We start from the raw sequence: 62,913 nt of genomic DNA, 5'->3' as shown, positions 1-62,913 counted from the left end.
AAAGCTTCCGAATCTATATTAGAGGTTTTCCAAAGTACTTTTAAACTGTAAATTTTGATCAATTCGAATTACGTTTTATTTCATGTCCACGAGAAAAGTATTTTTAGTTCTATTTTCCCGTCGCACCAAACATGCTTTCAGCCGTGGGAGTGTTATAATGTTACGGTTAATCCCACTATTCGTTGGTAAAAGCGTAACCCAAGAGTTAGCGGTGGGAGGTGATGACTAGCTGCCTTCCCTTACACTGCTAAATTAGGGGCGGCTAGCGCAGATAGCCCTCGTGTCGCTTTGCGCGAAATTAAAACAAACAAACAAACCAAGTTCTGTCTCGTCTGCAATTTCTAGTCTCTATCTTTTATATTTTTAAGATTCTCAAGAAATGTCAGAGATGATAGCATTTGACAATTTTTAATTTGCTTATATCAAAGTACAAGATATTGTTGCTTAGCGACTATTTCGATGCTGAGTTCACGATAATGTCAGTTGGCAACTGTACTTTGTTTTGTCTATAGCAGGGGTGTAGACAGATTTGCTTAGGAACTTGTAAAATCTTAGCTTTATCAGAGTAATGCCGCCCTGGTGCTATATACTAGAAGCAAATTACTAATAAGAAATATGAATTTTAAAACGTAATGGAACAAAACACTTTCATGGCTCTACCTGAAAAACTCGGAATAATCCAATTAATTCATAGTGTTTCAATTTAGTGAGCGAATTATTGATAAAATTATTAAACTGTTTCAAACGATCTGTTTTTTCAAATTTAATAACTGCAAGCCCTGAAACACTTTAAACTAAAGGAAGGCATAAAAAGAAATGTTGCCTTCTTCTACTTCACGCCCCCCGCTGGTACAGTGGTATATCTCCGGATTTACAACGCTAAAATCAGGGGTTCGATTCCCCTCGGAGGGATCAGTAGATAGCCTAATGTGGCTTTGCTATAAGAAAACACACACTCTTCTACTTCAAATTAGCAGTGACGTCACGAACTGAGAGTCATGAGTGCTTGCTAAAAGCTAATGAGATAATTTTCGTTCATAGGTCATATGACATTAGTAGGTCAATATGTGGCATTCATAGGTCAATACGTGGCACTTATAGGTCACATCAGTATTAACTTTACGTGCAGGTCAATAATTGTCTCAGACCTTTATCACCGCTGTCCAATCCAATGGGCCCCCCCCGCGAGTACAGCGGTATGTCTACGGATTTACAACGCTAAAATCAGGGGTTCCATTCCCCTCGGTGGGCTCAGCAGATAGCCCGATGTATCTTTGCTGTAAGAAAATACACACCCAATCCAATGGCCACTGGTCGGATAAGGCTATCTTTTCTCTTTGTCCCTGCTATGATCTTTAAGTAACTTGTGGACGTCGATTGACTCTATCTCTAGATTTAGGATCTAGCGAGCCGGGTTTGACATCATGCGATAATACAAAATATTCCAAGTTATTTTAACTTATAACAGTGGTAAAAGAGAGTAGGTTTCTATTGTCTGGCTGTCTTCTCTCTGATCAGTAATTTAAAATTAGGGATGGCAACAGACAATTTTATTTGCTTTTACCATGAGTAAAAGATACATAAGTAATTTGTATCCATCGTTTATGTCACTTATTTACGTTATCTTTGATTGTGTATTTACTCGTATGTCTTACAATGTTCGTGACTAGACGACTCGCACGTACACTAAGGCATAATTCGGGTTACTGAAATCCAGATTAATCAAGCGTATTCTCTTTTCCAAAAAAAATCTTCTCAAACTGACTAATAGAAACGTGTTGTCCACAGAGATAACATCGAGTCGTACAGATTATTAATTTTAAAAAATGATAGCATTTTTTAAAACTATGCATATCTGAGGAAAGATGCCTCAGATGTTGGAAATCAAACCTTTACTTGTACTCAAAACCCTTTCCCCCAAAAGAAGTGATATATCAAAATAAAAAAATAATAATTCCAAGATTACGTTATTTGACGCTTTCAGCACAGTGTCATGTTATCTGTTATGTGAAATGCGAGAAATCTACCTCGAATTTTAACGTTGTAAGTCGGTAAGCCTACCGCTGGGAGAGACAACACGAATTAAGCAAGAAAGTAATGTGTAAAGTGGTAAAAAACGGAGTTGTCATTTTAGATGAAGTAAACAGTGGTTCTTGTTTTCAGAAACTTGAAAGTGTGTCTCTTCTAAAGATAATCGTATGTATTAAAGGGACACGTGGTCGATAGTTCAAATTCGATTATTTAGTGGGCCATTCGAATTCATATTGTGTTTCATCAATAGACTCGTTAGTTAAAGTGTTTGTAAGATGTGGTTGGTAAGTATGTTTAACAGCGTAACGTTGGTTATGACAGCTTAGCTACAAAGCTTAGTATTTTCCTCATGAGAAACAGATAGCCAGACAATATTATAAGAAATCAATTTCCACACCAGCCTGTAAACAAGTTCGGAAAATGCTAATTTTACTCCCATAAAACAACAACTAAAAATACAATTATATTTGTCATTAAACGTTAGAATTAGGCCTAATAGATTCTTCATTCTTAACCTAGTTCCTTAGGTATTTTCAAGCATTAGAATAGTTTATTATAATAGTAATTCTACCATACTACTGTATCTGTCATATTCATTGCCAATTTCATGCAATACAGAGCTTCTTAGACCGGCTGGCATACGATAAACACACCAGAGGTTCGAACCCTATTTATATAAGCCATCTAATATAATGATAATTGTTATGGTGTATACACGTCGGCAAATAATTATTACAATTATGCTTGTCAAAAAGCGATGGGTATGACAGATATAGTATGGTTGGAATACTATTATTTTACACTTTTTTAATTGTTGAAAACATATAAGGAACTAGATTAAGACTGAAGTGTTTAAGTCGCATTAGGCCTAATTCTAATGTCTTATGACATCAATAACTGTCAGCGTATAAGAGGCTCACACATAATAACAACTGAAAATAGATTTTCGAATGTTGAAAACAGGCATTCAAAACTTGCTTATTAATTCTATTTCTAATATTGTTAGACTCATAAACGAATTGTTAGCCATTCTGCTTGAAGCAATTTATGTCAAACCTGGTACATGTTGTAAGACTGGCATGTTTGAGGAAATAAATGCTATTTTTTCTTCTGTTTGATTTATTTATTATTGTGTATAAGGAATATTTGGTTGAACCAAAGTTACTGCATTCAAATGTTAGCTGATTGGTAAGTCTAAGGGCTTATTAACCTAAGAAATTGCGTTTCGATAGCCGCTGTTGAAAGAGTACATATAGCCCTTTGTGTAGCTATGCGCTAAACGATAAAAAACAAATCAAATGTTTCTATTTTCAGCCACTTATGGTACTTGTGAAAGATATCAAGCCCACTCTAGGCGTTTATTCGCATTTATTCAAATTAGGAAGAATGAACCACTGAAAATGAACCCTCGTTTTTCAAGGGAAGTACTGTAGGCGACCTCTGGTGAGAGTTAAAATATCATGCATACGGTACTTTTTATTTGGCGACAACAACTCTTGAAGGTCAAAAGTGAAGAGAGGTGAACTGGACCTGCTAATGAATGATACAAAACAGTTGTTTTTGTTTTTTTACAGAGACGTGCCACCAGAGATACAAAATTGTTAAAACACTATCTAACGGTTGACATCTTCGAAAGACCTCCCGTGATCTTGTTCGAGAGTTCTCAAACAGAAATCTTTTGTTTTTCTTAAAGGAGCCTTGATTTGTGGGAAATTCTTGAGGTTCTAACATCAGCATCTAGCTTCTGATTGGTACGATCTCTACTGAAACTCACAAATCTGAAGGGTGTATGACGGTGGTAGTTTACATAGTGGTTTATGTTAGACGTGATGAAACGTGTTATCAAATTCCAGCGAAGTCCATAGTGATCGAACACTAACTCAGTAATGGTCGAATGGGGGCGTTGCAAAACGTGAGGTTATTAACCGAAAAATTCTTTACGGTCACTGTCAAAGCATATGTTTCAGTATTAAAAAGTATCCAAGCTTTAACCGGAAGATATTTTAAAGAATAGTTTATCAAAGCAGTAAACCGGCTGTAATCGCTATTTCTTCTCCTACTTAAACGTTTTACAGTTTAATAGGTTTTATTTGAGTTTCTTGAAGCAACATTATGTAATTCTAGAGTGATATAAAACTTTTGAGTTTGCACATGGACATTCAGCGTTTAAGTTATTCAAAAAGTGTATTAAATTATGGCAAATATTACAGCTTTAGGGTGTATTTAGTAGTGTTACGTCTCGAACCTCAGACCTTTTCTACCCTCAACTTCAAGCAATAAGGTCGTCTATAGTAAAAAGCTTGCACACGGACAATCAACTTTTAATTTATTCAAATAGTGTATTCAATTATGATAAATATTATAGCTTAGCAAGTTTGTAAAAGAAAGAGAAATTCTAAAAAGAAAAACGGTTATCAACACAGAATATAATTAACTCTAAGATACATGTTTCTTTAATTTCTTTTGAAAGGTGTCAATAGTATTAGGGTTTTGAATTATCTGTTTTTGTTGTTTAGATGATTGTGTGTAACACGATGTTTTAATGCTATTGTTTAATTGTTCATAAACTATTAAGGCTTTCACGCCATCATTAATTATGTTATTTGTAAATTTATTATGTAAATAATCCTGATTGTTAAGCCTACTAGCCTAAACCTAAAACCTATTAGGTGCTACGAGAATTTCGTCTTGTTTATGGTATTTGGAATGGTTTACCCACCCCCTCAAGTGGCTTAGCAGGAAGTCTAAAAACTCATGTCTTTAAAAACCGGGTAGCTCTGTGGTTAATTGTCAACAAAAAAGGTGGATTACTTTAAAATGAAAGTGTATTTCAAAGTATTGTCAAACCTTTTGAATGAATATCAAATGAAATTAAATGAAAAAGGAAAAACAAACAAAAAATTTTATTCCTTCGATTTCTACTGACGTGATTTTAAGTTTGGTCACCATACGATTACAATACTGTGCAAAAGTGTTAGGACTAGATAATATTTTGTCATTCTTTCCATTCTACGGGCTAATTCTACCATGACATTACAAAATGTAAATTCCAACACTGCGGTAACGCTTCACTAATTCATGTTGACAACTAAATGAGTCAGGATCTGAATATATGTAATTCCCACATTTTCGTACCAAGAGTGTGTCATAATGGTTCTGCTTGAACGAACATACTGATCAAAGTTAGGGTCTGATATAACTGTCATAGTGCCCCATGTAGTGTCTTAGCTATATAGAAAGAAGTTACTAAGGAGCTAGCATATGGAACAGGTATATGGTAGAAGAAATCAATTTATTAACACTCCACAAATAAACCTTTATAAGACCAGTGTTTAACACTTATATACTAAGTTTTGTTGTTGCATGTCACCGCCCAAAATGTTTAGTGAATTGTTATTAGAGCGGATATTTCACATTAAATCTTTACGTAATGCTGGTTGAACTCTCCAACTAGTTGCTGCAGACGTGAAATATTTGGTTCAAAGTGTAGGTTGCACGTCGAGCTGAAGAAAGGTGAGAGATACCTACCTCAGTGCATAGCACCTACTATGAAGTATGGGGGAGGTAGTGTGATGTTTTGGGGGTATTTTTGTTTGCTGAGACGAGAGGAGATATTTGCAAAATAGATCGAATAAATGCCAGCGCAAGTACCGTCAGCTGCTGATTCGTCACTGTATACCCAGTTATTGGTGTATTATTGGTAAATGGTTTTACTACCAAGTAGATAATGACCACAAACACTCTTCCAACTTATGCAGAAATTACGTAACTAAGAAAGAAGCTGCTGGAGTCATTCAAATGATTTCATGGCCCCCACATACCCCCTGATATTAACACAACTGAGCAGATTTGGGATTTGATAGATCAGAAACTTGACAGATCAAAATTTACTTCCAAATAACTTTATGCGAGTGCATTAGAGACATTTGGAATAAAATATCAAAGGATACTTTGATTAAATATGTTGTAACCATGTCTAAAATACCGTCTGTAGTTACTAAACTAAAAGGGGAACATATACAATGTTAACTGTTTGCTGAACTCAACCGCTTTCACTGAGTTTATCTTATACTAAATATACAATAAATAAAATTTTGATGTTTCAACTGTGATTTACCTTCCACTGTTCTTTGAAAAATAACCTAGAATCTAATTATTGACTTCGTAATAACATCTTTACTCAGTACTCTGTATTCTACAAAACAATAGTAATATTAACCTCCAAATTGTATTAATTTAATAAATATCAAAATGTGTCCAATAAAGCTGCAAGTTAATATTGGAAAGTTGTTTGAATTGCGATTTGATAATCCCATTAAAAAAATCTCACTGGTGTTGCGTAGTAATATACTACCAAAGAAAGAATAGCACAGAAACCACGTTGTGACGTCACACTAAAGAGCTTCGGTTAAGTCCTACTTAAACAAGTCACATTAAAATATTAATTGAGTTACTAATTGGACTTAGGTAATCGTGTATTATGTATTTATGGGAAAGCTACTGAGACTATTTACCATTTTCTGACATTTTGAGCTGTTGACCAGAGGGAAGGCAGATAGTTAGCCTAATCTTACCACCAACAAACGACTGTCACTCTTATAACGTATTTACAGCTTAAAGCGCAAAAAATATATGATGGTGTTGCATGAATTCGAACGCAGCTTGTCAGCTTCGAAACTCAGAACGCTGCAACAAGACCAACCTGCGCCCCCTATTTTCTACTCATCATAACAAAGATTTACATGCAAACATTCGAAAGTGTCTTGCAAGGAAACGAAGATCGAGTGAGAAAGGAGATTAGTGAAGATATAAGGTCCTCAAACTTACCAAGAACCATAAGATGGACGTGAGCTTCAACTTCCCCTTTATGATTGAATGCCTCGCATACATAAAAACCCGAGTCTTCCATTGCGGCACCTTGTATCACAAGTGTACCTGTATGTGTCACGTGGTATCGATGGTTATCAATACTAGTCAGTAGTTGGTGGCCTTTGTACCAATCAAAAACGAGGGAATCTTTGTTACCAGCAACAGGGCACGGAAGATGAGCTTCAGTTCCTGCAAAAACTTTCTTCTGTAGACCACGCCCCTCTAACAAGAGTCTAGGGGGACCTATAAAAAGTGAAATGATTTTCATATAATCAAATAACCGAAAATAAAAACTACATAGACGTATATATAATAAGATTATACATATATATATTTGATATTAGAAATTTTTGTCTCACATAATTGTGCAATGGCATGGGAACTAGGTGTTTAGAGGGTGCGGGAGGACCCCTGGACTTGAATGTGAGTGACTTGAATCGTATACAGCACCTTCCATTGCAAAAATTGTTCAAATATAAGTGTTAGTTACTTGTTTTGAATATATGTGTTCTCCATAAACAGCAGTTTGAAGACGTAAAACTTAACTCATTTTGTACAGACCTTGTTTTCGTATATATTCGATACGAATTTGAGATGACATCATAGAAACAAAATATAAGCTATATTTGACCCTGAATACGACAGTATATAAGATATCCATTTGGGTGTCATGTGTAGACAGATGGGACATCGTTATTTTTGTTGATGTTTGTTGTCAAGATATAAATATCTGCTCATTTTCTGACCTCTGATCATTCTTTGGTCAGAATCATGTGCACTCTGTATCGCTCTCTACTTTTTTTACCCTTGTTTTGATTGATGAATCCAGTAGATGGCATCCACATCAGTTCTCTGCTCTGGTGACTAGGGAATTGTTAAAACATTTATATTTCGTAATAATTAACAAACAAAGAGGTGAAGGTTGGTAGTTTGTATTGTAGAATTTTAGGGTGAGTAAGTTCTACGTTAAGGTGCTATGTAAGTATTAAGGGTAACTGCCTTTCCGCAACTGACTGATAACAGAAAGCAGTTGTAGTTGAGATGTTGTGGGTTCAAGCATCCATCTTCTACTCTATATAACTGATTCTCCCCACTTTATAACTAGTTTACATAAACGTCTGTATCTTGTCTGATCGATGGAATATTCCCAACACGTTTGAGTGCTATGGAAGCAGACGTTATTCGTTATGACTTAAATAAAGATGACAATGAAGATGGAACGATAGATTTGATTTTTTTTTGTCATGTTATAAAGTTGTTTTTGTTTTACATTAACCTCGTTATTCTTTTATAGTGCTGATTAAATCGCGTATTAACATTAATATAGTCACATATACACAGAATGTGTGTGTGTGTGTATATATATATACTAAAATAAGTGTAACGATATTGAAAATTCAATGTAGAATATATCATTGTAAAAAATCACCTTATAGTGTCCTTTAAAACTGAAAACGTTTTACCAGACAACTAACATTTTTATGACATATGTTCATAAGACAGATTTTTCAGTGTCTATAATTTATAACTGTATCTTACTTGATAGTTTAATAGTTCAATCGAGTTTGACATAAAAGCGGAAATTGATTTTAAATAGATTATGTTTTACAAAAGAAAATTTAAATTAGCAAGCCAACCATTTTTGTTTTTCCAAAGAAAATGGTTTCATATTTATGCACTCGAATTAATTAATTCAGTCTTAAAGGAACCATATTTTAATAACATTACGCCCTTTTATTTTACAGTCGAGTTTCAGAGTGGCCTTGGGCAAAGTTCTTTTTCCCCTTTTTTACTGGGCGTTAAATTACACTTTTTGAAAATGTGATATTCATTTTAATTCTTCATTACGCTTAGATGTGATGAAGGTTTTGGTTTCGTTTCGGGCAATGTTGTTTAAAAACGACCAATAAAATTATATGGGATAAGGCATGCTCGCCTTTTCAGTCGTGGGGTCGTTACATGTTTTGGTCAATCCCACTATCCGTTCATAAAAGAGTGGCCAGAGTGTTGGCAGTGGGTGATGATAACTAGTTGCCTTCCCTCCAGTCTTTTACTGCTAAATTATGGACGATTGGCGCAGGTATCCTTCGTGTAGTATACCCCGTTGGTACAGCGGTAAGTCTATCGATTTACAACGAAAAATCAGGGGTTCAATTCCTCTCCTTGGACACAGAATAGGTCCGGCATGGCCAAGCGTGTTAAGGCGTGCGACTCGTAATCCGAGGGTCGCGGGTTCGCGTCCCCATCGCGCCAAACATGCTCGCCCTTTCAGCCGTGGGGGCGTTATAATGTGACGGTCAATCCCACTATTCGTTGGTAAAAGAGTAGCCCAAGAGTTGTCGGTGGGTGGTGATGACTAGCTGCCTTCCCTCTAGTCTTACACTACTAAATTAGGGACGGCTAGCACAGATAGTCCTCGAGTAGCTTTGTGCGAAATTCAAAAAACAAAAACAAACAAACCTTCGTGTAGCCTTGCGAGAAATTCTCAACAAACAAACCTTTTCGCCGTAGGGTTAGCTGTAAGTTCACAGAGATACTAAAATCTGGAGGTTTATTCCCCGTGATGGACAGAGAGAAAATAGCACATTGTGTAACTTTGCACTAAAACAATAAAATTGACCAGAGAGAGAGAGATTATGTGTATTTTTATAGTAAAGCCACTTCCGGCTATTTGCTTTGTCCATCGAGGGGAATTGAACCCCAAATTCTAACGTTATAAATTTTCAGACTCGCTGCTATCCTACCAGGGAACGAGCAGAGGGAAGACAACCAACTAGCAGCATTCTCCGCCACAGTTATTTTACCCAATGCATTAAAGTATGGGAAATTAACAATTTGGTGGTTATGTGTCTCGCATCACCCCAGAAATTTAGTATTCAGACATAATTCAAATATAATGAATACAATTTTGTTCTTCTATTTAGCATCATTTTATCAAGTCACAAAAAACGCCTATGCAAAAGTTTACAGAAAGCCATAATATTAGTACTTAATATCTCTTCCATTACGTTTTTAATCCTACCAGACGAGGACCCACGAGCCACTCAAGAGTAGATTGGTCCACGAACCATTTAAACGTTACGTTATTCATCGATTCTCATTCGACTTTCTCGGAGCAACATTATATGATTCTAAGTTGATGCAAAACGTTTAGTTATAGCTTTAGAATGTGCTTAATGGCATTACGTCTCGAACCCTAGACCTTCCCTCCGCTAGCTCACGCTATAAACATTAAACCACACCCAGTCTACCAGATTAAAAAATGAAATAAGCTGTTTGTTAAACACTTCTTCTAACGTCAGTTCTCTACATTTTAAAATTACAACCTGCTATACAGATTCACAGTTTACTTATTTTTTGTAGCCGTTAATTTAATGTGAATTTTATAAATTGTTTATGTTGCACAAAAAAAGGTGAATCATGTAACCAGTAAATAAAAACAAATTATAAGGTCCGTACGTGTTTTGCTAAATACACGTTTGACAGTAGATTATTTACAACGCTGAAATGCTTGGGTTCGATTCCTCGTGATGGTCACAGCGTATAACTCAGTATGGCTTTACTCTGTTGTTTGCGGGCCATAAAACAAAGCCACGTCCGGTTATGTGCTATGCCCACTGTTCCAAATGGATGGTAAGGTACAAAGTTTATAGACGTACTGCTATTTTGCAGGGGAACGGCTTTTCCAGAAGTAATTCCATGAAAATATATTTCTTTTTTTTTAACGATAACGAATGTTTTGACATTCTATTCTTTGTTAGTAATTTTATCCCATTAAGTAAAAAATATATATAAAGTATAGTTTATTGAAATTTTTTGTCCAAAATGTTTATAAGGAAGTTTATGAATGAGTGGTCATTATCATTACTTCATGCAAAGTTTCATAAAATGAACAATTTATAACCTCTTCAACTACTTTACCTTAAATCATGTTCTCTAAACGTTTACGAATGCAGATGATTGGCTTGAAATTCAAATTTCATATTGTACACGCAACTTACCGCCTTAAAATCAACTCGCTAAGCCTAACTAATATGGCATTGTATAAAGTTCAGTACAAGTAGCTAATGGCATAATTCCGCCTGATTCAGATTTGTCAAACAAAAGGATAACGATGTAACAAAGACATACAAACACACATATTTAGATTACAGTTCATGGTTTCTCTTCAAGGTGAAAATATTTATAACAAAACTATAATATCCCGTTGTTGTTGTTTTCATTATATACGTAACCGAACTGTTTACTGTTGTGCTTTAATATGAAGTAGTTAGGGCGAATATACATGTCGCGGGATTGAAAGCTAGCGACGACAATACCCTCTCTTTTAACTGTGAAAGTGTTATAATATGACGATCAATCCCACAATTTGTTTGTTGACTATAGGCTGCTACCCCTTTAGTCAGCAGTTTAAAATTATGAAACGGGATAGACAGCCTTAGTGGTTTTGCCATAAATAAAGAAATCCAACCTGACCATTGTTTTAATACATTGTAGCACAGACCCACAAAACTTATTTTAATATAGGATTCATAGAAAAATACAAAAGTATTACAATAAAAACATCAGCATCTATTAGTTCACTTGTCTTAGGCTTAATATTAGTTAAGCTGAAATGCTATTTCTTTATCACAAATGCTGTTGCTAATGGTTTTAATGAACGTTTAAGTAAAGAGGAATTATTAAAACAGAATTCAACAGTAAATAAAAAATAGAGAGATAAAATATTGGTTTAAAACCAGCGTATTAGGCTAAATTCACATTTAGGCCTAGGGTCATCTCGTTAGGCCTAACTCAATTTGGTGTATTTGTATGTAACTTATATTTTTACATTTTCATTATTTACTTAAGTTTAATTTTCATTACCTATCTGACGTTAAGTGATTGGTCTGTAAGGAATGGAATAGTATTATAAACCGTATGACGAGGTCCAAATTACTAGCAGGGTTAATATCGAATTTTAGAAGTTTTTCTCGTGGTATCTAAACGAATAGAAAACAATCGCGTACAGTCGCACTTTAAGGATTTTCAAATAGATATTAAAAGTTTTTCGTTATTTGAATTTTGCTTAATAAAGGCACTACTTTCATTTTTACCTGTTCACACACAGTAGCCCAGCATAAATTGAAAAACAAGACCTACTACGTCATCAGACTTTACTCAGACTGAAAAAGTTTTCTGTTTTTAGCAAGGGGAAGTGGTATAAGTTTGTTCAAACAGCACATATATGTAGTGTGTTTGCCACTCCATATATCTGCTGTTTAAACGTTTAAACAGCAAACGGGAAGCCTTGGGTTATTGTTTTTTTTTTTAAGTTCAAGCAAGGCTGCACTGCAATTTAGCAGTGAAAGACTAGAGGGGAGGCTAGTCATCACAACCCACCACCAACTCTTGGGCTACTCTTTTACCAACGAATAGTGGGATTGATCGCACATTATAACGCCCCTACGGTTGAAAGGGCGAGCATGTTTGGTGCGATGGGGATTCGAACCCGCGACCCTCAGATTACGACTCGAACGCCTTAACCCACCTGGCCATGCCAGGGCCTTTGGGTTATTATAAGAAAAAAAAAGACAAATTAGTAATTGACACCGTTTTTGTACTTTTATCGATAAAGAAAAGAACAGTGAGGTATTTGCTGATACAATGTATTAATTGAAAATAATTCGACCGTAAATTAAATCCCAGTATTTTTTATACGTAACGTGTAATTATAGGCTAAAATGGCGGTAATTACCGCACGGTAATTTAAAGTTATATATATATATATTAACACTGAACCGTTGTACAATTTCCGCTCACGAGAAAGGCTTAAAAATTCGAATCCTCTTTTTAGAAAACGTATTCTAAGCTTGACTGCGTTATAAAAATTCTGTTTAGCTTTTAAAATTACAATATGAACGAGAGTGTAGAAAGTAATTTCTCTTGCCCTGCACGGACCCCGAGACAACGTCATTAAATTTTAAATTTACGACTCAAAGAGATCAGGCACGATCAGCTACGCCTAGAAAATTCAATAGTAATTCTAATTAAGTACGATTAAGGGGGTGGGTAGAGTTGGGGGATGTTTTTTTTTCCTTTGAAGTTCGAGAAAAGCTACACGATGGCTATCTGCGTTAGCCGTCCCTAATTTAGCAGTGTAAGACGAGAGGGAAGGCAGCTAGTTATAACCATCCTACGCCAACTCTTGTGCTACTCATTTACCAAGGAATAGTGGGATTGACTGTTACATTATAATAACCCTCAAGACTGAAAGGACGAGCATATTTGGTGTGATGGGGATCCGAACCCGCCACCCGCATATTATGAATCGAGTGCCTTAACCACCTGGTAATGCCGGGCAGTTAATTAGTGAGTGTGGGTGAAATTGAATTATTGGTTGGTTTTAAGCACAAACCTACACAAAGGGCCATCTGTGCTCTGCTCGTCACGGGTGTCGAAACCAGGTTTGTAGCAGTATTATTCCGCAGACATACCTCTGTTCCACAAAGTTGAATTATGAATCACATTAAAACAAAGACATATCGTCCACTCGACCCTCTTACATAACAAACTAACTTAATTTTTAACATACTGTTTTCCCGTGTTGCTCCCCCCCCCCAACTTCTAGCATTGTAAGGCTGCGGATATAGTGGGGGTTCTTTAACATGTCGGAGGACCTATGACAATTCACTCAGTTCTTGTATTTTTCACATTATATTTCATGTATATTAAAAAAAACTGATCTGACTTAGTATCAAATGATCAGAATTATAAAAAGTGAGTTAGAAATTAAAGGATACAAAACGTTACGAAGACCAAACTTATACTTAGTTGATATAGAGTCTTAATAAAAACTGTTAGCTAAAAAACAAAAGTAAAATGCAGAAATAACTTTTGTTTCCAATACAGTGCTCTCGCCACTTCTCTCCCGAGGGGCACAGCGGTATGTCTGCGGACTCACATCGCTAAAAAACAGGTTTCGATACTCATGGTGGGCAAAGCACAGATAACCCATTGTGTAGCTTTGTGTTCAATTCAAAACAAACTACATCCTTAAGGTCAGAAATCCACTAATTAACAAAAACATCCCTGGACCAGTAATGCCAGATGATTAAGGCATTCGACTAGAAATCCAAGGGTCTCGGGTTTGAATCCCCGTCACACCAAACATGCTCGCCCTTTCAGCCGTGGTGGTGTTATAATGTGACGACCAATCCCACTATTCGTTCGTAAAATAGTACCTCAAGAGTTGGCGGCGAGTAGTGATGACTAGCTGCTTTCCCTCTAGTCTTACCCTGCAAAATTAAGGAGGCTAGCGCAGAATGCCCTCGTGTAACTTTGCGCGAAAATTCAAAACAAACAAATTATATCCCCCGTTTACGAAGCTCAGAATCAATTATAGAAAGAAGAGGAAAAAAAAACAGACAAAATATTGAAATAGCTTCATGTTTTCTGTCAAAAAACTTGTAATAGGTTACAATATACATATTTATGTCGAAGTGACTAGCAGATATGACCGTGGAGAAACTACTTTCCTTGTAAAAGTCTTACAACGGAATATGTTGCTTATAAAATATGACTTTATATTTCTTTAAGGTTTAAGAGCTGTATACTTTTTCCTATTCTTTTTTTCACTGTTAATTCCGTGAAATATTGTTTTTTTGTTGAACACAAAATTCCCCAGTATTCTACCTGTGCTGCGTTCACCAGGGGTGTGGAAAACAACACGATTTTTAGCATTATAAGCCTTCAGACTAACCGACGTGATGAGCCACCGTAGGTCTGAGGAGGAATTCGGTGTATTTTTACAGCTACGTGAAAACCACGTGTCTTACAAGAAACGGACGCGTGTTCCTGACAACTTTGATTTAATACCTGTAAAATGCGGTGTCGAAATATTAAGTTATCGACCACTAACAAATGATAATTGAGCAATGTTTCCGCTGTCCTTACAAGTCTGCAGGGAAGAAGGAAAACAAAACGCATTTTGAGGAACTATTTGTTTGTTTTTGAATTTCGCATAAAGCTACACGAGGGCTATTTGCGTTAGCCGTCCCTAATTTAAAGGGAAGGTAGCTAGTCATCACCACCCACCGCCAACTCTTGGACTACTGTTTTACCCACGAATAGTGGGATTGACCGTCACATTATAATGTCCCCACGGCTGATAGGGCGAGCATATTTGGTGCGACCAGGATTAGAACCTGCGACCTTCGGATTACGAATCGAGTGCCTTAACCACCTGGCCATGTCGTGCTTCATTTTGAAAAAACAAACAAACAAAGTTGCTAAATTATATACCGTGTTGTCTCTAATTAACGCTCCCGGGGGCGTTGCAAGCTGCAAAAGGAAATACGTTAATTTTTCACATGTGTGTGTGTGTGAGTGCGTTTTTCCTTTTTTTTTTTTGTCAGATCAATTACGGTTATGAAAGTGCATTATATGTTGTATTACTATTACTGTCACAAAAGGTAAACTTGATAAAAGTACCGGGAAGAGAGGAAGATAATTAGAGACGGGACTTTAACTAGGGACATTACGGTAAATTAATTAAAGATAGTTGTTTACAGCTGTCTGGATCCAGAGATCCAAATAGTCCAACTGCCGTCGTAATTGTAACAAGGTTCTGTTGTCTCCGTATATCTGGTACAGCGGTAAGTGTATAGTTTTACAACGCAAAAATTATGGGTTCGATTGCTCTTGGTGAACTCAGTAGATAGCCCGATGTGGCTTTGTTATAAGAAAACACACACCTGTATATCTACAAATAATTCTGTACATTAGTCCGTTTGTTACCTGTTTTTGATTTTTGTGTTTTTAATGTTATTGGTAAGTTGCATGTACCTTCCCGATTAGTGCGCAACAAATACGTACCTATGAATTATTTGAAATATATATGCATATTTATAGTTATCGGCAAAATTAGTTTCTTATAACACAAATATATACATATATATATACGAACAAGATACAGCCCTGTCTCAATGATAGAGAAAGTGTAAGTTCTGAGTTGCTAATCCTAATCACCGTGAAAGTAATTGTTGAGTATTTCAATCAAGCTAAGAACCATTCAACAATAACATACAGTAAATCTGCATTTTTATTATTTCTATTCAAATGTGAATGATATGTGATTAGTCCTAACAATTTATTGTAGCATATTGTTAAAGTTTCACATCAACATTATTCATGTCTGTTCTATCGTCATTTCAGAAGTGAATGTTGTTTTTTGTCTGCGTGCACAGCTTTTCAAATATGAAACTGACAACACTCGGACAGACACCACCGTTTGCAAGATATATATATATATATATTAGTAAAATTAAATAATTATATCTAAACCTATCTAAGTTTTGGAGGTGACTGAAGAAGTAGGATCCACATTGCGGTGGGGATACACCGTCTATCAGTCTTAATCTGCAATTCGCTAGTCTCATATAAGAAAATTAGAAATTAGGAGTGCGAGATGTGGGTGCTAAAGCCCATAACGTCCCACATCTGTATCACCTTTCAGTGCCTGCAGACAGTTGAGGGAAGGTAACTGCTCCCCCAAGTTAAAATAAGGGTACGATAAGCACAAAAAATGAAAAGAAATAAATAAATGAATAAAAATAAAATATGAAAATATGTACCGTAGGATCTATTATTTTAAACTATGCAGCACATTATATTTCATGGTAATGTGTTTTGGTTTATGGCTTGAAAATTTTATGGTTATAATATATATATATTCATTTATACATGCACATCAGTTGTTCATTTTATACTGTAATGTGAAATGGTATGACTTATGTTGCGTATTCAGTTAGTAATTAATGAAATTTTGATAACTTGTTATGTTCAAATCTGTTGTGAATAACGGTTTTAGTTATGGAAATCACACTAGACATTTTGGTGTGTAAATAAACATATTTATGTATATATACTAATTTAAATAACAGAAACCTCTTTCAAAACTGTACAATCCAGTAGTTATTCAAATACAGGAGTACATGAATTAGTTTTAAAAACCCAAAAGGTGGAAAATATATATGTAAATACAGAAAAAAGTTAATGCATGTTACTTACCATGGGAGGCGTGGACGTAAATCTTAAAGCAAAGATGAAAGGCAATCAGTAAGAAAGGTGTTTTGTCCATGGCTTTAGATCATCAAAGTATACACGTTTGTAAACACACCTGATGTCAGATCTGCAAAGAAAAACAGTGAGAAAGACGTTTTTCTTTAAGTACTCGTGTGTGTGTTGTTTCATCATGGTCCTTCGTAACACTATAACTCATTTATTATTATTTGCTAGCACGTATCGAAAAGTTAAAGTATTCAATATAGACGCATTATTTTTAATCCACAGAACTTTCACTAAGCCATCTGGTATGGTTTGTTGCAACGTATTGTATGTTAAAATCATAATAGAAAAGAAGGTTCGACTTTCACATAATTTGTTTACCATTTTCTATGATATTTTATTTTATTTTTTGAAGAAGTAAAACGTAGAGTAGTGAAACTTCGAACCTGTGATTTCTTACTCAAACGTCAAATGCTTTAGCGAATTACACAATTGCTTTTCTAATAAGGTAGCTTTTAAGTTTTTTTTCGTTTTGTTCATAATAGCGGCTGAAATGAAAACCTATTAATATGATTTCTTAGTTTATTAAAGTTCGATCGTCATCACGAACTGAGAAGAAATGAAAACAACAACAAAACGCTTCTAAAGACTGCGTGTCATCCCTAAAGATACTATATATATATATATACGAACATGATAATATCAATTTTAAGAATATTTTGTTTCCATCATATTCGCGTCTTGACTTTAACAACTTAAAGCGTATCTAGGACTTATTTGAAATATATATGTATATATATAGTTATCGGTAAAATTAGTTGCTTATGACACAAATATATATATATATATACATACAAGAAACAGTCCTGTCTCTATGGCAAGAAAAAGTGTAAGTAAATCTATCAATTTAAGTTATTTCATGGAATTTAAAATGGTTAGTTGTGTTTTATTCGTGTTTTTACTTACAATCAAAGTTCTGAGCTGCTAGTCCCAATCACTGTGAAAGTAATTATTGAATACTTCAGTTAAGCTAAGAACCATTCAACAATAACATACAGTAAATCTACATTTTTATTGTTTACGTTATGCCACATTTTGAAATGTGAATGATATGCGATTAGTCCTAACAGTTTATTGTAGCATATTGTCAAATAAAGTTTCACATCAACATTATTAATGCCTGTTCTATCGTCATTTCAGAAGTGAATGTTGTGTTTTGTCTGCGTGCACAGCTTTTCATATACGAAACTGACAACACTCGGACAGACACCACTGTTCGAAAGTTCATTCCAGTCCTGTTCGAAATCGTTGACACAAATATATTCGCTGCAAGAGATTAAACAGATTGTGGACATTATCGTGAGATCTGATGGGAGATGGGGGGTTGGCGTTCCAATCTCTGCTTGATCATAAATTAGGTGAAACACTTTAAGTTGTGGGTGCATAATATGAGTGACCGTCAAGAAAGTAAAATTGTTACGTACAGGGGTTGAAAAAGTGTCCCCTGAAAACGTTATTAATTTGTTATATTTTTATTAGATAACCGAAAAATGTAAAACTATGTTTATAGAACGCACTCGACAAGATCTGTTCAAATATGATCTGAAATCCCAATTTTAACACTGGTTTTCTTAAGTACCTGAATTTTCATGATTTTATATACATTTTCGCATAAAAAGTGCCTGCTGTATTTTCTTAGGTATTATTCCAGTTAGCCTACAAAACGATCAAAGACGTTTCTCTGTAATATATTAAAATAAAAGAGAATTTCTAAACCAGCTTGGTAACTTTTACCCCCACATTGACAGTTGTTTTCCGTATGGGTTGTTATCTGTGACGTCCACATAATTGGATCGTATTGGCTTATTCTGACATTCAAAACTGGCAAAGGAATTGAGAGTTTGTTTGTTTGTTTGTTTTTTAATTTCGCGTAAGGCCACACGAGGGCTATCTGCGCTAGCCGTCCCTGATTTAGCAGTGTAAAACTAGAGAGAAAGCAGCTAGTCATCACCAGATACCGCTAAATGTTGGACTACTTTTTTACCAACAAATAGTGGGATTGATTCTCACATTATAACTGCCCTCACGGCTGAAAGGGCAAGCATGTTTGGTGTGACGAGGATTTGAACCTGCGGCCCTCAGATTACGAGTCGAGCGCGCTGACCACCTGGCCATGCTGGGGCCTAAACTTGAGAAAAATCATTATCTCCCATGTAAAATCCGTAGTGGCTCCTAGAGTAGATAATTCGTAGTAATGTCAATAGTTTTTTATTTGACTGTTTTCTATGAATCGTATGATTTTTAGGGGCGCTCAAACATGGCCTGACGGTTAAGGTACTTTGCTTGTAATTTTAGGGTCAATGGTTCGAATACCAGTCACAGAACATGCTTGCCCCAACGGTGGAGACGTTATAATGTGATGATCAGTCAAACTATTCGTTAGTAATAGAGTAGCCTAATGGTTGGCGGTAGATAATGTTGACTAGCTGCCTTCCCTCTAGTCTATCACTGGTAAATTAGGGACGGCTAGCATAGATAAACCTGGCGCGAATTAAAAAACAACAACAAATAAACAAACTCATTCTGCTTTGTCAAACTCAGGAAATCGAACCTCGAATTTTAGCAAAACTAAACCAAGTACCAATAAAGTTCAGACATAGTCCTTTCTAATTTATAACCTTTGGCCAGACAGAATGAATCAGTTATCTCAACCAACAGACTTTAGCGTTAATTTTAACCGACGGCCTGTCATGGCCAAGTGGGTTAAGGCGTTCGACTCGTAATCTGAGGGTTGGGATTCGAATCCCCGTCGCACCAAACATGTTCGTTCTTTCAGCCGTATGGGCGTTATAATATGCGGTCAATTCCATTATTCGTTGGTAAAAGAGTAGCCCAAGAGTTGGCTGTGGGCGGTGATGACTAGCTGCATTTCCTTTAGTCTTGCACTGCTAAATTAGGGACGGCTAGCGCAGATATCCCTTGTGTAGCTTTGCGCGAAATTCAAAACAAACAAACAATAATCTTAACCGAAAAGTGAGAGAGATTGACTGCGACTTTTATTGCTTGTTTTTTATTAAGCGCAAGTCTACACAATGGAGTATCGAAACCTGAATTATGGTATTATAAAACAACAGAATCACTGATGAATCATCGGGAGGGGTTGTTACAATTACAACACACGTACAACAGCGTATCGCGATTCGAAGCTTGGACATTAAGAACTGCAGCTATGTGCGCAAGCCCACTATTAAAAGGGCAAAAATAATAATCACCTTTGGGGAAATTATGTCTTGGAACATAAAGTTTCTCTTGAGCATAAGTGTACGTATTTTAATAAGAAAGTACCTTAAAATGATATATTCGAACTGTTTCTCTCTACCCTCCAGTTTCTGTGTATTTTTGTTAAAAGCTTAAGTAGATTAATTAGAGTAGTTCATTAAACAGTTGAGAAATATAACGTAATTAAAGGGGACAGTGCAGTATCTCTTTGTGTGTAGCTGAACTACGATTATCTCATTAAAAATGCAATTAACTAGACGGAACAGTTATATTAGAACATATTATGTTTATCATGTCTTCTAGTCATTGATAAATATTTGAAAAACTTTTTTTTTATTCCTTTTCCTCTTGTACAAAGAGAAACCCATCACTTGCTGGAGGGGACATGACAATCTTTCTAAGAAGACACATTCTCTTTGATTCCTTAATATCATTTATACTGCAAAATATTCTATAGTTCATTGGAAAGCCGTGCAGGGGCGTAGTCTGGTCGGACGAGTTATTACTTTGAAACGGCTTAGTTTTAAACTTTTACAACCAGAAGAGGATGGTTATCATAACATATCAATCCCAGAATACTGCAAAATATTCTTTAGTTCACTGGAAAGTCGTGCAGGGGCGTAGTCTGGTCGGAGGAGTTGGATGCCCACGTTATCACTTTGAAAAGGCCTAGTTTCCAACTTTTACATCTAGAAAAGGATGGTTATCATAGCATAACAATCAGAATCATATTATTTTAAGCATGTTTGTTTCTGTGATAGCCTCTTGCGTGTTTTATTTTGGTTACATGGAATAAGACCTCTTCCCCCCTCTCCTGTATTATAGAGCTAACATCGCCCTCTGTTGTAATTTTTATAGTTTTATGATATCATTTATGCTTCAGTGTCATTAACGATAGTTAAAAATAATAAACAAGCTTCTAGCTTCTTCCAGGCAAGAAAAGTAAGGCCTGAGAGTTAGTGTATTCAGATTGCTATCTGGAGGTCGCAAGTTCGAATACCATCGCCGCCCAATGCTCGCCATTTCAACCACAAGGTCAAACTCACTATTTATTAATAACAAGAGTAGCACAAGATTGGTGGTGGCTGGAATTGACTGGCTACTTTCCATTTAGATTCTTACATCTAAATTAGGGACAGTTTGTGGAGAATTACAGAACAAATCAAACAAACCTTCTTGGCTTAGACATCAAAATAAATTTGCTATGTTCTATGGCTTATAATTCTAGTAATATGGCACGCGTGGCTGTACGTTGACTAGATGTTTAGGTAAAATATTAAAAAGTTTTGAAGATTTGTAACTGAATTAACCATTTTTTTTCGCTTGATCAAACTACCACAGATAACGCAGGCTAAACAGCCGTGATGTAGCTCAATAATTTTCACTCATTGTAAAATCAAAAACCACGTGCAGAATTATTGTATAAATACAATTTCACCAGTAAACACAAAGACCTAGGTCCTCTAATATTTTAACAGATTTTTCGAAGCAACCCCAAGAAACGAATACAAAGCAATGAGGTGCAATATTTTTGTTTTGTTGGAAGCAGAGCCATACAGTAGTAACCTCAGACTTAATCGTTTGACGATCAGTGAAAGATTGGAGTACAGAATTCGAACCCGTTGAACACAAAAAGTGACATTGCTTGGATTGTACTGTGTAGAACGACAAAGTGTGAGGCCTTTACATACGCTGGTTCAATAAATCGATTTAACATATTTGTTTTTCGTTTGAATTATCAAAAATGTTTCAGCCTTGCTCAAAACGTTTAAAATGTTTTAAAACGCCAATTAGGTAAGAAAAGGATAAGTTTACTGACAATTGCATGTACATGTATATATATACTGACAAAAGAGCACGTACCAAAAACAAAGGATGAACGTAAATGGTTCTTCGAGTTTAATTGTTTTTACTATTTACACAATGAGTCATTCGTGCCCAGTGGAAATATTGATATTCGATATTTAGCGTTAAGTTCCATGAAAAATAGTTTTGGGGGTTGAAATGAGCGATATAAGATACTGAATAATTTGTAGATTTGTGTCCTGTGAGCTGAAATTAACAGACAGAAATAGTTAAAATCCAAACAGCGAGGAAAACTAAATTATTCTATTGTTTGTGTTAGAGTGGCCTGGTGGTTAGAGGGCCTACGACTCGCGATGTGTGTGTTGTGGGGTCGAATTCTATCAGCGAACATGGTTGCCTTTTTCACCCATGGAACGTTAAAATGCGATGTTCAATTCCGGTATTAGTTGTTAAAGCGTAGACCAGGATATTTCCCGAAGGGGACGATAGAGTGATGTACACTAGTAAACTTCCCTCTGGTCTATCTCTTCTAAATTAGGGACAGCTAACTCAGGTAGCCTTTGAGTAGCCTTGCGCAAAATATTCTATATACAAACAAAGAAATTGTTGTATAATTATATTTCTAATATAGGATATGTACAAATCAGCTGTTAGTTCGCAAGAATCGAAGATGACCTGACATCTAATTATACAGTAAACTTCATTAGCATGTTATCAAACTTAAACACCAGTCGTTGTTTGAAAGCCTCGTTAAAGAAGAAAGGATTTCGCTGGAGAACCTCTGTATGTTATGCAACCTAATGCAATATATATATATACACTGTAATATATATTGAACACAAATTATTCTTCTACAGATCTATAGGTACTCCATTAGCTCGTGATCCAGGCACGTTCCCTTGTCTAAAAAGCGGTACTTTACAAACCTCCTTTGCAGTGAAAGCTTAAGAAATGGTTCTCTATTTAGTGAACGCTATGTATTATCGACGGACATAAATATTTATATCTTTATCTGCGCTAGTTAAAACCACTTGAAGCCCAAAGGGATTTATTGTAATACTGCTGTATATTAACAGATTATCAGTACTATAATGAAGAAAATTTATTCTAATTAATTTTATAAACTAAATGGAACAATAAGTTAATAATATGAAATAAATGCAATACAGTTGTTTTAAGTTCAGTTTATTTCTAATAATTTCCATAGTATTAAACTAAGTAGATTTTAAGTAGTTTAACATACACAGAGGGCTCGGTAGATTATATCAAAATGACTTGGAATATGCAAATCTGAAAGTCAGTGACAAAGAAAGCCAATATAAAGTCGTTGTAGAATGACATGTTTCAACATTCCCCTCGTGGCTCACCACTTAGTCTGGAGGCATATATTGCTAAAAACCGGGTTTCAATATCCTTATGGGCACAGCACAGAAAGCTTATTTTTTTAACTTTGTGCTCAAAAACAAAGAAACAAGTTTGACATTATTGGGCGTTTCGTAGATGATGAGATGCCAACGAAAATTAATAAATTTTAGGAAGGGTACGTAACAGCTCTTTTCTATCCAAAACATTCAAATATAATTAATAAAGATATATTATGATCGGGGACTTATATTTTTTAACTCGAGGATATCTCTAATACTTAATTACATTGGAAAATAAAATAATATGAATCAACTTGGGATACCTGGAGCATTCAGAAAGAGACCAACAACAAATCGTGTTATAACCTAGGCAACAGTATGCAACGTACTGGAAAATTGGGACAAGTCAGGTAAATACAAGTTACTACCACAGCGTACTTACTGAACCATAGCATATATTAAAGAGTTGAAGAATGAAACAGGTATTCATGCTATTCCATACGCCGACATACCTGTCAAGTCATACCTAGATTTCTTTTCCATCAGACTATTGGAATGAGCATTGGGAAATCGTTTTTAACATACTTCAGATTGCTCATGGAAAGGATGCAGAAAGGAGAGGTGTTCCTAAGGCATAGGGTTCTGCTTGAAGGCCGTCAAGGCTCGTGGTAGTCAGATAGAGCATTACTGAACGTGACGACATGGACCGTAATGACGTGGTGAGGTTCCAAAATCGTTGTCGTATAAATGTACTCATCCTCTACATGAATACTATATAACTCATTTTCCACAGGACCGGATAGATAATTTTCTGCCCACTTTGCTTCTGATCCACAGAGATCCATCTTTCACAAGTCATTTGGGATATAACGTTCTGTCTTCGTGTGTTGATCAGATGAAACAGTCTGTAGTACATCCATTTAAATAAGCATCAATATGTCTGTATATCTGTTCCTTATACATTTACACATTTATTGATCAATCAGCACCAAACTAGAAACAGTAATACAGGATGACATGAGAGAAAACATGAAGGGAGTGAACATCCCATCTAACATCGGAAAAACTACCAAATTAGCATATCTTATTACAGTTGTATAGGATGACATGAGAAAAGTCATGAGGTGGGAGGTTGGACTTCCATCTGATTTCATATTGACAGAATGCTTGAAAACAGTGTCTTTCTTTTCAGTGTTTGCACCTTTTTGCATTTTTATTGCACTTTTAGTTTATATTAAGTTAATAGAATAAATAAGCACAGTTTGTTATCCTTTGTCACAAACGGGTTTTTATTTCAACTGTTCAATTGATGGATACACCTTATATATGTAAAAACGGCTGTAATGGATAGAGACGGCGCTAACAGAGGAGCAAACAACGTTTCGACCTTCTTCGGTCATCGTCTGGTTCGCAAAGAAAGAAAGGGTTACTGAACGATAGCTGACCACAAGTTTGAAGGCGGTTGTGTAATTGAGTGTAGGAATGTAGAGGGCGTGCTTCGATGTTGGATATATTTATTAATATAGGTATAAAGGTGTTCCTTTGTATTGGTTTATTTTGGGCTTGAGTTGTTGTGTAAGTAAGGCTTCTTTAATTTTGCGTTTGTTTATGTTTGTTTCTTTATTTAGTATTTGAGTGTTTTCTATGGATGCTCCAGCTAGTAATTTTTTTTATTATGACCTGTGTTGGTAGCTTGCTTTGACCAGAAGATCATTCAGACAAATAAGATTTGTCTTATTACTAACGTTATTATAACATTATTACAAGGACATCTTTCTTAAGATAAAGTTGGTTTAAAAGATATATTTATTATGTTAGGTATCCTAACAGAAGCAAGAACTATTCTTGTGACGTCATTTTAATTTCTCCTTTTTATAATTAACGCTTGAAACTTTCGTTACTTGGTGAAACTCTATAATCACAGAACTGTTTGTTTCTGAATTTCGCGCAAAGTTACTCAAGGGCTATCTGCGCTAGGCGTCCCTAATTTAGCAGTGTAAGACTACAGGGAAGATAACTAATCATCACTACGCACTGCTAACTCTTGAGCTATCCTTTTACCAATGAATAGTGAGACTGACCGTCACATTTTAACGCCCCCACGGCTGAAAGGGCGAGCATGTTTGGCGCGATGGGGAAAAAGATATTTTGATATTTTACCTATGTTGGTAAATGTGTTTTTGACTGCTTTTCTTAATGGGTTGCTTTATGTATTTGTGGTCACCGTTTGCGATGGTTTTGATATGTGTGAGTGAAGGGTATTTGTTGACTGAATACTTGTTTAAAAGGTATTTATGTTTCATTGTTTGTTTGTTTGTTTTTTGAATTTCGCGCAAAGCTACACGAGGGATATCTGCGCTAGCCGTCCCTAATTTAGCAGTTTAAGGCTAGAAGGAAGGCAGCTAGTCGTCATCATCCACCGCCAACTTTTGGGCTACTCTTTTACCAACGAATAGTGGAAATGATCGTAACATTATAACGCCACCACGGCTGAAAGGGCGAGCATGTTTGGTGCGACGGGGATTCGAACCCGCGACCCTCAGATTACGAGTCGAACGCCTTAGCCCACCTGGCGGGCCTTCACAGAACTGAGAAAAACTATACTTGTACGTCTCACAAACACATCATTTATTCCAAACCACGGTTACACCCTTACTAATGATGCCTTTACTAGTGAAGCCATGATTGTGAATGAATGATGTATATGTGAAAAGTACAGTTGTTTCTTTTCTGTTCAATTCTGCGATTTTTTGTTAAAATTAGGGGAGTTTGTAAGAATCCATATTATTTTATCCAAGGAGGTTATTTTATACCTTTGGAAACTACTTTAGCCATGGATAGGGAGATGATAAATCGAAGAGACGTCACTTTCGTTCTCAAATCCCAATTTTCAACAAATATAACTTTATCACGCTACATTAGACTTTAATCCCGGTAGACATCGAACTCCAGTGATGATTCAAGCACTTCGCTTTTAGTGTTTCCTTGTAACAAATCACAACACGCTGTAAAAAGGCTATTTTATGTTGGCTAAAATATTAACGAACCATTTTATAACGTTCTTCCTGCGTATTGCTGACGTGTGTGGTAAATATAATTATTTTATTATTTTTGTTCTAGGGGCAACAAATAACATTAAAAAAAACTATTACGGTGTAATTGAATATACAGCGGCTCATCAGTGAGCTACAGGGCTTATAACCCTTAAAACGGGGCTCGATACCCACGGTAGCATACAGCCGACTGTACAACTTTGCGTTTAGAATAATCAAAAAGAATGTTCCAGAGCATTCAGAAACATCGTGTGATGACGGTCTTAGTGAACGGAAAGTATCTCTCATAAGTTATGTGATTGCATTTTACTGCAGACAAGGTAAACGTTTTGATTGGGAGTAATAACTCCAACCTACAGACAAATAAAACGGATTAAGCTACCAAATACCTTTTTATACACTTCCTACCAGTAATAGGAACAGAATACAAAGTCAACACATTGGAGACACATTAGTTTGGGAGGGAAGAGCAAAAAGCCACGAGATAGGAAAAACAAAATGAATGCCATCTATAAGATACGAAGTAAAAACAACGTACCGAACCATCTACTTAGGGACAACGAATTCTAGAAGACGAAATGTAGAGAGAAAGGCCTAAAGAGAAAACCATCAAAGGAAAATGGTTTGTTTGTAGAAGATGTCGTTATCAACATCAGGATCTATCATCTGAAATTTTTAATATCTGATACTTATTATTTTAGGTACAATAGCAACATAATTTGTTTCCTTTTTTTCTGTATCACTTACTTTGATAAACATAATTCATTTCTTCACTGCGTCAGATCGAACAATAATAATGTTTTGTCTTATATAGAGAGAGTAGAAATGGAAGTCCAACAAATGGATAGGTTATTCAATAGAAAGGGCTCATAATACGAGTTGCTACTATCAGTAGCTACTGCTTCTTGAAACTGTATATAAAACTTTACGTACAGAATTCAGACGTAAATACGATATTAACCTTTCTTATTTTACTGTATATAAAAACATATAGATTTTCGAAGACATGTGGGCCACAGTGTTTCCACACGGTTATTTCTTGATGATGGTTTTTGTTAAAAAAGGTGACCTCAAAGAATAACAAATGTTGGTTATAAAACGTGGATAAGTATGAGTTGAACGTCTTGATATTACTTGTGTTTGATTCTTGTCATAGTCAATGTAATACCATTAAAAATGTAAGGTTACCTATCGTCTTTCAACTGCCGACTCTCCGCGGTGGATTGAGCACGTCGCGCATATGTATAACACATTGCAATGAAACACCAACAACATAGATAGTTCTCATGCGTAGGAAATTGTAAACGTTTATGTGTATGTGAAAACACCGTTTATTATGTTTGCTAACTTTCTATAGCCGGAAATATCCGTTGTATTCCTGTGAGTTTTCAGCCCCAACCCCCCTTCGAAAGGAAGGTATGAGAGGGACAAAGTGACTGAGACTAAATCAATGAAATACACTAGTTTTGTAGGCATAACTAAAAGCTCGTGGTCTAACTCTGTACGTGAAATTGGCATTATTATTATTACGTTTTTTATACGTGCGGCTTTAATTAGTTACAATGACATAAGCCAGCAGAGAAACAAATTAGTGCTTTTGTTAACCGTTAAATAAGATAACGTAAAATTATCGATTAATCACACCAGTTTATGTAAAAAAGATCATCCACATAAGATGTGCCTATCTACCAGCCTGTTTATCTACACATATACCTATCTATTTATCTATCTACATAACTATCAAAATATCTGTTTACATAGCTACCTGTCTGTTTACCTACACATATATGTATCTCTTTATATATCTACATATCTATCAATCTACATATCTACATATCTTCGCTTCTACCTACATGTTTATCTAACTGTCTATTTACATATCTAACTATGTGTCTATCTGTGCATCTATCTTGTGCATCAGTGTTGTGAAAGTAAACCAAAATAATGTTTATATTGACTCTCATTTATAATTACCATAAAGTATATCGAAAGTCATATGCAGACGTCGAGACGAGAAACATAACACGTATATACAGTGGAGACTTGTGTATGATACACTGCTTAACCCGTTATGGTTAAAACGTATTTTGTCCATGTTGTAATACCGTGGTAGGTAACAACTGACAAATGTATTTTAGGTGTATAGAAAATAAACGTTTATTAAAACAAATTTTTGAGTCACGTTCAGCCACATTGTGAAGAGCACGTGAATCGTGTGATCATTGGTTTTGATGCTCCTATTAAAGTTTCAATAACTTTAAATTAATTGAGGTGTCTAATTACATTATTACTGTAGGAAACATATACACAACAATCAACATGTTCCATGTCTTTAAATAATTAAAGAGAAATTGTTACATAATTTCATTAATAGATTGAAGTCACGGGTTAGTGTTTGTTTTAAAATTTCGCGCAAAGCTACACGAGGGCTATCTGTGCTAGCCTTCCCTAATTTAGCACTGTAAGACTAGAAGGAAGGCAGCTAGTCATCACCACCCACCGCCAACTCTTGGGCTACTCTTTTACTAACGAATAGTGGGATTGATCGTGACATTATAACGCCCCCACAGCTGAAACGGCGAGCATGTTTGGTGCGCGGGGATTCGAACCCGCGATTCTCGGATTACGAGTCGAGTGCCTTAATCATCTGACCATGCCAGGCCTCAAGGGTTATATTGGAACAAAATGTGAACGGAACAACAGGGTGAGTTAGAATTATTTTATAAATCTTGGATTGAGGAATGTCAATGGTTTATTATAGATCAAAATGTTGTGATTTATTATGTATTATCAATCTGTTTACTTATCTATTTATACCTTTGTTTGTTCTAGAGTAAAGCCACATTTGGCTGTCTGTTGTGTCCGCACGGGGAGTCGAACCATGAATTTTAATGTTGTAAGTTCATAAATTTTCCACCCACATCCAGTGGCTCAGCGGTATGTCTGCGGACTTATAACGCTAAAACCCGGGTTTTGATACCCGTGGTGGTCAGAGCAGAGATAGCCCATTGTGTAGCTTTGTGCTTAATTCAAAACAACAACAACAACATAAATTTTCCAGTGTCACGCTGGGGAACTTGTCTGAACCTGTCTTTCTGTCTGTACCTCATTCATGCAAATCTATCTTTTCAAATATCTGTCTGTCTATCAATCGGTTTAAATATTGAATTTTCTATCTACCTCTTTCTCTATCTACCTGTGAGTTACTTTCACACATTAGTAAGTAGTATCGCGCAGCTGGTTTTATTTCTTTCGTTTAAACACAAAAGTCGGTGTTTATTGTTCTGTCTATTTATACATCAGTTAATCTGTTTACTTATGTATTCATTATGGAATGTGTGTTATGAAAAGCAGCACTAAGTGTAATGAAGATATACATATATATCTGTTTCTATACTTTTTACATGTCTATGGAATGTGTGTTATGAAAAGCAGCACTAAGTGTAATGAAGATATACATATATATCTGTTTCTATACTTTTTACATGTCTATGGAATGTGTGTTATGAAAAGCAGCACTAAGTGTAATGAAGATATACATATATATCTGTTTTTATACTTTTTACATGTCTATGAAATGTGTGTTATGAAAAGCAGCACTAAGTGTAATGAAGATATACATATATATCTGTTTCTATACTTTTTACATGTCTCTATGTCATCAATCTTAATAAAACCTGGACCACCCTAAAAAACGTTATGTACCCTGAGGTTCCTCCGGGAAGTGGCATAATATAGTTGTCGCCTGAATAGGATGTAACCCCCAGGGTGCCACTGTCTGTCTACACATCTGCTTCTTACTCCTGTAGTTTTTGTTTAATCTCTCTTTACAAACTTGGCACGTATTGGGGGGGAGAAGTGATATAATTGACTGAAAGGGCAAGCACGAGTCGAAGGCCAGTGCAATTACCAGGCCATGCGAGGCCCTAACAAATTACACGAACTTTACAACTTTACGTGATTGAAGTTCTCAGAGAAATTTTTTTTTCATGATTGTAAATAGAAATACCGTCCGCCTTTGTACCCTCGGTAATATTTTTAAAGAGGTCAGATTGAATTTGTTTATTCCAAAGTAAGTTTCTTTTCTGTGGAGGTCACTTTAAATATTTATAATAAATATTAGACTTCAGTTTCATTAAATTATCATTATATACTAATTGCGGGTAAGATTTAATAAAGTACCAGAGTGTTGGCTAAGTGTTAGTATACCGTACAAGCAGCGAACTATCTGTGCTGCGCCTACGGTATAGCCAGTTCGGGTTGCAGGTTAGGAGATTAAAGCCTATAGAAAACTTTCCTTACCTTTGAATTAAGCTAAACGGTAACATAAGCTCCGCTGTTGTGATTTAACAATGTGTACTATCTGTAACTAAATAACGCAATATTTTATCTTTGGCCTACAAGGCCAGCTTGAAATGGATTCCATTTTAAACATTTTTTTTTTTACAGCAGTTTGCTTTTCGTTTGTTTACAGCTTTCCATCTCTGTTTCTTGGCTTACTGGGACAAGTCTGTTGCTCTTGGTTACAAAGAACCTGTTGCGTAGGCGATGAATTAACTGAACAAATAATAAAAAGACTATATGATGATTTATTTACTCAGAGCGTCACCTGACGAAGATAAGTTACTAGGAACATAGGCGAATGAAATAAACCAATCTGACATGGCATTTAGTCCATTTCTCAACGTTACTTAACGTTTGGAACATATATATATGTATATATTAGATAAAATCTCTCTCTTTTTGTTGTCGATGGTGGCGTTTTTAAAATAAATATGTCTTCCCCTTTAGTAGTTTCTATCAGCTTAAAAGCATTACTTAGTTCTGTCCCAGCACGACGCCCACTACACGGTTTATTTGTTACTGTATACATCTCTGTCTAACGGACAAAGTGCAACAGTTACAAAAAGGGTGATACATAGCATATTCTTCGTGTTTGTGTTCATGTCAATGTTCCGATTTCATATCCGAATGTAAGATGTCTACTAAATATATATCACTCGTTCTTCATTGGTCGTTTATTCGTTTTTCATTGTTGTAAAGGGGATAATAATAAAAATAACTTTTTTACATACCGTATGAATATTTTAAAAAGAAATTACAAATTTCTAGTACTTCACGAGGTGGCGTTGCAGGTAAAGGGCTTTCCTCTGGGGTAACTTGGCAAACTGGTTTTAACCATTTATACCCTATTTATTTTGTTATAAATAAATCTCCACTTGTATAATAACTGAATAAAACTAGTTTCGTGAACCAAGTAACCTTTTTTTTCAGTTTTAACTATATAAATATAATACTACTGTCTGTTGTATGTCCATGTAGCTACTTATCTATATAAGTATAATAGTACTGTTTGTTACATGTCCATGTAACTACTTATTTATATAAATAGATATAAGGTTAATCATGTCCATGCGGGGCTACTTACCAATTTTCAGTTCACCTTTTTGTGGAGTTTTTGCGTTTCTTACTTCTGTTTGGCCTGTTGGTGGTTTGGTTTGTTTCTGAATTTCGCGTAAACCTACATGAGGACCATCTGCGCTATCCGTCCTTAATTTAGGGGGGTGAGACAAGAGAGAAGGTAGCTAGTCTTCACTACCCATTAACCATCTGGCCATGACGGGCCGTCCTGATGATGATGACGATGGATCTTCATCAGATTTGGCATCGACATTTGTTGTATCGATGAAGAGATACACACAAATGTGTAGTTACACATTTTGTGGTATACAGATTTCGTGTTTGTTTGTTTTGGTTTTTAATAATTACACGTGTCCTAAGATAATATTTCATTATTCATGAATTCACATAACCCAGAGGAAGGACACTCCAGCTAATTCAAAATAATATAACCATAAGTTCTCGTTCCAGTAAATGCAATGTTCGGTTGGTTGAAACTAAGCACAAAGCTTCACCACAGGCTATCTGTGCTCTGCCCACCACGGTTTCTAACAATGTGAGTCCGCAGACATAGCACTCTACCACAGAAGAGCTACAACGTTTCGACCCACAGCGTCATTAGGTTAGGAGATGCAGCCTGTCTTTGTTAGTTTAACCTGTACCTGATGACGAATCGATACTGTGGGTCGATACGCAATAAATATTAAAGTCAGTAGGTGTTTGCTGCTAAAACTACTATTATATTATTTTCGATTATTTTTTCAGTTCAGTAAATTGTCACTGAAGAATTTTTTTTAAATTTATCACAAGAGTTTCCTGCTCAACATATGAAAAAACAGCCTTTTCTTTAACGTTCAAATTCCTCCAGAATTTAACTTAAATCTGTTCCTACAAATTGACAAATCAGGTTTTTAAAATCAGAATAATATAAAATAGAATAGTGTAAGAGTTTAAAAAAGGAGCGATTTTGTTTTTTATAAAGCTAATGTGTGCGTGTTTCTTATAGCAATGCCACATCGGACTATCTGCTGAGTTCAGCGAGAGGAATCGAACCCTTGATTCTAGAGTTGCAAATTCCTAGATTTATCGCTGTAATAGCGGGGGAATGTTAAGCTAGAGATAAAATATTATCATTCATAAGATGATCTATATTTACCTTTCCGTTAGGCCTAGCAAGGCCTGGGTGGTTAAGGCACTTGACTCGTAATCTGAGGGTCGCGGGTTGGAATCCCTGTCACATCAAATATGCTTGTTCTTTCAGCTGTGGGGGCGTTACAATGTGACAGTTAATACCACTATTTGTGGCAAAAGAGCAGCCCAAGAATTGGCGGTGGGTGGTAAAGACTAGCTACTTTCCCTCTAGTGTTACACTACTAAATTAGGGACGGCTAGTGGGAATAACCCTCGAGTAGCTTCACGCGAAATTCAAAACAAACTAATTCTTTCCTTTACGGCTGTCAAAAATTGTTGAATAACTTTGGTTGATTTGGTTTTGGAATTTTACTGTCTTAACGAGGGCATGAAGATGTATTGTGAATATAAACAATGTCAAGAGAGGGCATGGATAAGCTAACAAAACAACCCTAGTGTTCAATAGACGTTACAATAAGATATAATGAACAGAATTCTTTAACAGAGATTTTTTCGCGAAGAAAAAATAAATAACTCGAACTCAAGAAAACGAACGTTGCTGAAACTATGACTTTTCGGCGCTTCTAAGAAGTTATACGCAGAAGCAAAGAAAAATACAAGATAATACATCAGTTACATTGTATCTGCCACATCCAATGCTGACAAGGCGTTTCTTCCTACAACAGCACTTTTCAAGCCAGCCGAGATACGGAATTCATAGTAATGGTCTAGGATATATATATATTACTAGTTTGTGGGAAAAACAGATGTCATTTAAGTGAAATGGTGTTATCATCAATTATATTTAAGTCATTAAATTAGGATAAGAACAAATAATACATCTTTAACCCCATTATAGAGAGGTCACTTGTTTACTACAACGAAAAAAAATTGCTCCTGTATCTTAAGTGAGTTTTTTCATGAGTCGTAAAACGTTTTCAAATGATGCTGTTATGTTTTTTGCTGTTGTTTCAGTCTCCAATTAAAGTGTTTTCGTTGTTTCGCAACTTCCACACGTGCAGACAAACACAAAGAAACGAACACTGTGTTGCTAAGTGACAGCAACTTGCATGAATAGGAATAAAATGGTTACATTGCAGTTACAATAACTAAGTTAATATATTGCTTTTACTTAGAAAGATCAGAATGTATTGGCTCGTTGATTGAATACTCTCTTTAATAGCGATATTTTCGGCCGCAATCCCAATAAAGCCGCGTGAGGTTTGGTCAGCTAATGAGAGTTAGGTTGGTTTTCAATTTATATACTAAGTTAAATGAAATAACCCTTTTAGAAGAAATACATAACAAACAATGGGAAAATATCTAAAATAAATATTTTGTGCATTGAATAAAAATTCAAGCTAAAGCTATTGATGAAAACATCATAAAAAACGAGAGTGTGTTTAATCTTTATAAGTACGTAAGAAAAACGTATTTAATTAGCTACACTAGTGACCAAGTTCAAGTTTAGTTTTGCTTTAATTAGATTGCTAGTTCTGATTCAAAACCAGTATTACTTAAAGAAATAATATAATATAACTTTTGTTTCACTTTGAATTTCGCGCAAAGCTTCACGAGTGCTATCTGTACTAGCCGTTTCTTATTTAGTAGTGAAAAAGTAGACTGAAGGCAGTTAGTCATCCCCACTCACCGCCAACTCCTATAATTGTCTTTTATCAACGAATAGTGAGATTGACCGTTACATTATTTTTCCCCCACTGTTGAAAGGGTAAGCATGTCAAACGCCCTAACTACTTGGCCATGGCAGACCTACAATATGATATACTTGCATAACACATGGCCAGGTGGGTTAAGATGTTCGACTCGTAATCCGAGGGTCGTGGGTTCGAATCCACGTTGCACCAAACATGCTCGCCCTTTCAGCCGTGGGAGCGTTATAATGTGACGGTCAATCCCAATATTCCTTGGTAAATGAGTAGCCCAAGAGTTGACGGTGGGTGGTGATAACTAGTTGCCTTCTCTTTAGTCTTACACTGATAAATTAGGGACGGATAGCGCAGATAACCCTCGAGTAGCTTTGCGCGAAATTGAAAAGACAAACAAACAAGCACAACACAAAAAGTAGTCCGGGTTTCAATATCTATAGTGGGCACAGCACAAATAAGCCCATCGCGCAGTTTTGTGCTTGACAAGAAACAAACAAACATAAAACAGACAAACCTTTATTATGTACGTTACTTTCGTTTAATTCTTTTCACATTTAAAATATTTCACGATAATTACCCATTAGGAGGATTATTATTAGTTCCTACAATGCTCTTCTTGGATGCAACCAAACAATATCTTCGTTCAGACAGCCACTTAGATTATACAGTTGTTTGTTTTGAAGCATAAACGACTATCTATTAATCTAAGCGGCGATGAATCTCGTGTACCTTAACACTACACGTTTATTGGAATTTTCTGAGTAGAGTAAACTTCCGAATTTCTAATTACTTTGTACGAAGTCCTGGAAATCTTTTGTTTTTCGTCTTTGAATGCTGTTACCTTTGATTAATACATATATATATTTATACGTACATTTGATATATGTTTAGCAAATAAGAAATATCTAAAGTTTATTTTAAAAGGAATAGTTTTCAAGACAAACAAAAAAACAACTGAACTTACCTAACGTTGTTCTCTTTGGTGGTTTGCACTAACGCTTTCAAATATCGATTTGAAGAAGAAAAAGCTTTGTAATGATCACACGCGTTTTAAATAGTGCGTAGGTTAAGCTCTGTAAACGCTTTACTTTATATCAACCTATCTATCTATTTGTAACGTAATAAATTACGCAGTTTTCCAAGAGGGAATATGTATACATACATAAATCACGCTATTCTCTGCTACCGCTCTATTCATGGACCTCATTTAATTTATTTTCTAGCGTTACCGGCTTTGTTGCATAACATGTTCTGAAAATAAGTGTATTGTTTAACAGCGATTCAAATTTAGTTCCAGAACTTTTGAAACAGGGTGTTAAAAGAAGAAAAAAAAGCGTTTCTAGGAAACTTTTGTCTCTCGTTGTCCAGTTCGACTGATGAGTTCTGGTACTGAACAAAAGGCTTCGTGGGAAGTAACTTGTGGGAATAGAGCGATATATTGGAAATAATTTTATTACGCCCTGATGAGTTCTGGAATCTGAGATGGACAAATTGAATGAAATGTGAGAAGGAAAACAAACAAAGTTAGTTGAAATTTTCTAACACAAAAGCTAGGCCTAATAGGTTTCCAAAGTTTAAACCTTAACCTTGAGATAGACTTTATTATGTTTGTTGTTGTTTTGTTTTTTCAAGTTGGACAAGATAAACAACTTTCAGGTCTTTTCAACTTCAACCATAAAGGCTGATTATAATGATTGAAAGATTTATTAACAACATGAAAGTAAAATTTAAGATAAAAATCGCAAATAACTAGGTTACAATTGTAAACCACAAGTCTTTAGATTAAGGTAGAAGATTATATTGTTTTAATAATAATGCGCTAAAGTTAGCCAAGCTTAAAGCTGTTTAAGCCTTACACGTATGATGACGGAGCATTTCTGGCGACAAAGAATTAATGTTTGATAGAACAATTACTTCTACTTTTTTATATCATATTTCTGAAATGAAATCTGTCAGAAATGAGTTTATGACACAGGTGACAGTTCCGAGTTAAAGATGGACAAATTGTAGAATTATTTAAATGTTTTATGCAAAATAAAAAAACATAACATTTGTACAAATATCCCACTCAAATTTAAGAACAAAAATGAAATTGTAGGTGTATTTAATGTTAATTGATAGTTAGCTCATAATTAGCTGTTGGGTTAATGTAAAATTTTCCGACATCTTCGTTTGAAGATGGTGGCGATTCACATGGAACAAAATGCATTTATTACTACCCCTCTTATCATCTCGGGTTTTCCCTACTTACGCTGCAAAGACGTCGTTATTTAACTGTCTTTACTTTTGACACACGTAGGATTGTATTCACCGACTTTTGAACAGTTATTTATATACAACCCTTAAGCGATAATACGTAGACGTTTTGAATAATAGGTAGACTTTATGGCTAATTGGTAGACTTTCTCGATAATTACCTCAAACGATGTTAACTTGTATTCAGTAATATAATCAGTCAACGTTTTCTAAGTTCTCCAACAGCTAATTTAATTTAGTTTTAAAAAAATCATTTTACTCCGCATTATAATCATTTTTTGTCTGTTTGTTTACAGGCACCGGCATGGCGTGATGGTAAGGATGGTCGACTCGCAATCTGAGGGTTGCGGGTTCGTATCCCTCTCACACCAAACATGCTCTCCATTTCGGTCGTGGGGGCGTTGTAATGTTACGGTTAACTCAACTATTCGTTGATAAAAGAGAAGCACAAGTGTTGGTGGTGAGTGGTGATGTCTGCTGCCTTACTTCTAATATATCACTGCTAAATCAGCGACTGCTAGCGCATATATCTCTCGTGTAGCGTTGAAGTTCAAAACAAGACAAGGAAGTTTTTTCGTGGTTAATAAAGTTCTATTTAAACAGGCCCGGCATGGCCAGGTGGTTAAGGCCCTCGACTCGTAATCTGAGGGTCGCGGGTTCGAATCTCCGTCACACCAAATATACTCGCCCTTTCAGCTGTGAGGGCGTTATAATGTGACGGATAATCCCACTATGCGTTAGTAAAAGAGTAGCCCAAGAGTTGGCGGTGGGTTGTGATGACTAGCTGCCTTTCCTCTAGTCTTACACTGCTAAATTAGGGACGACTAGCGCAGAAAGCTCTCGAGTAGCTTTGTGCGAAATTCAAAACAAACCATCTATTTACTCACGTTGTTGACATATACATAAAGAAGACAATGATTGTTGGGTCCAAAATTTGCTGTCAATGTCAACCATTATTCATTTCAGTCGATGTCCACACAGCGAGACACTTTTTGATAGCGCAAAGAGAATCGAGGAACAAAAGCTTATAACACAATGAGATGTTGACAAAAAGAGGGTTGACGTAAGTGGCTAGCACTGTACAGTATTTCTATTTTTAGGGTTTGTTTTAGTACTACTGCGATTAGATTTATTGTTCACAGTTTTCTTTTTGTTTTGTTCCTTGGTGGTTGAGTGCTAAAATGCAGAGTATAATCGCCGTGGTGGACTCAGCGCAGATGGCTCGTTGTGTAGTTTTGTGCTTTATTAAATGTTTTTTGTTTATGTTTTTGGCAATGTTGGCCCTGCGGTAGAGCTGTAGATTTCCGAGCATGCGAGGCAGGTTCGAATCAATTCGATAGGAGGAAGTTGTGGTTACATTATAAGAATGACAGTCAATCTGTTAACGCGGATTGTTGCTGGTAAGGCGCATCTGTCTTGTTGCTTTTCTTGAGTAGCTCAGATTTAGGGAAGGCAGCAGATAGTTTTATAGTAGCTTTATCAAATCACAAATTACAAAATATTTCAGAGTTTTATGCTCAAGATAAATGAAACCATTACCCTAAAATTTTCGAACATAAATTGTTTTTACGTTTATGCTGAATTTGGAGTAAATCTATACTCCGAAACGTCCAATTAAAAATAGTTTTTTATTTCAGTTTTATGATGGATTTGGAGTAAATCTATACTCCGAAAGACCAATTAAATATAGTTTTTATCACAGTTTTATGCTGAATTTGGAGTAAACGTCTTAGTACAAGTGATTTTTATTTCAGTTTTATGCTAAATTTGAAATGAATCTATACTCCGAAACGTTTTAATACAAATGTTTGTGTTACTCACCTACAACTAAATATGCTGTTCAATTTAACGTATGCTCTGTATGTTTGGTAACTCGTAACAGCTGTTCAAAAATCTAAATTGTTTACGTTATGTAGTTCCAATAGTCACACAGGCTGGAAAAAATTGTAATTCTCTATAAAATCACGCTTAACAGGAACACAGAGTTAGGAAATGACAAAGTGTTTAGCAGGTGGCAACTGACAATGTGTGTAACGATTCATTAGGGCATCTGTTTCGTGATCTAAATCTCAAAACCTTATTAGGTTAAACAAATACTTGTTTATAAGCCAAGGCTAAACCTCTAACATTCCACTGAAATTACTGCACAACATTTACAACCCCTTTTTGTTTCAGGGTTGTTGTACGTACCTTTTCTTTAGTCGGGCAGGTAGATAGAACGAGTTTCTATTCGCTGATACTCTATAAGAAACTTCGCAGTGAGTTAACCCTCTTATAACAGCCTTTTCACTTGAATTGTAGGCGTCTTAAGCCTTGTTTTCTCACGTTGTTACTTTTCGGATCTTGAACCTGTAACTTTCCGACCAGAATCGAAATCACTTCTGCTCTGTTAAAGAGTGCTTACGGAATGATCAGTGCACCGTGTGTTGCCATAGTAACCCTGTTGAGTTATATATAGGTATAAATATACACGTACACATCTATTCCTTGGCTGTGCTTACATAAAGGTATACTAGCAACGTAAAATTCTACCTGAAGCGATCAATATGGTGGTTATTATTTCTACACACACACACACACCTACAACTGCTTCATATTATTAGAGTACGTAACAGCACAAGTGAATGTTTAATTCGTTTCTGGATTGATGAATTAAACGACAACGCGAAATCTAAAAAAAACAAATGTGTGAAAAAACTCGTACTGCTAAGCATGGCATTCAAATTATTTACACCTACCGGGAAAGCTACTCACTATTTACTCAACTAATTCGTGATGAGGAAAAACGCACTTGAAGTAAAAATGAATTCTCAACACGGTTGATATAAGTATTACAACTTCAACTAAAATACAATATAGAACAAAGCTTCGACATTTTTAGGTCATCCTCAAAAGATGACCTAAGAAGGTCGAAACGTTGTTTTGTACATTATTTTAATTGAAGTTTTAATACCCCTGCCAGCCATCTTGAGTAAGTCCGGCACGGCCAGGTGGTTAAGGCACTCGACTCGTAATCTAAGGGTCGCGGATTGGAATCCCCGTCACATTAAATATGCTCGCCCTTTCAGCCTTGAGGGCGTTATAATGTGATGGTCAATCTAATTATTCGATGGTAAAAGAGTAGCCCAAGAGTTGGCGGTGGATGGTGATGACTAGCTGCCTTCCACTCTAGTCTTACATTAAATTAGGGACGGCTAGCGCAGATAGCCCTCGTGTAGCTCTGCGCGAAATTCAAAACAAACCAAGTCCTTTTTATGTTGAAACGAAAGTATAAGGCCGATAAGCACCTAAAGAAACACCTGGTTAGTTGTTCGATATTAATAACGTCTTACAAAACACCTGATTTATTCTTCGCTGTTAATAATAACTTATGAAACACCTGTTTTATCGTTCTCTGTCAATAACGAGTTACAAAACACCTGGTTTATTGTTGGATGTTAATAAATGATTTACGGAACACCTGATTTATTGTTCGCTGTTAATAATGATTTACAAAAAAACACTGTTTATTGTTGGCTGTTAATAATGATTTACGGAACACATAGTTTATTCTTCTCTGTCGATAATGGATTACAAAATACCTGGGTTATTGCTGGCTGTTAATGATTTACGTTACACCTGGTTTATTGTTCTCTGTCAGTAAAGAGTGACAAAACACCTGGTTTGTTGTTGGCTGTTAATAATGATATACAGAACACGTAGTTTATTGTTCTCTGTCAATAATGATTTTCAAAACACCTGGTTTATTGTTGGCTGTTAATAATGATGTACGGAACACATCGTTTATTGTTCTCTGTCAATAATGATTTTCAAAACACCTGGTTTATTGTTGGCTGTTAATAGTGATTTACGGAACACATAGTTTATTGTTCTCTGTCAGTAATGGCTTTGGACCCAACAATGTGTTGTAAAAGGACAGAAAATTTTGATTATATCTTTGGAAATAAAATATGTTATAAAGAATAAGCTAGAAAGGAATTAGGGTAAAAACAACTTCTAATTATTTATAACAACGTTACTGAAGAACTAATGTTACTATTTTTCTGCATTCCTTTAATACGTAGGTCGGGTATAGTCTTATGCTCAGTGTGTTGACCTACAGATTTAAGATTCCAGTCGCAATATACTGGTGAATCACACCCCGCCGTACTTCCAGCGGTGGAAGAATTGTTACGTGACAATCGATATCGCTCTTCGGTTTAAGGTGGTCATGTCAATGTAATGGGTGAGCTATGCTGATTGTAGTTCCTGTGTTGAACAATAACATAGTGCTTTCCCGGAGGTGCGTTATAAGAGTAACGGTCAAATTCCAGTATTCGATCTGGCAAGGTCAATCCTAAAGTTGGCGACGGGTGATGTTACTCTCTACTTTTGCTCGCTTTTAGTCTATCATTTCAAAATTAAAGATGGCTATCGCAGATCGTTCACGCGTAGTGTTGTGCGAAATCCAACAAAACACACAAACTGATGAGCAGTTCTACACTACAGGGTTTTAAACTTGAACTTTGGAACCACTGAATTTATTTACCTTTTGGTTTTTATGACGTATTGGGTCCTCTCAGATATAAAATAACATGAGCGTTCGGGTTACCCAATGAACGCGTTAAAACTGGTTGGCCACTAATAATTCCTGAAGATTCGAAGAGTTTAGTTTGTTTTGAATTTCGCGCAAAGTTACAAGAGGGCTATCTTCGCTAGTCGTGCCTCATTTAGCAGTCTAAGACCAGATAAACGGCAGCTAGTCATAACCACCCACCGTCAACTCTTGGGCTACTCTTTTACCAATGAATATTGGGATTGACCGTCACATTATAAAGACCCCACGGCTGAAAGGGCGAGCATGTTTGGTGCGACGAGTATTCAATCCCGCGACTTCAAATTACCAATCGAGTACCTTAACCACTTGGTCATGACGGGCCGTTGATTCGGAGAAACAAAGTTTGCTAATAAGGTGAATTATCTCTTACTTGCCTGGTCTGTTTTGAACTTTTCAAGAAATATTCGAATCCTACTTAAAAGTCTAAACCCACCTACATAATTGATTTTATCTTCTTTAATGGGGAAATTTTAAAGATTTTGTACAGAGATAGTTTCCTTGAACATTGTGGACAATGACACAAGTTTAGTTTAATATTTCATTTGTTTATGTATATATATATAACATCCTAAAACCCTAACCTCATATGACAACCTGACAACTACATGATGACCATAAAACAAGGTTTATGTGAATATTGTCCTAATTTTCTATTGCAAACCTTGTAGCATTTCCTGTAAAATGGCTCCTACCTTATCATCAGTGGAACCCCCTCTTGATTTTTCAGTCAATGGGAAAATGTGATTTTAATCCACCAATCGTGACTTGTAATAAAACAACTGGCTCAGAGTTACCGTCTCGATCTGCCAATCAGATAGAAAATGTGACTTTGATCCACCAATCGTGACACTTTTTTCGCGGTTTAGGAACATCAGCCGAATAGCTGCTCCTCAATAATGCATTTTTGTTCTTCGACTTTAAAACTCCCGTTAAAAAGATAAATTATTTTCTGTCTTCATAGGACAAGCTTGCTAGTTCGCCATTGATTTTGAATGACGAGTGAGCTCAACTGAATTAAAGGTAAACAATAATAAGTAACTCACATTAATGCATTTTTTTTTACAAAAGTTTAACCTATAACTCTAGCGCTTTCGAAAGGTAGACATTTCTTCTTCAGGAACAAACTGGATGTTATTAATCTTTACACTAATTCTTATTTGTTATTTAATAGTTTAAACAAAAAGCTACACAATGGGCTATCTATGCTCTGCCCACCATGGTTTCGAAACCTGCTTTCTAGCGCTGTAAGTTCACAGACATATTGCCGTGTCACTGAGAGGTAAAGTATTAAATACAAGAGCCATGTGCACGGATGCTAAAGGTCAAAGGCAACCAAAACCAAACCTTTTCGTTTATAAACACCCTTCTTCCCCATTCTTCACCACTGTAATTTGGGCGAATAGAATGGAAATACAAGGGAACACCTAAACATTTTACCCATAATTCCCTAACGTACAATACTTTTCTTACTTTTGCTTTAACATTATGCCAGGTGATTGGCTGAGTTTGTTTTCTTGAATATAGCGCAAAGCTACTCGAGGGCTATCTGTGCTAGTCATTCTTAATTTAGCAGTGTAAGACTAGAAGGAAGGCAGCTAGTCATCACCACCGACCGCCAACTCTTGGGCTACTTTTTAACAACGAATAGTGGGATTGACCGTCACATTATAACGCCTCCACGGCTGAAAGAGCAAGCATGTTTAGTGCGACCGGGATTCGAACCCTCGACCCTCAAATTGGCTGAGCTATTAAAATGTTATGCACGCGTCAAAGTATTCATTGTGTTAAAGTAATCAAATATCCATTTATGATTGGATAACATTTGTAGTTGACGGTTACTTTTAAAAGATCGAGGCACTGTGGAGGGGAATGTGAGAAAGAAACGAATTCTGATTGCATTAAAATTAAGAGTCACAGGTTCGAGTCCTGTTACCGAGTATAATCATGCTCTCAGCCACGAATTATAATTATAATGTGACGGTTAATACCACTACACAATTATGAAGGGTAACTCCAGCGTTGGTGGTGGGTGGTGCTGACTATTTGTCTTCTATTTATAGTCTATCAGTTCAAAAGTAGTTACTGCAGATAGCCCTTGAGTAACTTTGCATAAAGTGCATAAATAAACAGAGGATTTAAAAAACAACCAAAAACTTCACTAGCCTAAAGGGGACGAGTGAAGTGACCTCCAAGTAGGACAACTTTGGAGTCAAAAAGTATGTTTCTTTGCAAAATCAAAATGGTGTCTTCAAAGGCCACACCCATCATTCTTACTGCATCAACCATTTTGTTATGAACATAACAATAAAACATTAATCGGAAAAATCCGGGATTAGATTCCCTCTGGATGACAGAGCACAAATAGAACAGTGTTTAGCTATGCCCAACAACAATAAAACGACATCTATATATAAACAGAAAGATTTTTACAATTTAAAAACAGTAAGACATTTATGAACAGGATGATTTTGAAAATCAAACAACAACAATACGACGTCCATGAACATTATTCTAAGTCTTTAATAACAACACATCCCTAGACATAAAAATACCAAAATCCAACAACAAGAAGACACCATCAACTAAGGGTAGATTGAAGTTGTTCGTGAGGTATTTTAGCACACTCTTGCTATATCGAAATTGGAAAATTACAAATTTGTCATTTTTAAGTCTATAAAACATTAATCTACTACAAGAAGGTTAGACATTTAAAATATTGATGTACTAGAAGAATGTTACACATTTAAAACATTGATCCACCAGTAGAATATTAGACATTTAAAACATTGATCTACTAGAGGAAGGTTATACACTTAAAACATTGATCTACTAGAGGAAGGTTATACATTTAAAACATTGATCTATCAGAAGAATATTAGACAATTAAAACATTGATCTACTAGAAGAAGTTCAGACATTTAAAACATTGATCTACTAGAAGTTTAGACATTTAAAACATTGATTTGTTAGAAGAAAATTAGACATTTAAAACTTTGATCTGCTTGAAGAAGGTTAGACATTTGAAACGTTAACCAACTAGAAGAAGGTTAGACATTTACAACATTAATCTACTAGGATAAGGATAGATATTTAAAACATTGATCTACTAGGATAAGGTTAGATATTTGAAACACTGATCTACTAGAAGGTTAGACATTTAAAACATTGGTATATTGGATGGTTAGACATCTAAAACATTGATCTACTAGAAGAAGGTTAGACATTTGAAACACTCATCTATTAAAAGGATGTTAGGAATTTAAAGGTTTTATCACGGATTTATATTTTGTTAGTTAACGAATGAGTTTTATATCTTTGTTCAAGAATAAATGAGTTAATACTGACAAATTAAACTGTAGTGCACACACAATGGTAACAAGCTAAATTGTTATATACTTATAATAATAAGTTATCATAGACTTCGAAACGACGGATAGAAAGTTACTCCAGTTAGTTTTATAACCATTTAAGAAGTATTAAGACTTTAAGTTATATCTTTACCATTTATGAAAAATATAGGGTCTAAAAAATGGTGGCCTTGTGGTTAACGGTTTTGGCTTGGAACGAAAAGTTCCAGGTCATTTGTAGATACTTTGAAATGGAACACGCCTCGCTGTTTTAGCTGAAGTTGCACAGTAAGAGAGACAATCAAATTCCACTGTTCGGTTAAAAATAACTGCTTTCGAGTACAGGTGCTGATGGAGCATCTATCAAGTAAATTATCTTAAATCAACCTGGTTTAAATAAATAAAAGAAGCGCCATTTTGATGCCACGTGGATGCTGTTTCCTTAAATTCACTTTCGGGAAATTTGATTTTTAAAAAAATATGTTACGCTTTATGTGCGTAGTGAAATAAGATTACTTCTGACTGGAGTTGTCGATTTGAGATTTTTATTAGGGATTGTTTTTTAAGTTAAATCCGATGAGCCTGGAAATATTTCATTGCTGCTATGACATTTGAAGTGCAGAATAAATAAATTGTCACCACGTGCTTTGGAAGCTATCCCGAGAAAAGTGAATTGTAAATCAGATATTGATTTTTATTTATTTTAGATATGACGTATGTCGAACACAGCTAGTCAGTATGCCAACTGAGTATATCTCACAAGTATGAGTTAGTTGTTTTTGACAACTGTAGGATTTGCTTTCTAAAGTAGTTTTTATTTATTGAAATACAGTGTTTTGCAAAAGTATTCATCCCTCCTCTGCAACTTGGCAACGTTTTGCTGCCTTCTGAGCTTGTAATCAAAACTATCTACAGTGAAATATTAAGTTCAGAATGTACACAAACTGCTCCAAAGTGAGAAATATGTAAAAACTGGTATTATGTAAGTTAGATTTTCAAATAAAATTGGAATATTTTCAGTTGCGTAACTATTCAAATTCCTTTGCTACGGCAATGCTAAATCAGTTTGGATGCAAAAGAGTATTTTAAAAGATCACAAAATTAATATAATGGTCTTTGTGTCAGTGTAATTAAAATGGCTTAACCTCACTTCAAAATAAATTCATCTGTTCAAATCACAACCCATATAGTAATACGACAAACAAACCATGAAGACCAAGGAGCTTTATGAACAAATCATGGATAAAGTGGTAGAGAAGTTCAGATCAGGAGAAGTTTACAAGAAAATTTCAAGGTCCCTTTGAGAACAATGAAGTCCATCATTAAGAAATGTAATGTGCTTCATACTACCCTACTCAGACCATCCTTCCAAACTGAGCAGCTAAGAAAGCGGAAAATTGATTCGTGATGCCACTGTGAAGCCAACCGTAACTTTGAAACTTTGCAAAGTTCTATGTCTAAGATGGGTGTCAGTGTTGATACATCGAAAATATCGTGGTTCCTACACAAACCTGGCCTGTAGGGACGAATGGCAAGAAAGAAACCATTGCTAGAAAAGAATCATCTTAAATCTCGTATGGAGTTCGCGACACGGCGTTTAAACAATACTTCAGACATGTGGTAGAAGGTTTTGTGGTCAGACGAGACAAAATTGAGGTTTTTCTTAAAATTTAAAACATTACGTCTGGTGAAAGCCCAACACAGCAAGTTTCCATTCTACACCATCTCAACTGTCGAGTATGGTGATGGCAGCATCATATTATGGGGATGCTTCCTTCAGCAGCGAACTGAGAAGTTCGTCACTATTGAGGGTAAAATGGATGGTAAAAAGTACAAGCAAATCCGAATGACGACTTATCTCTGAACACAATTTGATTCAGTTTCTTCAAACATTAGACTGAGCGTGACCTAGTGGTAAGCGTGGTCGGACTGTGAATCCGATAATTCATGATAGTTCATGTCTTATTTCCACAAAATTTCCCTCTGAACTTTGAAGTTGTGAACGCGTTATAGAAGTGACAGTCATGTATCACTATTCTTATAAAAGAATAAAGCAAAAGATGGCGGTTATGAAATATTTAGAGTTCTGTGTAATTAATTACTAGTCTTGTTTTTTTCTATAATCGTATAATAATAAATCATTTGTTTACTTTTATTATATGTTCTCGAATATTTTCGTTAAAGTTTCATAGGTCGCTGTGTTTTCTTGAGAGCAAGATAGTTTGGAAACTCGCCTTTGGCCAAATCTAATAAACAGCTATTCAACAAAAATTGCTTGTTTGGGGAAATTCTAAGAAACATTCAAATTTTCAACTATAACCAAGACTTGGTTCGTTTTCTGATTCATCCTAGTACGAAACCAGCTTCTGCGTGGAGTTTATCCCTAAGATGTATTTGGTTTGTACGTTATCCTAACTACAGGATTACGTTCTGTAATCAAGAACTGATTAGTTTCAACAATTGTCTTAACCAAGAATGATTTCTATAGCGATTGTCCAAGATCTTGTTGTTTTTCAATAGTTTATATCTTTCGTTATCCGTATACTCGACACAGCACATTCTGTATTTTTAAGTTTAACAATAAACAAAACAAGTATTTTGAACATTTGATTGTACTGTGCGAGATATATTGAAAATAAATTTAAGTTAGTAATTATGTATGCGATAAAGGAAAGGTAGGACAAACCTTCGGTTATCGTAATGGTTCACTAAACCGTTGTAACTAGCTTCAAGACTTGTTCAAGACATTAGAAACATAGTGGAGTTTCCTTAGATTATAAATACAATTTATATTAAGGTTTTGATAAATACAAGTTTAAGGTGTGAAACTGTGTCATGTGAAAGGTTACGTTACATAAATATCTGTAAAATACAGTTATTCTCAGATCAAAATTAGTCTAACTGGATCAAAAACGTGGCTGTGTTTCATGATATATTTAACCTAAATGGGAACATGGGTTAAGTGAGTGTTCCCAAGAATCGTTTGCTCTTACAACAAGGTTCATGTTGCAAGAAAACGTTGGACACTTTTTGTGAACACCAGAATATGTGGACAGTGGTAAATGGTATGAAGACAAGTCGGTAATTTACAACTTAAACAGAATTATGTTAAACAACAGGTCTGAAGAGGATATTGAAATATTAGTCACATAAACAGAATTATGCTAACTAACAGGCCTGAAGACAATTTTGAAATGCTAATTATATAAACAAAATTATGTTAAACAACAATCTCAAGACGATATTGAAATGTTAATCACATAAACAGAATTATTTTAAACAACAGGCCTGAAGACGATATTGAAATATTAATCATATATAGAGAATTATTTTAAACAACAGGCCTGAAGATGATATTGAAATATTAATCACATATACAGAATTATATTAAATAACAGGCCTGAAGACGATATTGAAATGTTAATCACATAAACAAAATTATGTCAAACAACAGGCCTGAAGACGATATTGAATGTTAATCACATAAACAGAATTATTTTAAACAAGCTTGAAGACGATATTGAATGTTAATCACATAAACAGAATTATTTTAAACAAGCTTGAAGACGATATTGAAATATTAATAATGTATACGGAATTATGTTAAACAACAAGCCTGAAGACGATATTGAAATGTTAATCACATAAACAGAATTATTTTAAACAAGTTTGAAGACGATATTGAAATATTAATCATATAAACATAATTATTTTAAACAACAGGCCTGAAGATGATATTGAAATATTAATCATATAAACAGAATTATGTTAAACAACAGGCTTGGAGACGATATTGAAATGCAATCATATAAACAGAATTATGTTAAACAACAGGTCCGAAAACGATATTGAAATGTTAGTCATATAAACAGAATTATGTAAAACAATAGGTCCGAAGACGATGTTGAAATGTTAATCGCATAAACAGAATTGTGTTAAACAACAGACTTGAAGACGATATTGAAATGTTAATCATATAAACAGAATTATGTGAAACAACAGGTGCGAAGACACTATTTAGATCTGAATCATATAAACAGAATTATGTTAAAAAACAGGTCTGAATATATATTAGTGTCAATAGGTGATGAAGTTTGATGTTTGTCCGTGCGAGGCCCATTTAAATTTTAGAAGAGTCTTCAACATATGGTTGTTAGTTTTCCTACAAAGAACTCTTCGCTCTATCATTACAAAGATAATGCGTAATACTAGTTCTGTAGTTAATTAAATAATATATTCAAAGCCTTAAATCTAGTTCTATAGTTAATTAAGTGATATGTACATAGCTTTAAATCTAGTTATATAGTTAAGTAAGTGATATATACATAGCTTTAAATCTAGTTATATAGTTAAGTAAGTTATGCATTCACAGGTATAAATCTGGTTCTGTGGTTACTTAAATGATATATCCTTAGTTTTAAATCCAGTTCTATTGTTATTTAAAGGATATATCAAGTTTCCCAGTTGTTTCACTACAATCTTTTAACTCGATGTTAAGAAAATGATCAAACGGTTTCTCTTGCCTTTCCAGGAAACAAATTTATAATGTTAGTAGGTTTTACGTCGGGAATGTGTTCCTTTTTCTCTGTACAATTACGCTTGTCGAAACTCTTTATGAAACATATGTCAAAGCTTCACTTACCTTCCCTCCTAAAATGTGAAGAGTGAGATGGATATAGCGTCGCTGAACGTTCCGCCCTCAAATTGAGGAGTACACTAGTTCGTCATACACCTTTATCCACCTTCTTTTATACGAGTTGTTGCCTTGGGGATAGTCGCTAGATGACGTGTTTCACTCAATAACAGTCTGAAACGTCATGGACAGTGAACGAGCTAACAGGTAACGCCACAGAATTAATGGCTGAGGAAGTTTGCAGCTAAGGGCTTCGTTCACCAGGCTCAACTTGTATAGTTTGTTCATTGATATGAAATTTTTTGAATAGCTCTAAGAAATTTCCAAGTTACGAGATGTCCGCGAAACGCCGCCCAGCAATACCACTGCCCACTCTTCAAATTTACTTGGAAACATTAGAACAATAAAGGAACACGTTATAGGTCTATTTCTCTTTGAAATGATTTGGTAAACAAAAAGAATATGTTGCTAGGAGACCATGAGTGACGTAGCGTAATGTAGAATTAACCAATGATTTACCTAGGAGCATCGAAAGAGCAATTAGTTGAAACTGCCTGCTAAGCGACCGTTTCTGCATGATCTTTGCTGTTGCTGAGAGATTTGCAGAATACAGAAACTGGAATATCTTATTTCATTTCATCTCTTACTTCTAGCTTATTAGAATTCAGTATTAGGTATCTCAAACACATATGTTGTATAAAACTTTATATAAGTATTCTGACGAGTTTCCTCAACTTTATTTAGCAAAAAAACAAAAAAAAACTCATAAGTCAGTTAAGCTGTTGTTTTTTATAAAATCCAAGTAAGTGGTTGAACTTATTCAGTCCAGAATTCTTCACTCAGTGACTTATGTGTCCCTCTTCCAACGGCACAGCAGTAAGTCTATGGACTTGTAACATAAAAAACCGGGTTTCAATACCCCAGAAGAGCACAGCACAGATAGTCACTTGCGGAGCTTTGCGCTTAACCGCAAACAAGCACAGTTCTAAACAAATGAAATTTGAGTTGTCTTAAAGAAACAGTGTTCCCATCGTGTTTAATCTGGTGGAATAAAACATCCATGAATACATATGTTTTAAGTACTGTGTAAGCCTTATTCTCTAATAACAAAGGGAATTTGTTTCAGTTGCAACGTTACATTTTCCTTATGATTCGATATCCTTAGCTATCTATAGCTGTAGATCAGCTAAATTAATAATGTTTCTGACTTAAAGATACACTTCAGTTGAAATTTTTACATTTCGCACTTAGTTCGTTTCCGCAGTTAACAATATACTAAGATTACACACAGTTAACACACGTATAAAACATCATGCAACGAACACAGTTAACGACATTCTAAAACAAGACACAATATTAATAACACTAAAACGTAATGCAGTGTGAACACACACGACACGCTAAACAAAATATTAACATTAAAACACAATACAGTGAACGAAGTTAACAATACGTTGTATACAATTACTGACAGTCTAAAACACAATAGACTGAACACAACGTTAACAACACTAATATACGATGCAATAAACACCTTATAATCAGCTTATTATTAAAATTATATACCTTTGCTAAGAGTAAAGTGTGCAGGGAACTGTAAAACCACACATGTAAAGGGAACCTTTTCCGTAGCTAGAAACAATTATAAGAATTGAACCTTGTTATTTCCATACTTATATGTTATTTTGAATCTTTTAAAAACGTTAATGTAACACGAACTTTTTCCACAGTAAAGCAAAATTGAAAACCCTATTTAAAACGTTATCAAAAATTAACAGCCGAAACAAACTTTATTATTTTGATTCTCTGACTTCATATCTCTGTTGTTAACTGCACGTTAACCCTAACCCCGAATGATCTCTCTTCGTGCGTACAACCACAGTATCAGAGAAGACGACTTGTAATGATCCTTTAATACATCAATGATGAAATACAATTACAGAGGTGGTGATCTTTCCACGGCCTTATCAACCACGTTCACTGAAGTTTAACATCGTTCGTATTAACTGGAGGAAATAATCTAACATCGAACAGGTTAGGATAATACATGTGAGATTAGATGAAACGTAAGTGCAATATTTAACGATTTTTTTAAGAACCTGTTCATGAGAAACAGCTCTTTCAACACGTGAAATTTACCAGTTTAAGACTGTTGTAAGGAAAGTATGACATGTAATATCTATAAATCCATCCACGTTGAGTTAATTCTGTCACACATAACGTCTGATAAGATTATAAGATCAACTTTTATTACACACAGACACTGTTTAATTTGTTTCTTATGGCATTTAATATCATTAACTTACGTTGGGTCTGTTGTGGGAATCGAACTCCAAATTCTAATGTTATAATTCCTCAAGCTGATCGAATAATCCCCACCACTGAACATTGTCAGTAACTTTCTATCAAACAAACAGCCTACATAAATAATGGCTAACTTAGTAACTAATACAGAATAATTCATATAAGTGTATATGTACATATACAAATAAACGAAACATACTGAAAAACATTTTCACATTATAACGAGGACTGTTAATGAAATTACAAGGAATTAATGTTTTACTTACTACTTATATAGACGCGTTCACTTAATATTCCTTCATGTAAGAGAATACTGATAAACATACACATGGACTTTCATAATTTACTACATATGAGATTATTTCTTGTTTTTCTGTGCCTGAAAATCTCCAAAGAAATGAAGTACAAAATAACAATTTCAACAAGCTTTCTCTTCTGTGATTGGCCAACAAAATTAGACGTATGACAAGTAAAGAGATCAACGTCCTGTGAAAGCCTTTTGTGTCTCAAACCTTTTATGTCTTCCTTCTAATATAAACTGAATCTTGAAAAAAACATACCCAGTTTATTTTTATTTTCCAAGTTTCAAGTGAAAGATTAGAAACTCGCAAGTCGTTAAGTAGGTAGTTCTAAAGTTCGATAATGTAACAGAATTAAACAAAACGACTAAAATAAACCCAGTAACTTAAAAATGGTTGAGAAGGGTGATTTAAAAACACAAAAAAAAAATTCATAAGATCTCAGAACGTGACTAAAACGTTGATAAGACGATCACTGAGATACTTCCGTTAGTGGCACAGATAAAAATCTTATTAAATAACATAAAATATAAGTATAAATATTAAAAACCATTGAATGGAACATTAGAAAGAAGCAATTAACTAAGAGGAAGTTTTATTGTTTTGCCAATACGCTTTAGGAAAGGAAGTCCTGATTTCGCTACGAGGCTCCACTGCTACGTAGTGAAAACAGATTTGCAGGGACACACATTTCATTTTATTTGTTATCTTTCTCCGAAAATTTATATATATATATGCTTGTAATAACCAAGAACAAGCCGAAACAAAAATAGATTAAAATAAAAACGCTGTAAAGGATCCAATGTTGCAAGTTATAATGTAAGATATAAAATATACTCTAGGTTTTAGAGGTGATTGCTTAAGTAGGACCCACATTGCGATGGTGACACATTGTCTGTCAGTCTTAACCTCATTTGGCAGTCTCACATAAAGAAATAAAACAAAATAGAGGAATAGCAATAGGAATTAAAATTAACGATATAAAAATAGAAACTAGGAGAGTGAGATGTGGGTGGTCGAGCCCACAACGTCTCACATCTATATCACCCTTCACTGCCTACAGACAGTTGTGGGAAGGTGACTGTTCTCCAAAGTAGAAAAGAAGTAAAACTTATTAATAGAACAGTTCTGTTAAAAAACAGGAAGAAAGAAAATTTAGCTCCAAAATTATAAAAGATATATTAAGTTTCTGTATTTATAATAATTATATATTCTTCAATTACCAGGTTTTTAAACAAGTAATAGGAGTTCCAATGGGAGCTAACTATTCCACTTGTATAACAAATTTATATCTCTACTATTATGAAAATAGATTTATTGAAAACTACACAAATCCAAATATGTTTACCTTAACTTACACATATATAGATGAGTTAATCAGTATAAATAATCCTGAAATAAATAATGTTATTAACACTATTTATTTAGTAGAATAAGAAATTGAAGATACTTCAATATCTCATACAGAAATACATTATTTAAAAAATTAAAATAATTGATAAGGACATCAATATAAATATATTGCTTTTCTAATATATAGCTTACCCTCTCTTAATAGTAATGTATCAACCCTTCTGTTATAAACATTATAAAAACTTCACTTATTTAGATATAAAATTTGTAATAAGTTACAATATTTTACCAGTAATGTTGAAATACTGACACAAAAATTAATAGTTAATGGACTTAATGAAGAAACTTTAAATAAAGTTATTCAACTATTCTGTAACAAATATAAGAATATATTAAAAAAATATAAGAAATTCTACTACAAATTTCTAATGACTATTTTTAGTTATGAATAAGGTTATTTAAAAACTTGGTACTACTTTATACGGATGTACACCTTGTCGTATAGAAAGGCTTATTTAGAACATGATAGTTACAGCAGACTTAATGGGTGGTGTTTTGGAGTTACATGTGTACTAGTTAATTTAGGTAACTAGATTGGACCCCTTCATATCAGTATAATTCGTTTACTTGGGTACCAATTAGTGTCTTTCTACCATAATGGGGGTTTGAATGCTAACTTTAATAGGTAAGTTTATTTAACTCACTTACCTCCAAATGGTAGTTCCTTATTTTTTCTTCTTCTTTACTTTGGAGAATAATCACCTTCCCACAACTCTCTGCAGACAGTGAAGGGTGATATAGATGTGGGATGTTGTGGGCCTGAGCACCCACATCTCGCTCTCCTAATTTCTATTTTTATATTTTTAATTTTAATTTCTATTACTATTCTCTTATTTTATTTCTTTATGTTCGACTGGCAAATGAAGGTTAAGACTGATAAACAATGTATCCCCACCGCAATGTGGGTCCTACTTAAATTGTCACCTCCAAAACCTAGGGTACAGTTTATATCCCACATTATAGCTTGTGCCATGGGATCATTTCAATTAATGCGCATGTTTTTTTTTTATTTCCGTTTGTTTATGGCTATGACAAACTAATATAATTAGTCAGAGGTTTGAATATGCTGTTTTTAACGCAGTCTTTCCTTTTTATTTTCTTTTACTTTAATTTACTCAACTTTATCAGTATCAATTTTCACTAAATAATATATATATATATATATATTTTAATTTAGAAACACTAGGTTCCGAAAATGAATGCTAAAAATATCGATACATCTATAACTACAAAAGTCAATTCAAAAGTCTTCGGTTAACTATGTGTTTAAAATTTTATCTTAGTTTTCGCAAATTAATGGAGAAGGTCTAAAGACAATTATATTAGCTGTGTTTCCGTGGCACTGTTACAACGTCTAACTGACTTTTATAATTCCTTATATGTGTTTCGTTTTGTTTTCATTATCTATACCACACAAGCTTCGTATTAACAACTTGCGATTGTACTGTAATTTTCCGTATGTGCCAACGTAGCTTACGTTTAGACCATGAATCATTTGTTTAAATAAGATCGTGCGCTCGTAAAAAATGAGTTTTTATTCTAATAATATACTGAGCAGAGAAAAAGTATGGTACGATTCAACGTTGCTGGAATTAGTAAAGAAGCGGTCTTCGAGTTTCTTTACTTGCAGTGCTATGTTTCATCATGCGACTAAAATATAACGTAGCACTCATTCCCTGCCTTCAATAACCCGTTTCGCTGGTAGTAATTTTGTCTCTCCTGTTTCATCAGAATAACGATATCCTCCCAGTGTATATGCGACATGTTTAGGCCTAGTTTGCTAATATCTTCAGTAACATATTTTACTGACAGTGGTTTTGTTATTCCTGTTTTATCAGAACCAGTTATTTCCTCTCAGTAAAAACTAATCTGTGAAAGATGGTTTGGTCACTTCTGTTTTTACTTTTATTATGATAGACTGTACCTGAATGTTGTTTGGTTTTCATTTCCTCGCGGAACACGTTCTGTCGAGAGTTCCTATCCAGTATCTCGTCCTGTTGTTTTATTTCTCTGTCCTAAATACGTTGTGATCCTTGTGATAAACACGCTATTGAATTAAATCAATCATGGAAGGTAAAACAGAACTACTGCAGAACATTCGTGTTGTTTTGATGTTACAATCATTGTATCATTATATTCACTTATATTACATTTTGCTTCATTGTGCCTTTACAGAAACTTGACTAGCTTTATCGTTAACTTACATTCCAAACCTTGTGACTTCACAAGTATAAACAAATTCTGTTATATTCTGTTGATTCTCAACCACGCGATTTTACAGATGGTGAACAACAGTGACCAAAATCCTTAATAGTAAGATTTACAAATAAATAAATATTAAATACTAAAAATCACAGACCAGTTTCAAAGCGAACTGAATTCCAGCCACTTCATAGAACTACAGTGAACAGATATAATACTGTGTTGCGCCAGTTCATGGAACTACAGTTTAACTGATATAATGCTAATAGCCTTATTGCGTTTTAAGAGAATTGTCCCTCGCTTGTAGAGCGGTCAGTTTAAGGATTTACGACGCTAAAATTAGGGTTTCAATTCCCCTTGGTGGACACAGCAGATAGCCCGATGTGGTTTTGCTGTAAGAAAACACACACACACACGCACGCACAAACTAAAGTAATTTACTAAAACCAAAACTGTGCAAAGATTGTAACACAAAAAGTTTGACTAAAGAAATGTCGTATCTTATACAAATATATAAATCTTATACATAGAGTCATTTTTCTGAAGTAATTGACCTAAACCTTATGTGTTAACTGTTTCATTGTTAGAAATGATACTGTGAACGATTTTAATTAAAAACTCTTATTAATATTTCTGAAAATATTACATAAACTTCTAAAAGTTTGTTCTAGTTTAAACTATTTTATTTTGTTTACTGTTTACGCCGCGAGTATCAAAACACGATATTTAGCGTTCTTAGCCCGTCAGCGAACAAAAATACTGACGATTATGTTTATGAAAGTAACTAACTAACGTGGTGGTTTGATCATTTCAAGTTGTTGACACTATAGGTAAACAGTAAAGATCTTTTGCTCTATAGATGATAGTTAAGCGTATCCTAAGATTACGATATTGAAAGAAACTTAACTTTGTTACGTAACTTAGGAGAACACGCTTACGTATTCTAATTTACGACAGTCTACAGTACTTTCTATTTAATACTTGGGTTATTCAGAAGATAGACAGGAAGGTGGAATGTTTTCAGTGTATTGTCTCAAGTTCAAAGAATAAAAAAGTGCACTAACGTCATTACTAGAATACTGACAATAAAGGACTCAGTTTCATAATTTATACCCTCGCACCCAACTAAGTGTTTACTTAGAGTAAAAAAAAAAATTCCAGAATTATCCAACTTTATAATGTATATTCTCGCACCCTGGTTAGTATCCACCTAGAATCAGTAAATTACCAGACACGGATTCAGTGTTATAATGTATACCCTCGCACCTAACGAAATATTCGCCTTGGGTTAAAAAAAATATTACCAGATGAGGTTTACCACTATAATGCTCGCACTCAGCTTAGTATGAACTGAGAGAGAATACACTGCCAGACAATTCTGTGTTTTCAGTGGAGGTAGCTGCGTGGCCATCATGTTATTGTGTTTTATTTTCCATATTTTCGGGGTAGTGTTTGAGACAACAGATAACATGAGATTTCATATTTTGTACAAACGAGGTTGTGAGGTCAATAAGATATTTTCACGTGTTACTTCTCAGTTTGATGAACAATTCAGTGGCTTACAACTAGCAGATAAGCACCTTAATATCTTTAGGAATTTCTTTCCATGAATCCTTTCTAATATTTTCGTAGCCAGAATTATAGGCCTTTGTGAAATGTTTACTTGTAAGAGGATAAAAAGATTAACAATCACATCTGTTGTTTTTAACATGTACTGGTATCTTCTATAAACTCACACGAAACGCATCTTTTGTGTCTTTGTTTGGTTTAGTTTGTTTTTAATTTCGCTTAAAGGTACACGAGGGCTATCTGCGCTAGCCGTCCCTAAATTAACAGTGTGGGACTAGAGGGAAGTAATCACCAGCTACCCACAACTCTTGTGCTACTCTTTTACCAATAAATAGTTGGATTGACCGTCACATTATAATGCCTCCACGGCTGAAAGGGCGAGCATGTTTGGTGGTACGGGGGATTCGAATCTGCAACCCTCGGATTACGAGTGTGTCTTAACCACCTGCCCATGTCGATTTTTTTGCCATTGTCTTCTCGTACGACACGAGGGCGAAACGACCAGGCATAGCCGTCCCTAATTTTTAGCTATTGACAAGGAAAGTAGCAACTAGTCAACAGCCTGCTGCTACAGAGGTTATTTACAATCTTGGGCTGAGCTTTCCAGTTGTAGAGCAGTAAGTCTTAAGACTTATAATTCTAAAATTTGGATTTCTATATCCGTGGTGAGCGTAGCACAGATAGCTCATTATATAGCTTTGTGCTAAACAAAAACAACCAACCAAACAACAGATTTGAACTGAATAACGTGTAATCGTTTTCCTCTGTTATTACACAGTCAAACATAGAGTGTGCTTAGCGGTACTGCGACACGAACCTTGGACCTATTGGTTCGTAGCCCAGCGATCTAATCACTTTTTCTATCTAAACAGATGCGAAGAAAGAAGGGTGTGTAGCCCAACAAACAAACAGACAGGCACATAATTAAAGTTTAAGGCAGATTTTTGGGCGTTGTCCTGGTGACGAGATAGAGTAATTGATTTGTAGAAGGTAACGCCTTGCAAAGTGTAATGGTCCAAAATGGCTCTAATATAACCCCATCAGATTTAAATAGACATGAACATTAAAATTATATGAATACCGGAGGTAATGTAATGTTAGTGACATCTAAATATATATTTGAACACAAGCCAGTTATTAAATTATAGCTTTTAATACTAATCATCGTTAATAAATGTAATAATGATGAACGAATTACGTGTTTTTCATACGCTCTTGAGGCGTCATGGAATCCTATTTCGTAAATTTAATTTCATACTTTGTTAAATATGTTTTACGATTGTCTGTTTTATAAACAGAAAAACAAACAATTATTTACGAAAAGACAAAACATGGAAATACGTTGTTAAAGTATAAATAAAAACTATTTTAAAATATATATTATTTCAAATCCCCCATGCCAGAGTGGTATATTTGCGGACTTACCTCTCTAAAACCCAGTTTCGATACCCATGTTGAACAGTGCGCCGATAATCCATTATGTAACTTCTTGCTTCATTACAAACAAGTACACGATATTTCTATCCTGATGATTATCTTCCGTCACTAAATTAAAACTTTTGTTCCTCAAACTAAGCATTTTCATCTGTCATGAAATAAAAAGTGTGTATTTTTGTTCAAATTAAGCCTCTTTATCCTTCATAAAATTAAAATTATATATTTTTTGCTCAAACCGAGCCTCTTTGTCTCTCATAAAATTAAAAGTTAATTTTTTTACCAAAAGTAAACCTGTTTATCTGTCATAAAATTGAAAGTATTTTTCACTCAAACTGAGTGTCTTTATATGTCATTAAATTAAAAGAGTGTATTTTTTACTGAAACTGTCTCTTTATATGTCATAAAAGTAAAAGAGTGTATTTTTTGCTGAAACTATGTCTCTTTATCTGTCATGAAATTAAAAGTGTATTTTTACTCAAAGTGACCCTGTTTATCTGACATAAAATTAAAAGCTTCTATTTTTGCTTAAACTAGGCCTCCTTATCTGTCATAAAATTAAAAGTGTATATTTTGTTACTCAAAGTAAGACTGTTTATGTGCCATAAAATTAAAAGTGTATATTTTGTTACTCAAAGTAAGACTGTTTATGTGCCATAAAATTAGGTGTGTATTTTTTGCTTAAACTAAGTCTCTTTGTCTGTTATAAAATTAAATGTGTCAATTTTTTATTCAAAATAAGCCTATGTATCTGCCAGAAAATTAAGTGTATTTTTACTCAAACTAAGCCTCTTTATCTGTCATAAAATTAAAAGTGCATATTTTTTGATGAAACTAAGCCTCTTTTTTTGTCATAAAAATAAAAGTGTCTATTTTTGGCTCAAACTAAGCCTCCTTATCTGTCATAAAAATAAAAGTGTGTATTTTTTTACTCAAAGTAAACCTGTTTTTCTTTCATAAAATTAAAAGTGTCTACTTTTTGCTTAAACTAAGTTTCTTTTATCTGTCATAAAATTAAAAGTATATTTTTTTGCTAAAACCAAGCCTCTTTATCTCTCATAAAATAAAAAGTTAATTTTTTTACCAAAAGTAAGCCTGTTTATCTGTCATAAAATTGAAAGTATTTTTTTACTCAAACTAAGTCTCTTTATATGTCGTAAAATTAAAAGAGTGTATTTTTGCTGAAACTATGTCTCTTTTCTCTGTCACACAATTAAAAGTATATATTTTTTTACATAAACTAAGGATATGTACCTGCCATAAAATTAAAAAAGTGTATATTTTTACTCAAACTAAGTTTTTTATGTAACATAAAATTAAAAGTGTGTATGTTTTTGCTCAAACTAAGTTTCTTTATCTGTCATAAAGTTTATTTTTTACCAAAATTAAGCCTGTTTATTTGTTACAAAATTAAGTGTATATTTTTTATTCAAACTAAGCCTCTTTATCTGTCAGAAAATTGAAAGTATTTTTATCCTCAAACTAAGCCTCTTTATCTGTCATAATATTAAAAGTGTATTTTTTACTCAAAGTAATGCTGTTTATCTGTTATAAAATTAAAAATGTGTATATTTTTGACTCGAACTAAGCCTCCTTATCTGTCATAAAATTAAAAGTGTGTATTTTTGTACTAAAAGTAGGCCTGTTTATCTCTCATAAAATTAAAAGTGTCTATTTTTTGCTGAAACTAAGTATCTTTATCTGTCATAAAATTAAAAGTGTGTATTTTTTACTCAAAGTTATGCTGTTTATCTGTCATAAAATTAAAAATGTGTCTATTTTTGGCTCAAAATATCCATCTTTATCTGTCATATAATTAAAAGTGTGTAGTTTTTGCTAAAACTAAGCCTCTTCAGCTGTTATAAAATTAAAAGTGTATTTGATACTCAAAGTAAATCTCTTTATCTGACATAAAATTAAAGGTATCTGTTTTTTGCTCAAACTAAACCTGTTTATATGTCATAAAAGTGAAAGTAATTTTTACTCAAACTAAGACTCTTTATATGTCATAAAATTAAAAGAGTGTATTTTGTGCTGAAACTATGTCTCTTTATCTGTCACACAAATAAAAGTGTGTATTTTTTACTCAAACTAAGCCTATGTACCTGCCATAAAATTAAAACAGTCTATTTTTTACTCAAACTAAGCCTTCTTATCTGTCATGAAATTAACAGTGTATTTTTTTTACTCAAAGTAATCCTGTTTATCTGACATGAAATAAAAAGTTTCTATTTTTTGCTCACACTAAGCCTCTTTATATGTTATAAAATTAAATGTGTACCTTTAACTCAAAGTAAGCCTGTTTATCTGTTATAAAATTAATTGTGTCTATTTCTGGCTCAAACTAACCCTTTTTATCTGTCATAATATAAAAAGTGTGTATTGTTTTACTGAAAGTAAGCCTCTTTATCTGGCATAAAATTAAAAGTGTGTATTTTTGTCTCAAACTATCCCTCTTTATCTGTAACAAAAGTAAAAGTGTCTAATTTTGGCTCAAACTAACCCTTCTTATCTGTCATAAAATTAAAAGTGTGTATTTTTGATCAAACTAAGCCTCTTTATCTGTTATAAAATTAAAAGTGTATTTGTTTACTGAAAGTAAGCTTGTATATCTGTCATAAAATGAAATGTGTCAGTTTTTTTGCTCAAACTAAGCCATTTATCTGTCATAAAAGTGAAAGAGTATATTTTTTTGCTCAAACTAAGCCACTTTATCTGTCATAAAAGTGAAAGAGTATATTTTTTTTGCTCAAACTTCGCCTGTTTATCTTTTTATTGGTAAATGTTTATTCTCTTTACTTTGAAATGTAAATAACTCTTGATTTTGGTTTTGTCAAAAATGTTAAAACTATGGAAAATAAAAAAAGTAATTACATTTTGTAGAGACACTAAGTGCATTTTTATTTTTATTGGAAAGTTAGTCCATCTACCTGCTATTATCCGTATTTTTAAATAACAAACCAGAGGGAATGTAATAGTCACCAACAGCAACCTCTTTAAGGGACTCACTCTAACTCTTATAACGTACTCACAGCATAAAGTAGTTTGTAGTTGTTCAGTGTATGTATATACGCGTGTGTTTGTGTATTGGCAAATATTTTGGTTGAAATCTGGACGTGTCTGTAAAATGTGAAACTTATCCTCCCAGGTACGAACTTTCACAGGATAAACAAATAGAAATATTGGAAAGAATTTTTGTTTGAGCTTGAAGAACAGCCCTACCTACTCAGATTATGTTGAGAATGATCATACGTTACAATCATTTATAAACAAAATACACTTGATCAGTGATCTCTAACCCCAACTAAAGTATTCGTTATAATTCAATGGGGAATGTGGTCCCCACTCCTACAATTTAGGCCCAGCATGGCCAGTTGGTTAAGGTATTTGATTTGACCCTTAATCTAAGGGTCGCTGGTTCAAACCCCCGTTACGCCAAAACACGCTAGCCCTGGGGCGTTATAATGTGACGGTCAATCCCACTACTCATTCGTAAAAGAGTAGTCCAAGATTTGGCAGTGGGTGGTTATAACTATCTGCCTTCCTTCTAGTCTTACATTGCTAGATTTGGGACGGCTGGCGCAGATAGCTCTCGTGTAGCTTTGCGCGAAATTCAAACCAAACCATATTCACTCTATAGGGTGGCCCGTAAGTCCCTACCAATCCATATAACTTATGTATCCAGTGTATCTGTGTGCTGTCCCTCATTCTCGCTGCATAATATTATGCGACGATTATGTCACAATACGCTCTTCCAGTGTAAATGGGCTTACATCGGCCATATTTCTCTGAAAAAAAGAAACAAATTTATAATACATGCGTAATTGAATATAACATAATAACATATGGAGGGGTAGGGACTTACGGGCCACCCTATAGTTTATCAGTTCACGGGGGCACAAAGATATCATTTGTGAAGGTTTGTGCAAAATTATGAAAGAAACCAACATGCATTTTTGTATATCAATAATTGTTTTCTTTCCTGAGACGTATGTATATTCACAGGTAATGACACATGTCACCCTAGGTTCCGACTAAATCTAGTGTTAGATTCCCCTTCTAAAAAATACACCAGTAAACAAGTTGCCAGCGAAATATTTAGCTTTTTCTAGTATATTTCTTTCCATAAAACTGTACAAGTGGCTTTATTGAAGGTTAGCGATAACTAAAAGGGAAGTGGGGTTTTAAAATACAGTGTTCTGCTTCCAGAGT

At 34.7% G+C, this 62,913-nt stretch overlaps 1 protein-coding gene across 1 annotated transcript; it reads right to left on the bottom strand.

The window, feature by feature from the left end:
- Window positions 1–2,415: 2,415 nt before the first annotated feature.
- LOC143257881 (peroxidasin homolog) lies at window positions 2,416–49,916 on the bottom strand. The gene is made up of 4 exons (XM_076516907.1): window positions 49,490–49,916; window positions 16,951–17,071; window positions 6,859–7,143; window positions 2,416–2,432 (listed from the first exon to the last, which is right to left on the bottom strand). The coding sequence occupies exons 2-4, from the start codon at window positions 17,018–17,020 to the stop codon at window positions 2,416–2,418; spliced, it is 372 nt and encodes a 123-aa protein (XP_076373022.1). The 5' UTR covers window positions 17,021–17,071; window positions 49,490–49,916.
- Window positions 49,917–62,913: the final 12,997 nt, after the last annotated feature.

The sequence above is a fragment of the Tachypleus tridentatus genome, chromosome 7 (assembly GCF_004210375.1).
Source record: "Tachypleus tridentatus isolate NWPU-2018 chromosome 7, ASM421037v1, whole genome shotgun sequence".
Lineage (NCBI taxonomy): Eukaryota > Metazoa > Arthropoda > Merostomata > Xiphosura > Limulidae > Tachypleus > Tachypleus tridentatus.
The sequence above is the reverse complement of the archived record's forward strand: the minus strand, read 5'-3'. Positions and strand labels throughout refer to the sequence as shown.

Coding starts and splice junctions, on each gene's coding strand:
- LOC143257881 (XM_076516907.1), bottom strand. CDS start 17,020: ATGGACAAAACACCTTTCTTACTGATTGCCTTTCATCTTTGCTTTAAG. Junction 7,144..16,950: donor TTACGTCCACGCCTCCCATG/GTAAGTAACATG, acceptor CACTTTTTATAG/GTCCCCCTAGACTCTTGTTA.